The sequence below is a fragment of the Lampris incognitus genome, chromosome 10 (assembly GCF_029633865.1).
Source record: "Lampris incognitus isolate fLamInc1 chromosome 10, fLamInc1.hap2, whole genome shotgun sequence".
NCBI classification, from domain to species: Eukaryota; Metazoa; Chordata; class Actinopteri; order Lampriformes; family Lampridae; genus Lampris; species Lampris incognitus.
Window position 1 is genome coordinate 9,177,273 of NC_079220.1, and position 72,089 is coordinate 9,249,361.

Genomic DNA, 72,089 nt, shown 5'->3' on the forward strand with positions numbered 1-72,089 from the left:
CAAAACAAATATGGGCCACCTTTGGCAAATATGTGGCACATGCGGCATTGCTATGGCTTGGTTCTGGCCCAGATCTGGCAAACAGGAGCGGACTGCCCAAGTGCCATCATTCCATGCGGTATGTGGACCGGATGAAAGTGTCGGTGTGGGACGGGTCCGGGCCACAGCAATTTTGTTATGTGTGTGTGTGTGTGTGTGTGTGTGGGCCCTGTGTGATGGCCTGGTGGCCTGTCCCGGGTGTCTCCCCACCTGCCACCCAGTGACTGCTGGGATAGGCTCCAGCATCCCCGCAACCCTGAGAGCAGGATAAGCGGTTCGGATAACGGATGGATGGGTTTTCCCCATACACAACACAACGCGAGGCTGGCATTTTCAAATCCATTCACTTTGGAGAGCGGTTTGGAAAAGACACGCTGTCAGTGGTCAGAAACCGAGAATTAGTGTGCACGGAAGGCCAAAATGGGGAGGAAAAAAAAGACATGCATTCAAATTGATCTATTCTAGTGTGGAAATAGCCTTGCCTTAAACCAGTCGACAACCAGCAACCCTTCCTAAGTGTGAAGGAAGAGGACCCGCCCCCCTTCCCTTCCTACGTGGAAAACCATTACCAGACCCAAAACCTTAACAAGGTCAGATTTAAAAAGCTGCAGACTTACCAGTCACCCCCCTCCCCCAATTCCCACCACCATGACACGTCCATTTGAACCGCTGTGTGGAAGACACCTATTACCCCATATATTCCTTTACTCCCTCGCCAGCTACACATGTATATTCCCGCACACTCCTAGATATTCTACCTACACCATGTCATGTAACGCCGTGTGTGCGTCATGTGACCAACCAACCAAGCCGAGTTTCTTGTACGTGCCGAATTAATTGGCTGGTAGACAACAGCTTCTGGGTTTCCCTGAGACGTACTTCCGAGTTCTACTCCCTTACAAATACGCCTCGATGCCTGATCGGGTTTTCTTTTCTCTTCATCACGTCGTCCCAGTTTTTAATGACTGAAAACTGTCTTGGGGTCTGGGTGACGGTTGACATTAGACGGGCCGTAACCTGAGGGACTGGCATTCTGTCGCAAAGAGCATTAATTCTCCTGGCCTGAATGGAGGTCTGTTCCCTAACATTTGAGAGCTGACCTGCAGGGTTCATTCCCCGTTAAGAGGGGAGGGGGATGGAAATGTCAAGCCCAGGAGGCAGCGAGCCAGGAAAACACCAGCCAAATGAGCAGGGCCGGACAAATCACCCAACGACAAATGGGAAAACACAACAACAAATCAAAAACCGCAACGGCATATAGGCAATCACAATGACAAATAGGGAATCATAGCGGAAAATCATCACAACACATGCCGGCAAATAGGAGAACATGACAACTCGCAAAACACAATGGCCTATAGGAAAACACAACAACTCACAAAAAACACAACAACAAATGGGAAAACGCTCCAGATAGCATCCGGATGTGGGCCACTTCAGGCAGTGATGCGGCACTGACGGCCTTCTTCTGGCCCTGACAAAATGGATGCGAGCCTGAAGTGGCCCACATGCATTATAGCAAATATGGCCCAAATATGCCGATATGGCAAAGATGCGGCGCTCTTGGCAACATGTAATCTGGATGTGACCCTGAAGTGGCCTGTGTGGTAAATGGTGAATATGGCCCAAATATCACAAAACAAATATGGCCACCTTTGGCAAATGTGTGGCACATGCAGCATTGCTGTGACTTGGTTCTTCAACTTCCACCATTTGATCTTCGGCTCTGTCTTCACGCTCTTCCTCCTCTTGGTCTCCAAAGTCATCCTACAGACCACCATCTGATGCTGCCTAGCTACTGTGTTCTCCCCTGTCACCACCTTGCAGTCTCCAATCCCTTTCAGATCGCGCCTCCTACAGAAGATATAGTCCACCTGTGTGCACCTTCCTCCACTCTTGTACATCACCCTGTGTTCCTCCCGCTTCTTGAAATATGTATTCACAACAGTCAATTCCATCCTTTTCACAAAATCCATCACCATCTGTCCTTGACACCATACCTACCCATCACCTCTGTTCCCTTCACCAACATGCCCATGGAAGTCCGCTCCAATCACCACTCTCTCCTCCTCGGGTACACTCTCCATCACTTCATCCAACTCACTCCAGAATTCTTCTTTCTCCTCCATCTCACACCCAACTTGCAGGGAATATGCGCTGATAACATTCATCAACACACCTTCGATTTCCAGCTTCATACTCATCACTCTGTCTGACACTCTGTTCACCTCCAACACACTCTTGACGTACTCTTCCTTCGGATTTACCCCTACCCTGTTTCTTCTCCCATTCGCACCATGGTAGAAGAGTTTGAACCCACCTCCGATGCTCCTGGCCTTACTCCCCTTCCACCTGGTCTCTTGCACACACAGTATGTCTACCTTCCTTCTCTCCATCATATCAGCCAGCTCTCTCCCTTTACCAGTCACAGTGCCAACATTCAAAGTTACAACTCTCACCTCCACACTCCTACCCTTCCCCTTGACCCAACAGTAGCATAGTTTCTACCGGCACCCTGCTGGCCAACAGTACCAGTGGCGGTCATTGATTTAAAAAAAAAAACAAAAAAAAACACCTACTCTTACCCATTTCTACTTTTATGCCTAAATTTAACTACATCAATCTGACTGCTGTATCCTATCTGACATAAGTGTGTTTTAAAAGCAGGGTCACAATAATCTGATGTATCACACATTTTGATCTAACACCGGTATCACTTCATATTTCGAGCACAAAATACATCCAATCAATGACAATATTTGTCGATAGGCTTTTTCTGTCCCCCGGTAGGAGTTAATGTCATGTTCTCTGATTTGTGTTTTTTTTTTTTAGTTTTGTCATTGTGGTTTCTGTTTTGCTAGCCTGGAAACTAGATGAATTTGCAAATACGAATTAGTCCTGCTCCTCTCAGTGCAATGCAGGCCGGGCGGCAGGCGAAGGCGGGGACCAGGGCGTGCTGACTCCCAGCAACGCAGACTGGTCCTCGGGACGTGGAATGTCACCTCTCTGGGCCAGGGAATGAACCTGAGCTGGGGCGGGAGGTGGCGAGGTACCAACAGGGTTACCAACATTCTATCCCAGGAAAACGAGACAGGAGGGCGGGGGTAATCAAGAAAAAAAATGGCCAGAGTAACAGCCTACATGACGCTTTGTATAGGTAGCCCAGAGCCTTATATAATAATAATAATAATAATAATAATAATACATTTTCATTTGTATAGCACTTTTCATACAAACAATGTAGCCCAAAGTGATTTTACATTTCAACACAGAAGATCCTATGGTAGGCTAAAGATATAGAGTAAGCATATGTCTGTCAAAAATATATCCACACATATAATAATAATAATAATAATAATAACTTTATCTGTCGAGCACTTTTCGCTGTGAAGCTTACTGTTCCCGTCCATGCTGTTGTAGCTCGGTCCGTGTTTAACTGTATGATATACAGATGAAATCATTTCCAGCAGTAGTCGTGGCAAAGAACTTGCTAATGCTAGCTGCACCTTCAGCTGGTGTAGTCCTCTTGTGCGCGGCGGCAGGTTGTTTCACGTCGTTTTCTCTTCCGTGGCTGATCAGAAACTCCCGACGACACAGGTTGCAGATATCTCTAGCCAAATCGCCCCGGACATGTTTAACCCAATCGAGCGGTTAGCGATGTCTCCCGCGGTGCGGGAGATACAGGTTCGCGTCCCGGCTGCGGCAGTTCCTGTGGTTGCCCCCCGAATTCGCTACATTGGTGTCAGAAGTGGGATACGCGCGGACGCGCTTTCCCGAAGGAGGGGGGTGACGTAACGTGCACGAATAATAGCGTCGGACCCTTTAGTCGACTGGTTAACGTAGTCGCTTGCGGTGCGGTAAGCCCCATGTTTGCGTCCTGGCTGTGGCGATTCGCGGGGGCGCGAATCCCCAAGGAAGGGAGCAATAACGATCATGGATGAATAGGCCTGGCAGCCCTTGGCTAACGGGTCGGACCCTTTGGTCGAGCGGTTAGCGATGTCTGCGGGTTCGCTTCCCGGTCGCGGCAGTTCCTGTGGTTGCGTTGTCCCCCGAATTCGCTACAGTCTTTTATCCGACTGAGCGCCACCCATCGGTATTCCCACACGGCACACATAGGCCAGATTTAAAGGCACTATACGTGTATATATGAAAGATATTTTAAATCATTCAGATACGGGACAAATGTCGTCCCGTACGATACGAACCACTTTTTATCTAAATACGGGGCGTCCCGGCTAATACGGGACAGCCTAGGTACCAACTAGATACAGCTGGGCTCACCTCCACACACAGCATGGGCCGTTGTGTTTTCTGATTTGTGGTTGTAGTTTTATTTTGCCTTTGTGATTTCCGATTTTGTTATGTTTGGTTGTGTAAGCAGTGTATGTATAAGTAAGTAAGTAAAGCACGGAGCACAGTAGTACCGATCCATCGGGTCTTATTCTCTTCTTCTCTTCTCCCTTACGTTACACGCAACAGGGCGTTCATAACGTTGGCGCCACCTACCGGTGTATGCATAGAACACAACATACTTGCCATTGTGTGTTTTCTTCCGTTATTTCGATTTTCAGTTTGTCGTCGTGTGTCTGTTACTTGCCGTTGTGTTTTGTGAGTTGTGCTTTCCCTATTTGTCGTTGTATTTTGCGGTTTGCCGTTGTGATTCCCCTGTTTGTCGTTGCGATTTCCTTATATGCTGTTGTGGGTTTTTGTTGGTTTGCTGTTTTGTTTTCCCGTTCGTCGTCGTGATGTGCACTTCGGGGCCACCGAGGTCCGGGTCTCGGAACCCAGTGGAAACCGCCTACGACTTGCACAGCGTGTTGACGGGTCACTGCACATGTGGGCGGCGCTCAGAAACTGGTCCAAACCGAGGGAAGATTGGTGGTCTCTCCCGCCGCTGTAAAAATCAATGTGGTGTGGAGTTGGAAAACAACGAGACAGGAGACGTGAGAGTAGACGTAGTCGAGGTAGTTTACTAGCTCCAACTTTGCATGTCATACATTCGACAACGACACTGAACTGTGAACCGGAAGCGGAAGTGCATTATCTGACCCCTCGCCTCTTCCCTTAAAGGTACAGCGTCCTCTTAGGTGAATGTCTCTAGTTATAGAGATGTGGGTCACCACAGTGGGAGGATATGAGAGATGGTGCGAGCCGTCGGAGATAAAACAGACACAACTGTTTCTCTCTTGTGCGCACATTCTTCAGGCCGTGTAGTGCAGCAGATCACAGGAATCCTGCCTCGGACTATGTGAGATTAGTTAAATCGATAGGAGACGTGAGGCATTTTGTCACATCCCCCTCCCCCCCCAAAGTCACACAAATCATGGTACGATGACGCCTCTGCTCCAGAGGTTCATTTTTCCATGCAACCCCCCCCCCCACCTCCCCCCCGCCTCAAATGAACACGGACGCCTTTTCGTTTCTATTCCACTTCGTCGGGCCTCCTAAAAATAATACAGCTCCGAGTAATCCAGAGCTCTCCTTTTCAATTTGCAGGAAGGTCAGGATTGTTCGAAGGGGAGCAAATTAAACACAGGCTGGGGCTTTAATGAGGACGCGCACTCTAGAGTCAGACTTTATAACCCGCTGTCTGATTAAACTTCCTTTATGTGGTCAAATAAACTTCGTAAATTAGAAGCGGGGGGGGGGGGGGAAACAAGTTAAATCATTTTAAGGATGGATGACTAAGATGTTAACCGGCATCGGTTAATCAACATGAATGTTAAAAAATGATCATTAGGTTCGGGGTCTGAGCCCAAACGCGGCGCTTCTTGGGGCATATCCTACCTCAGGGCGGGCGGGCCTTTATGAATACAGATACGGCTCAAGTGTAGCAAGACCAGTCAGAGATGAGCAGCGGGGCGTTATGGGAAACCGCCTCATGTCGGGAAGGTTATACAGGTTCAATCCCGGCATCGACCCCCCTAGAGTGTTCCTGAGCATCTGCCCATGTGCTGGCGGGCAGAGCACCATATACACTGATGCTAAGGTGTACAGAGTTGTGCGCTTGCAGACCAGTCGGAGTGCAATCACATGTAGAATTGTGACTTTCTCAGTTCCTTCATGCTTGTGCACAGCTTGGAGGGCAGACGGCAGAGACGGCGCTGTTATTATATTATATTGTAGCGAATTCGGGGGGACAACGCAACCACAAGAAGTGCCGCGGCCGGGAAGCGAACCTGTGTCGCCCGCACCGCAGGAGACATCGCTAACCGCTAGACTAAAGGGTCAGACCCGCGAGCCAGCGGCCAGCGGCCAGCGTGTCTACTTATCCATGCACGCTACAATATCAATGCTGTGGTACAAATACAAACATCCCAGCCATCAAAGGGAATAGATGCATGATAATAACTCATCTCCTCTCTCAGCACGGCGCTCCGTTTAGACCGCAGGCAAATCCGATTTGTTTCTCCAATCTGATCTTCAGGACCGACTGTCCAGAACAATACGTTAACACGTGTTGTGTCGCGTTGCGAGTGACGTAATGGACAGTTCGAAATCCCGATTTGAGTGGCTAGAGCGTCCATACTGAGACGCAGCTTTAGAAACCAGAGCCGAATCAGGTAATGAAACCACCTCCGAATGTGGCTCAAATCTGATTTGCAACGACCAGATTCCAGTATGGTTTTTTTTTTTTTGTTCAGACGAAGTAAAAGAAATCAGATTCCAGTCTGCATTTGCTAGTCAGATTTGGGCTGCCAGTCTAAACGGGGTCTCGCAGTGGCGTCCACGGATCCACATCCAAGGCCGGCCCCAGGCCCTGTCATAGGGTCGCATATAAGCAAGTGTAAACTACTAATAAGACACGTTAGTCCCTAACTAACGGGTCTGACCCTTTAGTCGAGCGGTTAGTGATGTCGCCTTGTGGTGCAGTACAGCCGTATCGAATCCCGCACCGGGCAAGAAAATAACCTCTTACACAAGGAGAGGTCGGTAAAGAAGGCAGTTTATTCCGGCGCTGCTCGCCACCAAGTTTTAAGAAAATGTTTACAAAACATCCAATTTAACGAAAATATGCCACCTGCGTAATTGACCTTGTTTTTCGTAGTCACACAAGTTTACTATTGTAATGTGCATGGATAAGTAGACACGTTGGTGCTCGACTAACGGGTCGGACCCTTTAGTCGACTGGTTAACGTTGTCGCTTGCGGAGTGGGAGACACGGGTTCGCGTCCCGGCTGTGGCGACGGTTCCCGGGCTGTCCCCCCTAATTCGCTACAATATCATCCCTCAATTAGGTGCCACAAGTGAAACGAGGCGGTGGTCTTTAGTGGACAACGTGTGCCCTCGGATGTCACTAGACCCAGACGGAGTAGTTTGGTAGACTCCTGGGGAAAGAAAAAAAATAGAAAAAAAGTCAAGCACCTCCTCTTCCTGTGACCCCTGATAAGTCAGCAGGGAGTCAAGCTCCTGCTCAGTCAGCCTCTCGCGCGAGCGTGTCCTCCGGTCATGTGATGCACGGTAGCGTCATCACACAAACTTGCAGGGGCACTGAAAGGGGGAAAAAAAAGAAAAGAAAGAAAAACGTGGAAATTCAATCTGGCTTTAGCTCGAGGCGTCTGATGAGTTTATGGAAATTAAAGTTTTATGCAAATCAAAGTTGACTGCACGGCCCTGTGCAGGATCGGAGCGGTTGCGCGATATTTTGCATTCAAATTAGCTGCCTGGGAAAACACGGCGAGGACGTCTAACAAGCCCCAGAAATTAGCAAGGCGTGAAATCTGCAGGGTGCACCGCATGTTTTACAAAGAGCATTGTGTTTTCTAGCTGGGTGTTTACAGCTAAGCTAATCTTGCAAAAAAAAGAAAAAGAAAAAAAAGATTAATAGCCCGTTGAAAAGACAGTCCAATCTTTTCTATTAAAGCCGTTTCTTAATCACAGGTCCGTTCGGAAAACCAGGCAGCAGGAACGTGGCAGATACCGGATCGCATGCTGGGATTTAAGGGAATCGATAAGGGTTGTTTGTAAAACCAGGTTTCCTTCAGATTCACTGTCAAACGGCACTTCAGTCACAATTATTATTTTTTTTTTTTTTGCCAAAATCTTTATTTGGCAGCAATAAGAATATTTGGGGTACATTTAAAGACTCGACAGAGGCGCTGAGTAAATCATAACGACGCCTCGACAAGTGGCTCCAATCAGGTGACACACTGACACCTTGTGGCGGAGGAACGCAACCGCAGCAGCGGTTCAGCGTGAGACGAGAGCTCTTAACAGGTGAAACCGCCTCACCTGGCTTGGTATTTCTGCATTAAATCTAATAATTGGAGCATGAGCTGATCATTTCCCCCTAAAATGACAGGACAGCTGCACAAACACAACCACAACTACTACGTGGATGAGCCATCTCCTTTCTGCATCCACTGTTGTTATTATTATTCAAGGAACTTTCTACAGATGCCCCACAATAATGCCCTTGTTCTGATTACAGCTCTAGATGATTCTTTAGATTTAAATGAGATTCTCTTACATTCCGACCATTTAATGATCGCCACAAAGTGTCTATCCGAATAAGAGATCGTCGGTATAGATGAACCTTCACACGGTGTGTTGTCACATGCTGGGGGAAATCATAAGCACCGGCAAACCGGCTCTTTGACCCTCCACAGGCAGGTCCAATCTTCGTGGCAGCTTTCAGTGTAAAGCGTCCCACAGTAGGAGTCCCCTGACGGTAAATGGCCCAAAACTCAACTCTTGAAGGCTCGTCGGGGCTGGTAGCGCTGGCCGATTGCTACCTTGATATGATGGAGCTGGCCTGTGACTGCCTAGAGGAGATGGTGGCGGCACTGACCTGGGAGAAGCCACTATGGCTAGACTCTAAACTGGTCATGGAACCTCTGGAAAGCAATAAAAAGAGAGAGGCAGAATAGACAAAAACATTATAAACATAAAAAAAAACATGGTTGTTATTAGATTTTATATTAGAGAAAATCTTTTAACAGGCTTCCAAATCCTTTTCCAGGGCATTTGCTTGGATATACATGGAAGGTCATATTATTCAGTATTAACAACAGTCAACAGTCTCTAATGGACTATATAACTTTTAGCCGGTCACTGAAAATAACCCCCAAACTTCAAACACAGACGCACAATCTCAGCAGTTAAAAATAAAATATCTCAGTTGAAAATTGTGCTAAAAATATGCAATCTCAGTGGGTAAAAATACAACTTTATAGCACCACTTTACAATTTTCCATGACCTTAATACTATTTCTAGGATATTTGATCAATTTTATCCTTTTCCGGGTATTTTCTACGAATGAACTAGTCTCCACATTTCCTGGTATTGCAGGATGATGGGAACCCTGTTTTAATCTCTGCAACTGCAATCAATTTGTGTACCGTTTATACACGATGTCTAGAAAAAACCCTCACTTGCTCAGCAAGCTGTAATCGCAACAAGAAAACCTCAGGTGAAAGAAATTAAACCATTGATTTCCACTAAACACACACTGTAGTAGCACAGCATGCTTGGTAGACCACCCCAGTATGGTACACAGTATAAATCAGGAGCAGGGAATGCACACCGTAGTGTGTTAACTGACCTGAAGTCACGGGAGCCCAGTACCTCGGTGTAGTACATGACCTTACACTTATGAGAGGAGACCTGTAGAGAGGCCAACACATCATCCACACCAGGCAGACTAGAGGCTGTGCAGGCTGGGGAGCTGTGGAAGCGCCACTGGAGGATATAGAAGCCGGGCCAGCGGGTAACATGGGAGCCCTGTGAAGAGCAGGGAGCAGCGGGGTCACTGTGAGGCTGCAGAGGGGCAGCACAAACTACAGTATGAACACCATGCAGGAATACACAACAACACACACCACGGAGCACAAACCAAGCTGAAAAGCTATTGTTCATGAAAAAAGGTGTTATGGGTAGGATGCTACTGCAGGTTCTATATACACACACAGTAAGGAGTATAGTACTGCAAAAGTCTTGCACAAGTAATTTGGATTTGAGAACAAATGAGACGAGCCGTGGGGTTTATTCAAACCCCACATTTTAGATAAGTACTGGAACAAATGACTTTAAATGTGTTTTTACAATCAAAAAACAAAATGGGGAATTTGCTTAAAAACGCGGCGTCGACTATTCCCATGCAACAGTGCTAAGTAACTTATAAGCAACTCGATTTATTAAAATAAGATCAACGAATAAGAAATTACTTAAAGTTAGAATGCAGGACTGTTACATATAAATGAATGTCTGCCATTCAAGCCTTTGCCAAACGAGTTCACACAATGATGATGAAGCCCATCACCGCCAGGTAAATTTCTCTGTATTTTTCAGTATACCAGCATTATAACCTCCGAGTCTGGGGCAACATTCCTGCGCTGGTGCACCGGAAGAGATGTGTAGCGATGCCAACCAGCAATGATTGCTTTGCCAGAGCTGAAATTCTTCATTGCAACTCATCGGAAACATCAAACTGGGAACTGTGACGTCTGCCTCCAACCAGAGACAGTGGAACGTGTATTTTTTATTTGCCCAACATATGCACGAGACAGACTCATGCTGAAAGCTTTGTTGGAACAGAAAGGAATTGCGCACATGGACCTGGAATCAATTTTCGCGGGGAACGCTGGAAATGATGTCCTTGGATGTATCTTCACCTTTCTCAGGGATACTGGACTGGTGGAGAGGATATAAATTAAGGAGTCTTTAATGCAACAGTAGGTACCGATAATGCCCCATCTGGTTGCAATTTGCCATTAATCTAGAAGAAGAAGAACTTCTAGATGGCGACGTGAGCGTGCACACGTTTTCTGGAGCTGGTCACCTTAAACTTTATAAAATCAGTGGAACAATAGCTATTAGGCCTTATATTTGACAGCACGCCTTAGGACGGTGTTGTGTGTTTTGTGTTGATGGGTTAGTGAGTTCACATTGTTATCTTTCGATTTATAAGCCTACTTGATAAAACAGGTTTAAGCTAATAGCACCGTTAGCTACAACAGCATGGAGTCAGCACTAGAATCTTCTCGAGCAATGTACACGACTACTGCATGAAATACCAACCGGTGTTATCTATCATGGATGGGGAATTTCCTCCTTGCCTCTAACAACATCCAAACACCCAACATCGAAGAAAAGCAAGTTGCCAACGCACTTTAGACGTAGACAGCACGGGCACTGTGCAGAGAATCTCGGTGACGTTTAACACCAAAATTGATGCTGTGGAAAAGAACACAGGGAGAGTGATATCCGACAACACAATGAAGCTCGAAGGTCTAAAGAGAACAGTTGACTTTGCCTGTGCAGAGATTCGAAACGTAAAAGGGAAAATGACACGTGGAAGAACGAGTCTGCATGGCAGAGAAGTAAGCAAATCTGATGGGACAACGTTTAACTGAGCTTGAGAACTACTCATGACGATGGAACCTGTGACTTTCTCAAAAAAGACATCCAAAAACAGATTCACTTCTGTGTGACAAAGGCGTTCGCATGCCTCTGACGGGCTTGCCTTCGGGGCTTTCTGCGGAAAGCCTCCGGGCTTGGAAGCTATGGCAGAAAAAACATAGCTTCCCAAACCCATAATGGCAGAAACACTTCCGCACTGCAGATTTAATGGTTGTGGAACCAGTTAACATAGCATTTTTAAACCTGCAGTATATAATTTTTGTCTCCCTTCTGGCAGTGAGAGTAATTACTTCTCTTCTTTCAGCGCTGTTCAATGAGGAAAAACTAAACCACTTCAACGTCAATCACTTTATTTTTTTAATTGACTTTAATAATCCTTCTTCTGACCACTCAGTTTCTTTTTTTCTCGGGAGCATCAGAAACTTTTCTTGGACCCAACCACTGAGGATGCACAAGCCAGTGCATTCCTAACGCCGGTCCCAAGCCCGGATAAATGGGGAGTGTTACGTCAGGAAGGGCATCCAACATAAAACCATTCCCATATTGGATCGGTTGAGGCCCAGGTTACCAACGACTGCCACCAGTACTGTAGGCCAGCAGGATGGAAACTATGCTGCTGTTGGGAGAAGGAGAGGGGGAAGGCATGTCCAGAGGCAGGGTAGGAGCGTGTAGGTTAGAGTCAGAACTTTGAATGTTGGCACTATGACTAGTAAAAGGAGAGAGCTGGCTGATATGATGGAGAGAAGGAAGGTAGATATAATGTGTGTGCAAGAGACCAGGTGGAAGGGGAGTAAGGCCAGGAGCATCGGAGTTGGGTTCAAACTCTTCTACAATGGTGCGGATGGGAGGAGAAATGGGGTAGGGGTAATCCTGAAGGAAGAGTACATCAAGAGTGTGTTGGAGGTGAACAGAGTGTCAGACAGAGTGATGAGTATGAAGCTGGAAATTGAAGGTGTGATGATGAATGTTGTCACCGCGTAGTCCCTGCATTCTGGAGTCAGATGAAGTGGTGGAGAGTGTACCCAAGGAGAGCGTGGTGATTGGAGCGGACTTCAATGCGCATGTTGGCGCAGGGAACAGAGGTGATGGGTAGGTATGGTGTCAAGGAGAGAAATGTGGAAGGACGGATGGTGATGGATTTTGCAAAACAGATGGGAATGGCTCTTGTGAATACATATTTCAAGAAGTGAAAGGAACACAGGATGACGTATAAGAGTGGCGGCGATGGTGGCAGGCAGAGCCACGGATCAAATGGTGGAAGTTGAAAGTTGAAGAAGGAAGACTGTTGTGGTAGAGGTGATGAAGGTGGACGAGTTTAAATACGTGGGGTCAACCACTCAAAGTAACGGGGAGTGCGGAAGAAGAGAGGGGAAGAAACGAGTGCAGGCAGGGTGAGGTGGATGGTGAAGAGTGTCAGGAGTGATTTGCAACAGAAGGATACCAGCAAGAGTGAAACGTAAGGTGTACAAGCTGGTTGTGAGACCAGCTATGTTGTATGATGTGGAGATGGTGGCACTAATGAAAAGACAGGAGTCGGAGCTGGAGGTGGCAGAGTTGAAGATGCTAAGATTTTTGTTGGGAGTGACGAAGGAGGACATGATTAGCAACGAATATATTAGAGGGACCGCTCAGGTTGGACAGTTTGGAGACAAAGCAAGAGAGGCAAGATTGAGATGATCACAGAAAGTTGAATCAGTTCATCTGGACACATTGTGTATTAAGAGAGAAACGATGCAGTCACTTAGATGAGTGGTGAAACGTTTCTCTCTCAATAAATGTTGTGTCCAGATGAACTGATACAACTTTATGTGATTTTCTTATCTGGATTATTTAGCAATCAAGATTGAGATGGTTTGGACACGTGCGGAGGACAGATGCTGGGTATATTGGGAGAAGGATGCTGAAGATGGAGCTGCCAGGCAAGAGAAAAAGAGGAAGGCCAAAGAGGAGGTTTACGGATGTGGTGAGGGAGGACATGCAGGTGGCTGGCATGATAGAGGAAGATGCAGAGGACAGGAAGAGATGGAAATGGATGATCCGCTATGGTGACCCCTAACGGGAGCAGCCAAAAGTAGTAGTAGTAGTAGTAGTAGATCAGAAACTTTTCTTGGATGCTTCTTAGGGTTTTCCACCATAGCTTCCAAGCCCAGAAGCTTTCTGGCAGAAAGCCCTGAAAAGATGCCAATCAGAGGCATGCAAATGGTTTTTTCATACACCACTTCAGCTGCACCAGTGTGGGAATGTCACCCCAGACACCAGATTTAAAGTGGCTATATCATGTTTATTCCAGCTCTATATTTTTATTCTAGAGCTAAACTAGAATAGCTTTGCATGATTCACAGTTCAAAAAAATCCTTATTTATCTCTTCCCCCACCCACCACCTTTTACTCCCCAATTGTACTTGGCCAATTACCCTGCTCTTCACAGCCGGCTTCCCGCCTGCAGACAGCCAATTGTGTCTGTAGAGATGCCTGACCAAGCCGCAGGTAACACGGGGATTCGAACCGCCAATCTCCGTGTTGGTAGGCAACGGAATAGACCGCTATGCTACCCGGTCACTGGGAACCTTATTTATCTTTTGCTGGCCCTTCATGCAGCCCCTCAGTTCATCTTTTGTCTGAAACAACCATTTTAGCTTGTTTTAGCTGTTTTTGTAAGCCCCTCCCTCCCTAAAAGCCCACTGCTGTCCCCTGATTGGCCAACTTCCGGAAGCCTGCCAAGGGGAAGCAGTCAGCGCTGTGAGCATAGCCTCCTCCTCAGAGGGGGAAACTGAGTTCAATACAACCCCGGTGGAGGGTCCATAAGCAAACAAGTAACACAATCGCTCATTCTTGATTGGAAATGGCAACTTCTGAAATCCATCCGTACATGTTTGAGCCTGAATATGAGTGGACAGCATGAACATCCACAGCAACAAAGATTACAGCAGGAAGTCTCTGGTAAATATTACACTCATTACCTGTTTATTGCATGTAATAATAGTGGATTTAGTCTTGCCCCTGTTAATCAGTATACATGTGGGAAGTGTGCTAAAATGCTGACTGAAGTGGTAAACGTCGCTATCGCCAAATGACTGTACGGTATCTCTAGTATGGTCAGTTATTTGTATGCTGGAGTATGTTCAATGCCTATAATACTCAAGCAGACTGTTTTGTGAGAACGTGGACATAGAGTTACCAAGAAGACCAAAGTTTGACAGGCTTTTGGCTTGGAATATCTTTGCTTGAGCATAACTGCTCAACTGCTATAACTGTATTATAAAAATTACAGTTGATTGCTTATTACTTGAAAAGAAATTCGTGTTTGGGGGATGGGGATATTTGTCCTTGGCGGTTGTGAAAACAACACAATTTTGAGCAGATATGGTTGAAATAAAGACATGTAATCTGACTGCTCGGTGCATGGCTGTATTGTTTTGAGCAAATCACCGTTAGCGCCCTAAATAATTTTAGCTTCACTGTGTACAACGATTGTCTGCACTGAAACTGTATTCACAAGCCATTTGGTCCAATACAAGACAAACACTTCAGTGATGTAATGTTACTTACAGCTTGTACTTCTGACTCCTCAACACAGCCCCTGACAGATGGAACAGCCCCCTCTTTTAACATTAGCCTCGCTGAAAATCTGGTGTGAATAAACAAACACGTTGGCATATGGCAGTTGTTGGCCCGAAAAAAGAAACCGTGTCCAATGCTGTCTGGTGCTTTCTTCTTTTGGAAAGGCCAACAAATGGAAAATACAGCATTGAACTGTGCCTGGTTCAAGAAGTAGTCCCTGGTCAAATGAAGGGGACATGAAAGGTTGGGGTTGTACTGCCGATGAATAGTGGTAAAAAGGAATTCTAACTACTGATTCTTCATTTCGTCTTCCTTTGAAAGTCCATACAAATGGAATTTGCCTTCACACCGAAGAAAACGGTGTCTTCGACATTGTGATACGCGTTAACCAAACTCTTCCCGGCATTGCACCAAAATCTGTGACCCTTTCGCTTCCTCTTCTTCTTCTTTCGGCTTGTTCCCTGTTTCTCAGGAGTTGCCACAGTGGATTTTTGCCCTCCATAGCTTTCTGTCTGACGTGTCCCACTCCCACAGTCCACCCTCCCTCATATCCTCTAGCTGGTCTCTCCATCTTTTCCTTGGTCTTCCTCTTTTTCTTTTGCCGGGTATTTCCAGGTCCAACACCTTCTTTCCTATATAGCCTATGCCTCCTCTTTGTACATGTCCAAACCATCTCAATCTTGTCTCTCTCTCTCAGCTTCTCATCCATTCCTCTGATCTTGAACATAGCTCTCACTCTTCATTTCTCTTCTGGTCTTTTCTAGTTAATCCCGAGGACCAACGCAGCATGTTCATCTCTGCTACCTGTAATGTAGATTCTAATCTCTCTGTTGTTGTCGCTGCCTCCATACCACAGAGCCTGGCAGGCCCAACCACCGATCTGCAAACCTTGCCCTCCACCCTCAACAGCCCTCCCCTGTCACAAAGCACTCCAGCCACCCCTCTCCGTGAATTCCACCCAGACTGCGTCCCCCTCCCGACCTCCCTCCCACCACCGCCACCTGTCTGCACCGTCGATCCCAAGTACCTGAATTCGCCAACCTCTGGGACATCTTCTCCTCCCAAGGCCAATCCCGGACCCCCCACATGCAGGTACTGAGTCTTTGTTCTGCTGATCTTTAGTCCTCTAATCTCTAGCACTTCTCTCAAATCTTCAAGATCTCTCTCCAACCTTTCCTTCTCCTCGTTTGCTAGCGCGATGCCATCAGCAAACATCATGCTCCATGGTGGCTCTCTCTTAAGATGTCCTGTGAGGCTGTCCATCAGTATCACAAACAGGGAAGGGCTCAACGCCAGTCTTTGATGCAGTCCTACCTTTACCTCAAACTCGCTTGTTGCTCCCACTGCACATCGAACTATGGTCTTACAGTCCCTGTACATGTCCTGAATTATGCTGATGTAACTTCCTGCCCCTCCCTTCGCTCTCAGGCAATACCACAGCTCCTCTCTCGGTACTCTGTCATATGCTTTCTCCAAATCAATACATACGCAGTCCAGTCCGCTCTACCGAACTTTATTTGAGGGCGGGACAAACTAGCCGCTATGCAGGCATTATGAAAATATGCTACATAGTGACGTAGATAAGTAACCGAAGAAAATGCTGAACTACAAACAAGGCGTTTCAGGCAGTGTTTTCCGTCGGAGAGAACAACTGCCTTTGGTGTGGGCTTTGTAACTCCGCAGACGTTTAACATGCACCTCCCAGCTACAGAACACACTAAAGGAAAGGAAAACCCCAAACAGCATGACATGACCTCCTTAAAACTCCAGTATACTGTGAGATACAGAGAGATTTACCATTCTTCATGGCTGGTAGTTCGCCATGTAGCAGGCTAATGGGCCCTAACTAGCTGTGCCCTGTTCATCAACAGCAAAAGCGTTTCACCCGAGATGAGGTCCAAGTAAGTCAGCAGATCTGAATCCTTTTATTTCTTTCATTTGTTCCAGCACTTACAAGTCATCTAAATTGGCCTTCCCACCCCAAAACTCTCCGTTCTAAACAGCAAAACGCTCACTATAGCGTAGGACCCTGGGCACCCCCTCAACCCATTCTTCACTTTACTCCCATCTGGTCATAGGTGGACAGATTCGCCTAGAGAAAAACCTGTTTCGGTAGGAGATTTGTCCCCACTGCCAAAACAGCTCTCAACAAAACTCTCAGCTGAAAGTCTTTGTATCTGTGTACCCACGTTCCCTACGCACCACTGAATGTCATTAATGCATGTTTGTAGTACGTAGTTGTACCTGTGCACCCATGTGTGTGATGTATATATGTAAATTTGTATTTTAATGTGCTGGCTGTGGAAACAAATGTCCTTAAGAAGGACAATAGAGGGGCATCTGAGTCGCGTAGCGGTCTATTCTGTTGCCTACCAACACGGGGATCGCCGGATCGAATCCCCGTGTTACCACCAGCTTGGTCGGGTGTCTCTACAGACTCAATTGGCCATGTCTGGGGGTGGGAAGCCGGACGTGGGGTGTGCGTCCTGGTCGGGGAGGAGGGGGAACTGGGGGGAATAGCGTGATCCTCCCACACGCTGCGTCCCCCTGGCGAAACGCCTCACTGTCAGGTGAAAAGAAGTGGCTGGCGACTCCACATGTATCACAGGAGACATGTGGTAGTCTGCAGCCCTCCCTGGATTGGCAGAGGGGGTGGAGCAGCGACCAGGACGGCTCTGAAGAGTAGGGTAATTGGCCGGATACAATTGGGGAGAAAGGGGGGGGGGGATCCCAAAAAAAAAAGGACAATAGAAAATCTATCTTATCTATCAATCTAAAATGGCGAGGGCTGAACTCTGACATAGAACAACTTGTTTTACCTAACTCCTTTTCATGGTGTTTCCATTTTTTGTACCAACACTTGTGGAGGGCACTGTATGTATACTATACTTTATAAAGATGATTTGTCATTCTGCGGCCTCTGACCTGAACACTCTCTCCCTCCGTGCATGTGAGCGCTGTTTCCACCATGCTGTAGTCCTGGCCCAGTACCCAGCTCTTGTCTATCAGCTGGACATTAATGGCTCCCGGGGATGTGATACCGTGGGCCACAAGCGTATCTTTCTTAGGGGGCTCGGGATCCCTCTTGGAATGGTATAGATTGAAAGTAACATCTCCTTTACACACGTCGAAGTCCCAGGTGATAACGCAGGAGGCCTCCGTGATCTCAACCAGCAGCTGCAAGAGGATGCAGGGAGTGAGGAGACACAGAAAAGCAGACAGCTGAGCACTGATTATCATTTGATCTTACTTTGCAGCAGCTCTGCAATGCAGTTTTATTCCAGCAGGTGGCAATCTTCTTCTTGATAAAAAATATTTCACAAGAGAACTAGTGAAAAACGCTGCATCGCTCACAGCCTTGAGCCATCGTGAGACATTTAGGGAATATTTATGAGCTACAGTCATCCATATTTAGGGTTGCATTTGCAAAAGCTCAGGTTACGGTACCTCATACGGGGCTCCCTTGAAGACACTGGCACTTTTATAGAGGGAGTCAGTCCAAAGGCGAGTCTCCTCGCTTTCCAGCTCCTCTGCTGTCCTGTACAGAGACTTGGGGACCAGACCACCTTCAGGGATCTCGCACTGAAAAGTAAGACAAGAAGAGGTAATGATGGCAGACAAGATCAAAAACCCATCAGAAAAGTTTAAACAAGGACGACGAGAGACGATCACTTCTCCTTGCTCTAATGTTGAAGACAGAAAGCCACTTTATCTTTGTATTTTTATAATGAATGTGTTCTCTGCATGTAACCCATCCTATTGTATAGCAGCTGCAGCCCCCGGGGACCAGCTTTAGTTCTTCTTTCCATTGCCTTGCTCAGGGCCACAGGCAGGAGTATTAATCCTAACATGCATCTCTTTTTGCTGATTTATGCCTTGCTTGGGCATACGATACTGACCACTACAATAAAATATTCCTGGTTTCCAGGTCTTACCATGCACTCCCCTCCCAAGAAATCAGGGATGAGCTCTTTGTCAATGTAGTCCACCAAACCTCCCGGACCTTGGTAATCATTACCAGCGTAAATCAGGAATTTCCTTCGCGTGTTCTCATTAATAAATGGACTGACCTTGAAAAAAAAAAATCAAACAAGCAAATAATAATAAAAAAAAAAACAGTCAGTAAAGACAAGTTGAAGTGAGTGTTTATCAAAAATAAGGAGAAATGTGTCACATAACATAGATACATACAGTCAGAAACTTTACAACTGCAAGTTATATTAATGAGCAACAATTGCTAAACCTTTTATATACACGCCTCATACCTTGAACAGTTCATAGACCGGTATTCCCATAGCTTTCAGTGTTATCTACATGAGATCTGAATAAAGATGTATGATTTCATGAGATGACTAAACCAAGGTGCTGCACTTGAGATGAAAAAGCCTACGCATCGATTAACATCTCCAGTGCTTCACATCACACCATGTGGCTGGGTTGCATTTTGTTTATATAATTTTTTTTTGACAGTGCAAGTGAGAGATCATGATGGCATCATATGTAAAATCTATTTGTTGCTGAAGATCAGCTGCTTGGAGCTACGATTCTTGAAGAGTGACGTATTTGTTTTACATAGCGACTCCTGTGGTGATACTGGTGTTTAACTGCTCTAAATCCTAGAAATCCATTCAGAATGAAACAGGATCACCAGTGCTGTTCTCCCCACTACTGAACCTGGGTGTGAGCTACTGATGCTGTCGTATCCGTTGGTACAGATCTTCTACCGTATGACCCTGGTCTGCTAGTTTGTTTCATACTCGCATGCGGCTGCTATGGTGAAGATGCAAAACGCCGTGCGCGGAACCACTTTGACCGAGGAAAGTCCAACCCAACAGTAACCGTGGATGTGTACATCTACAAAAGCCTTCATGATTTAGATATTTGTGAATTAGCAACTGTGTCCAATACACCGGTGATAGAAAGATCAACAGAGACATTTTTTTTTGCATGTAAATCTCCAGCGTTGACATTTTAATGTGTCCTGGCATGTCAGGACAGTAAATGTCCCAGTGAAATGATAAGTGCTAACCATAGCCCTTACTAGTGTCCAGAGCACTGGGAAGACTCGAGGAGCCCGAAGTATGAGGAGGCGTCCCAGGGTCTCAGGGTAGTTGGCCTCCACCACCTCTATGATCCTCAGAAGAGCCTTGACACCGGGCCTCCACAGGTGACGCATGTTTAGACCCTCCAAGTCCACCAGGCAGGTCCAACAGCTAACACAGGGACAAAGCTGGTGAATTACTATTTCATCAGTAAGACCGTTTGGCTATCCAGTCATGACTGCCTGGTCTTCCATAGCAGACTTGCTTCAGAGTGACTATGAGGGCTATTAATCTTGGTGCTATTTTTACCTAATTGGTCGACCAAAGACTCTGGTGTTTTCTTCACAGTGCCTCAGACCCTCTTCGTTGATAGACAGGACCTGAATTATAACTTATTTGTTCAATGCTGTGTGGGTAACAGTAAAATCAAAATTATTGTATGCAAGTGTTCACTTTATGAACACTTTATGAAGAGCACTAATCTCATAGATGCATGAAAATCACCTGTCTCAACAGTGCCTCCTCTCCCAAGGTTCGCACCAAGCCCTTGGTGTCCATTTGGCCCAGACGCAAAATATACAGAGGACGTCCATCTGTAAGCATGCCACATGCAAAGATACACAAAGACATGAACGCACGTCTGCCCACATGCAAACACAGATTATATAATAGAGCGAAATCAATGTGTACAATGAGTCAGCTTCTATTTCAGAGCAGAGGCAATTACCTACACGCTGAACACATTGCAGCCTGTGTAAATGTCTTTAATTGGCTATATAGCTAGTTAGCTAAGCAATCCCCAAGTTGCATAATCCCTGAGACACGTGCATTTTTTGCAGTACAAAAACCATAACACACAAACAGTAACCACAGAAACACGTATTCTGTATATGAATCCATCAGAGAGCCCTTACAATTAACTGACTGTGGCAGTTAGACAGTGTCACGTAAATGGTACCTCTGTCATAGTGGTGCCAGCCTCCGGTGTAGTAGTCCTGCAGCAGTTGCGGCTGCTCCCATGAGTCGAGCAGGAAGTCCACCTGATGTTGTTTCCTCCAGGTGAGGGACTGGCACAGGAGTTCCCGGGCCTTGTCCAGGTTGAAGTCCTGCGCCCTCAGGAAACGTAGCACGTGCTGGTCTTTTGGGATCTGTACAAGGTGAGGAAGCCGGTCTGCAAAAGTCTGTTCTTTCCTTAAGTGCACAGTTTGTCTGCTCCCTAACCCCTCTGGACAACTTTCACTCAACAATAAATGTAATCTCCTCAATTCTCTACTGACTTGGCTGGAAAACAGAATTTCCTTTAGAAAGCATTCGCTGCTCAAAGTGAGTCATTCTGGATGTTGTTGGGGGATTTTTGTGCTGGTTTAGAAATGTGCTTTTCCGTCAGCGCGTTCACCGCGTGTTACGTGAAGAAACCGTGTGGGTATTTGCATGCGTTACCTTGCCCTTGTGCATCTCCTGTAGCCACTGCCGAAGCCGAATAAGACGGCTCTCCTGCAGAGGCGTTAGGTCTCCAAGGTAACGTCTGATGTAATCGGCGTCCAACTTGTCTGCAAGCCAACGTTGCTGAAGTTAGAACATACTTGCATGCAGTTGTGGAGATTATAGGCATCCTACACTTAAGCTCACAGTACATTTCTAGCAGAACTGGAAAAAGTCCTGCTGGTCCGTGTAGACACAATACTTCCGAGTAGCTCGTGAAAACAATCTACAGTTGCACAGTTACATAGTTATTCCTTTTAACATTCGGCGTAGCAGGTTAAGTGCACCACATGGTAGTCAGCAGAGGGGAACTCTACATATGCACATGTTTTTAATTGCGCCGGTGTGTTTATGTGTTGGGAGCCACATCGTAGTTTAATGTAGTTCACTACAACACTGACCATCAGGAGAACCAGCTAGTAGCTCTGAGGGGCTGCCGGGATCCTTTCTGGACGACCCATCCATCACACTGGGCACTGGGATGGCTCTGGTGATGGAGATGGGAGCCAGCTGGAGCTTGGCTGTAGTTGGGGGGGCAAAAGTGGGTGTCCAGCGAGGTATGTAAGTTATTCCCTCCTCCTCCAGTTCTCTGAGGTAGTACTCCATAATCTCTTTACCCTGAAGGAGACACGTTAGCTTGTCAGTTAGACTGTTTGTAAATGTGAGTGATGTTTAATGGTAATACTTTGGGAGAATACAAATGGTTTTACTTGCAGATAAGTCGCGGACTCACTGAAGCGAGGTTTTGCAGTAACGGCCAAATGAGCGGTACGAACATTTACTGGGCCAACACACAACTAACAACAGTCGCCATTTTCTTTTGAACTACTCAAATGACCGTGGCAAACAGTTCAGTGTCTGGTCTACTCTCATCCGGTTTCTATGGGCGGTGAAGTATTTTCAGCTGACTCACAAGATTAAACAGCGCTATCCAGTGGCCTTAATGTAAAGGCAGTGTATTTAATCTTTGTAGGTACGGGACAAGATTTTGGTGTCAGAGAGGGGATTGAGCAGCGACCGGGACAGCTCAAAAAAAAAGAAAAGAGCGGGGTAATTGGTCAGATAAAATTGGGGAGAACAAGGGGAAAAAATTGAGGAAAAAAAAAAAGGAAAGGAAAATGAGCAGCTACACCGGAGGCCCCAAAATATTTGCCGCTGTCCCCCGACGACGATTTAGCCTCTGGGTTCCGAGATTGAAGTCTATTTGTCCCACAAACCTACATTGTATAAATCGCTTTGGAATAAAAGCCGCAGGACCAGCCAGACGAGTAAAAAAATAGTGACTTATAGTCCAGGAAATACGGTATACACATACAAATAAAGATATGAGCACACAAGTCAGGCAATGAAATGGGCATCAGTAATTAGATATTGACTATGGGGCCATCATAGACAAGACATATAATATCAGCATTCTGTCTTCATATCATCCATTATCCGAGCCGCTTATCCTGATCAGGGTCATGGGGATGCTGGAGCCTATCCCAGCAGTCATTGGGCGGCAGGCGGGGAGACACCCTGGACAGGCCACCAGGCCATCACAGGGCCGACACACACACACACCTAGGGACAATTTAGCATGGCCGATTCACCTGACCTACATGTCTTTGGCCTGTGGGAGGAAACCGAAGCCCCGGAGGAAACCCACACAGACACGGGGAGAACATGCAAACTCCACACAGAGGACGAACCGGGACGACCCCCAAGGTTGGACTACCCTGGGGTTCGAACCCAGGACCTTCTCGCTGTGAGGCGACCGTGCTAACCGCTGCGCCACCGTGCCGCCCCATCTTCATATCCATTAACATAAACACTTTAGAATACAGGAAGTGAGGCATTAAATTGTTTATAACTAACAAGGACATGACAATACCCAACACTGACAATACCTTTTTAATACTGCTCGCATACTGTTTCATAGCTATCTTCTCTGCTGTGCTCTCGAAACCAAAAAAGGACTTAATATCCAGACTGGCTATCTGCTCGAAGCACGTCCAGTCCTCGTTCTCAGGGTGAACCTGTGACGGAGGTGGTGAAACAGGAAACAACACGTAGAGAAGGAAGCATTAGACACAAGAATTAGATAAAACCATTGTGAGTGTCCAGCGTAGTGTAGTTCTCAGATTAACCATGTAGTTGCAGCATTCATGGACGACGACTCTGCTGGAGAAGGTCTCGTTGCGGACTTCAATGTGCAGCGTCCTCTCTCGGCGGTTGAGAGTGTTTTTCTGAATGAAGTAGAGGTAATCTACACCCGCCATCTACAGCACATGCACAACAGACACAACACAACGCCATGTTACACACCGGGTATTTTGGCCAGGAGACAAGAGATGCTCCCTTTCAGCAGACATTAATAAATGTTAAATTACTTAAAGATTTGAATTACTGAAACAAGGGGAGGAAAGTCCTTCCGTATGTTTGGCCATTATAAGCGATCGAACCATCTACTCTCCGCGTGCTGGTTAACTATTTGCCTGCTTGAAAGGGAAGATGTACCCTTTTGAGCAGTCGTGGGGCGTCCGCATCGACCATACAGCGTCTCTCAGTTACTAAAGTGGATCCATCCTCGCTCTCACTCTCACTGATGACCTCACTGTCCACAAATATGGGGATCAAGGGGCACTTGGGGAACCTCCTCTGATAGGCCTGATCATAGGAGAGACAGAGACAGAGAATTGATCAGTCATATATAATGGGCAGGGCGGCACAGTGGCGCAGTGGTTAGCGTGGTCACCTCACAGCAAGAAGGTCCTGGGTTCGACCCCCGGGGTAGTCCAACCTTGGTGGGTCATCCCAGGTCGTCCTCTGTGTGGAGTTTGCATGTTCTCCCTGTGTCTGCGTGGGTTTCCTCCCACAGTCCAAAGACATGTAGGTCAGGTGACTCGGCCATACTAAATTGTCCCTAGGTATGACTGTGTGTGTGTTTGGGCCCTGTGATGGTCTGGCAGCCTGTCCAGGGTGTCCTCCTGCCTGCTGCCCAATGACTGCTGGGATAGGCTCCAGCATCCCCGCGACCCTGAGAGCAGGATAAGCGGTTCGGATACTGGAAGGATGGGTGGATATAATGGGCCTTGACAGGTTGACACATATTTAACGACTGCTGACTTTAGGGTTCACCGGCGCTTATCTTAAAAGTTCATGTTCAGGGTTGTGTGCAACAGCCCGCAGCTAGCACTTCATTTACAAGCTGCTTTCCTTTGCTTTTTATGGCATACAGCATGTGGCCATCAGCAGAGGCCAACTGCACCGGGCCTCCTCTTGTCAATATTGAAGCTCGCTCTGTACATATGGGTCACACGGTTGCAGCCCGTCAGTCCTCAGTCTGCGCATCTAGCGAAAAGACATGTAACGCCTCCACCTCATCTCCAACTGTGCGGTGTGGAACAGTCAAACGCAACCGACAACAGTGAGGTTTGAACAGTAGTAAAACAATGGGTCAAAAAATAACATTCACTTCCGAGGCTGGGAGACAGACGCTGTTATCTATAATGATTTTAAATGGAAATTAGATGGCAAATGAAGCAGTTCCAGAAGGTTTAAACCTTTTTAACTCTTAACTTTAGGAGTTGCAGAAAGTGTGTGAACCGCGGTCGTCTGCCAGTGTCCGGAGGAGTTCAGTAATGGAAAATGAAGACCTGGGATCAAGCTGTGGGAGACTCTCCAGATGAATACAAATGCAGTCAAAAGTCAAAGGAGTTTTAAGTCCAAACTGACACAAAAATGCAGTTCATACACAGCTGGTCTTCTAGCGATGCACATTCGCACACACGTGGTGAATATCATCCATTATCCATCAGTATCCGAACCGCTTATCCTGCTGTCAGGGTCGTGGGGATGCTGGAGCCTATTCCAGCAGTCATTGGGTGGCAAGGCAGGGGGACACCCTGGACAGGCTGCCAGGCCACCACACACAGACTCACACCTTCATACCTAGGGTATGGCCGAGTCACCTGACCTACATGTCTTTCGACTGTGGGAGGAAACCCATGCAGACACGGGGGAGAACATGCAAACTCCACACAGAGGACGGCCTGGGATGACCCTCAACGTGGGACAACCCCAGGGTTTGTAGCCAGGACCTTCTTGCTGTGAGGTGACAGTGCTAACCACTGCGCCACCGTGCCACCGTGAATAAAATGAATTGTTCTATAATAGACACTCTAAAGAGCAACAAACTCCTTTCACCGATCACACACAATTACACACTTTTCCTCATCATCCCTATCAAATCTAGTCATGGACGATACCTCAAGCTGGCATTGCACTGTATGAGAGTAACTTCAAAACAAAACGTTTAACCATTTTCCAGATTTCTAACATTTACCCTATACTTTGCAAGAGCTGCCGAGTAGCTCTCTGACGGCTGTGTGTGCAGCACAGACGAGGTATTTCTAGCTTAACTTGCCAAGTCGGCGGTAACTACACAGCGTCGTCTTAGCGTGAGATGCAGCAGCCTCTCTAATGAGAAACACACATATTGCACTGCTATTGCGTACACAACCACAAGAGTCACCGGGGTGCATCAGTAAGGAGATGAAATTCATGTCACTAGTAAAGGATTCACAAAAACAAGAAGACTCGGGGTCCGGCGCGCCAGCTAACACAATAACTGTCAGTAGTAAGATCAGTCAGGGGCAGACGAGGAAGCCTGGGGGGAGAAGAGGAGGAGGCGCGAAAGGGATAGGTTATTTACTGGATCCTCATCAATACACTGTTCAGTTTTAACCAGTCTTTGTTTTTTCTTTTGTAGGCAATTATCAATTACTCCTAGTGGTTTAATCGATACAAGTTCTAGAGATCTAGACCAACAATTTGCTGCAAATGACGGTTGTGTGGTTGGCAACAAGGGCTGTGTGACTTCACAGCTGTGACCGGTGATACGAGTCCACAGAACACACTGTTACGGCGCCGTTACAGCTCTACAACCTACTTTGAGGATATTACATAACCTGGCTTAATATATAACCACGAGCAAAACGGAGGAACAACGAGGGCAGGATGGGAAACGGGTAAATAACACGAGGCAGTGAGACCGACTGCCATCGTGAAACAAACTGACAACACGAAAACAAAAGAATACCCCTTTCATTTTTGCTGCGCAGCATTACCTCAAAAATTATATATGAGGCCTGGCAGCATCTACCTGCATGGAGGTACCAGAGTCCGTCCAGTGTTCGATCTTTGGCAGCACTGTGCCCAATGGGAGAATCCCAAAATGTTCGGTTGAGGCCTGAATTAATGTAAGGCTAAAATCTAAAAAGGGATTTGAAAAGGTAACACTACATGGAGATACTTTACCATATCTTTGTGTAGTGTAGAAGTAGCCAGCCAACTAAAGCAAAGTTATACGGCCTATTTTTCTTACCTATTCATCCAATGTCTAGACTACATTTTATGCCCTGGGTACGACAAACTGCAACCATCGGGTCGTTGGCGACTAAACCAGTGCCCCCACTTCACCCCTTGGGTTGTTGTGAGGAGGGTGTGTGGACACCCAGCAGGACTAAAAACAAAACCTGTCAAAGAGCAGATGAGTTCCTCTGTGAACCTACAGCCATCCATACCTGGAGAGGAGATAGGGACCACCAGGTACTCCCCCTACTGACACACAATGATGACTCAATTAAATAGGGACCGCCAGGTACTCCTCCGACTGAAACGCAATGATGACTCAACCTGTTGAGGCATCAGCTGTGCTCCTATGACCTCCATAGGTTACGGAACTGATGAGGATGATGAGACTACATTTAGACACCCACTGTTCAGATTACAGTGTCTAGAAAATTAAAATCGGGTAACATGCCTAACCAAGAGTATACTGAGGGAAAACTTTGCTCTGTCGTCAAGTCTTATCTAGAGTGTGCGGTAGGATCAGACCACATTTAAAGTCAGATATAAACAGCTCTCTTATGACATATTCTCTGTTGCTTACATAAATTCACTGTTCCCAAAGGGGAACGAACCATCAGGGCCCTCTAGGCCCCAAGAAAGGGCCTAAGATATCCATCCACCCATTATCCACGGCACTTATCCCAATCGGGGTCGCGGGGATTCTGGAGCCTAGCCCCGCAGTCATTGGGCGGCAGGTGGGGAGACACCCTGGACAGGCCGCCAGGCCATCACAGGGCCGACACATTCACACCTAGGGACAATTTAGTATGGCCGATCCACCTGACCTACATGTCTTTGGACTGTGGGAGGAAACCAGAGCATCCGGAGGAAACCCATGCAGACACAGGGAGAACAAGCAAACTCCACACAGAGGATGACCTGGGATGACCCCTAAGGTTGAACAACCCTGGGGTTCGAACCCAGGACCTTCTTGCTGTGAGGCGACCGCACTAACCACTGTGCCGCTGTGCCACCAGTCTATGACATTCTAAGAAATAATATTTAAAAAGTATTTATTTTAGTATTTTATCAATTCATAATTTGACAATCAACATCTAAACAAAATGTTTCTGAGGAAATAAGCCCTTCAAACCTGCCTATTCAGTTTGTGTTGGAATGTGAAGGGTTAAATGATAGAAGTCCCTTTGTCTCCCTATCAGAATTTTGCTGTCTCTGTGGTTGCGGTGAAGAAAACACTATGCTTTCAGCTCTGTGATTGGCGGTTCAGCTGTAATTCTACAGAGGTCCGAGCAATAGTAATTCAAAGGGAGACTAATTTCAAATGACAGTAAAATTGACCAATCATATTGCCTCTCTAAATGGGTGAGCTTTGTTATCCCTGACTTTATGGCAAGTCTCGCCTGCTGCAGAAGGATACAAATCATAAACTAGCTAAAAATATATTTTTTTAAAAACGCTAATTAGCTAGTTAGCTAGCTAGCTTGTTGGTTCACAATGGAAGCAGCAAGTAAGATCGCTAGTGAGGAGAACATCTTTGGGAATTTCTTATCCACACTGTTTTCAAGATTAACTTTTAAAGACAAGTTGGAGTTAATCAGCAAAGGAAGACCTACACAAAGGGTAAGTTAGTTAAAACCAAATGGGCCATCATGCCAACTGATTTTATTCTGGCCACTTCCACCACTGTTTAGTATATTTTAAGGTTTATTTGGCAAAACGGTCACGATGCAGAATTTCTGGTCAATCTGTAAATTTACCAACTCAGCAGTCATTATGCACATTTACCATAGCATATATATTTAATAGGCTGCTGTGCCAATCTAATATTTATTTATTTACTATATTGCTTGTTTTTGGTGGTGGGTTTCCAAAAATGCCATGGTCGCTGTTCAGTGTCCGTGGTTCTGAAGTGTTGTTGGTTTTGTGTGGAAGGAGGGGGTGGCTGTTTTAGGCCCCAGCCCGTTGTCACCATATTCCACTGAAGTGCACACCCAGCTTGCATGATGACATGGTTATTTCTAAGGAGGATTTGGGTTTTGCTTTAGAAATTAGCTGTTTTTTGGTTTTGGTGATAACTCTCACTCTCTCCGTACTGTTCGTCATAGGGAATTTTGCAGTACTATAGGAGAGGACACGGTGAGCTAGGCTAGTACCTTGCTTTTTTTTTCCCCAATGAGGGAAGGGGGTTCAGAGGGCCAAGGTTTAAGTGTCATGGTTCGCTACTGACTGTCCCACCAGACTCTCTGACAGTCCCACTCTCCGGGCCTCTGTCAGCCTATAAAGGCAGGCCAGCTATTGGGGACACAGTGGCCGTGGAATACAGACAATGACAGATGAGGCATCCTAACTAACAGGAACCAGTGAGTCACCGTTTGACAACACCATACTCTGCCACAGAGAGGCGAGAGACTTCAACGTAGTATGAGAAAAAGGGATCCGAGTGATGGGTAAAGATGGGGTAAATATAAGGGGGAAGAGAATGTGTCCTGTCCTATCATCCACTAGACAAAAAAAAAAAGAAGAAAAAAAATCAGAAAATGTATTTAAAAAAAAAAAGAAAAAAATAGATATATGACAAGACCTAGGTATATGTCTGGGCTCTCTACCATCTGGTCCTAGCCAAAATAGCAGATCTTTCATAATAGATAAGGGTACCATGAGATCTAGACAGATGACTCTAGCGGAAAAATGAGGCCGGAGGCAATCTCCTGGGCCAACACAGTGTTGTGTATGTCCTATGGCTAGGGGCTCCCAGGAACAAGAGTGCCACAATCAGATCCTGGGATCCGGTGAAGCTGAAGATTTTACATTTTAGACAGCTGACGAGTACGACAAAATAAACTTTAATTCATAAAGCCCAGATCCCCAGGAACCAACAGCAAGGACTACAGATGCCTGAGTCACAGTGCACCGGCAAAGGATGTACTCCTTTGCCCAACGTATATTTTATACAACATCTCACAAATCTGAGCTTAGAAGACCTCACAACGAGCCTTTCAGGTCAGTTGTCTCTGAGCCGTTAACTCTAATAAAGTTAACTTTTTCAAACAGGTTTGTTGCCATTTCTATTCTGTGTCTATAGTGACAGCTATGTTACTACTGGAGAGAGTACACGGAAACCCTTATTTTCTGAACGCAGTATCAACCCATAAGACCAATAATAATCTATTCATTTCTGTAGCTACTGCTACACAATGCATGCCGCTTAGGTCAGCACTCTATGGCAGGAATATCAACCACCCACACACACACACACACAGAAGCAACTCACCGCCATGATCAGCTCAAATGGCTGTTTGTAGACCCGTACGGGTGACTGGTATTCCTGCACCATGGTTGGAGCTCATCCACCGGTAACCTATGATCACATAAACATGACAGAACGGAAGAAGCAGGACAAACAGTCAACACGCTACCGTAACACTGCGTCAGCCAAAAACATCCCCACAAGATCAGCTGAGCAAAGTTCAGGCGTAGCGTCAAGTGATAAACAGAAATGCAGCATCATCAGCTCCACGATACGTGTATTACATAAAGTAAAGTTAAAATTCTTTCTCTGCATTTAACCCATCCTAGCTGTGTAGCTAGTAGCAGTGGTCAGCTGCAGCGCCCGGGGGACCAACTCCAGCTCTTCTTCCCGTTGCCTTGCTCAGGGGCACAGGCAGGGGTATTAACCCCAACATGCACGCCTTTTCGAGGGTGGGAGGAAACCGGAGCACCCGGAGGAAACCCACCACAGACACGGGGGGGAACATGCAAACTCCACACAGAGGACAACCTGGGATGACCCCCCCCCCCAGAGTTGGTCAACCCCGGGGTTGCCGACAGCGCCAACCACTGCGCCACCGTGCCGCCCATTTCATCCATTCAGCTACTTTATAGAAAATATGATCCCAACTCAATAGTAGTGGCACTGTCTAGATTTAAAACGCAACAAGAATGGTTCAAAATAAGAAGAAGAAAGCCACTTTATTTGACACGGTATTCTTACAGCGAATTGTATCATTACAATGGATTTGTTCTCCGCATTTAACCCATCCCGTTGTACAGGAGCTTAGAGGGTTACATGTAGATTAAAGATGGTGCAATGTACAACTGACTTTAACAAACTGCATGACTAAGCATAAGAACGGCCATAACTCAATAAACAGCACTACATTCATTAAAAAAAAAGGTAAATGAGTTTTTATAGACGTCGTCAAATACAGTTGTAAACACAGACAGTTTAAAGTCTTAACATCACACGTCTTAAAAAGCAATAATGGCTGCGGAGGCCTATCATGAAAGAAGTTTAGCAGAGTGACCTCACGAAGGTCAACCACACAAAACCAACCGAGGGCAATAACGGCTAACAGGTCGCATAAAGGCGGCACGGTGGCGCAGTGGTTAGCGGTCACCTCACAGCAAGTCGGCCCTGGGTTCGAGCCCCCGGGTTGTCCAACCTTGGGGGTCGTCCCGGGTGTGGAGTTTGCATGTTCTCCCTGTGGTGGGTTTCCTCCAGGGGCTCCGGTTTCCTCCCAGAGGCCAAAGACATGTAGGTCAGGTGAATCGGCCGCACTAAATTGTCCCTAGGTGTGAATGTGTGTGTGTCTGTGGGCTCTGTGTGATGGTCTAGCGGCCTGTCCAGGGTGTCTCCCCGCCTGCCACCCAATGACTGCTGGGATAGGCTCCAGCAGCCCCGCGACCCTGAGAGCAGGATAAGCGGCTCGGATAATAGAATGGGGGGGGTCATACAAAGGTGTTGTAAATTCACTCTGTTGGATCAGGGTATAAGTGTATGCAACAAATAGCTAATTGCATGTAATTTGGAGAGATCCAGAGCGGGGTGTTTATTGTAAACAACATTATTTGGCGATATAAGTAAACAGATTTAATTAATAATCAGCCTTGTCCTTAAGGCACAGTGATTGCACGGCTTTAACAAATGGGATTAGTGAAATAAGGCTCCAGGAGCTCACACAAGGGTAGGCCATTCCCTCTGCAATGAATCATTATTTATGATGCAAAAAAAAAAACAAATTCAGTGACAGCAGTGGGTTATTTTAGTCTCTAAACACCCTCACTCCAGTTGAAATCCCGTCTTATTATCTGCACCCAGGTTTATTCCAGTTGTGCAACATTAAGAACACCGGCCTACATTACAAATATGACCCAGCAATACCATCGGAAGTAAGTAATCAGCAAGTTAACGGAAAGAAGAAGAAAAACGCAGCCAGATAATAACTGAAAGAAACAACTGCTTTGGAATAAAAGTACAGGATGAGGCAAAACATGAATACAAAAAAGATTATAAAAAAGCAACAGCAGACTTCAGTATATTTATGTGGGGCATAAAATTGTAATGAAACGACGAGAAAAATAAGTTAAAGGAGAAGAAAATATATATTTTTCAGCAGATTGAAGATCTTTCATTTTTTTCGCTACAACTAAGGAGGTTAAAAACACCTAAACTTCCTTCTGAAGACTGGGAGAACAATGTTACCATTAAAAAGATGCTTTACATTTTTGGCAAGAACAATGTAACTCTTGACAAGACAATTAAACTGATATTGTTTGTTTCCCCATGTGTAGCCAAGTCCCAAGAATCATTTAGAATCCTTGACATGGTCAGTTTTCAGAGAGTTGATCGGTGAAGGGGGATGATGTTCATGTAAGGAGCAAGTGGCAGCACTCTGGAAGTTGACCTTAACGCGCAATCGCCTCAAGCTGCAGTTCCAACCGGGCCACAAGGTGGCTGGCTCCAAAAACAAAACAAAACAACTTCCGGTCCAGTGTAGGTCAGTTAGAGAATTTCCGAAAAATGTTCTGCAAGAGGTTAAATTCTCAATGGCTAATTTCAAGGCTGGCACACAACGGTTGTTTTGAAAATTATTGTCTTATTGGGAAGATAGTAGGGATTAAAAAAGTGGTATGTTGGAGGCGTGTCTGATCGATTGATAGGTCTGTCAATCAGTCTGCTGCCGAGGTCCCACCCCAACTCCACCCATGGTCCGTCCACTCTGTTGCCCAAATTAGGATTTTCTGGCCCCAACAACTGACAAGATGGTGGCGAGCATAAAGCCACATTTTTAAGCTTCAGGATGTCCCTCCAGAGACCAATGGGTGACATCACAGGTGCTACATCCATTTTTTTTTAATACAGTTCATGGTTTGAACCCAACGAATCGGACCTGTCCCAGAGCAAGGCAGTTGTGCAGCATTAGTTACCATGGCGAAGGTAACAAGATCCACTGTCATGGGACAGACAAGCCAGGGTTCTAGATCAAATCAAGTTTAGAGTTAGCGAACCAATAAATCCTGCTTCATGAGACAGGCCCCAGGTGCAGCACTTCTCATGAGGATCCAGTAGCAAGCTGACGGACCCAAAACCCAGAGCTTAAAGCGAAACGTTGCAATTTGTTTCACAGACTATGTTTTCTTGAGTCTATACAGAATTACTGTAATTGTACTCACTGACTATTTCCTATACCAAGTAGTTTCACTGCTATAGCCGGAAGTGTTCTGGGGCAAACAGTCGGGGGTGCGTTTGTAAATTCACTCCATGGACTGCATTGAGATTTCTCTGATGGCTAAAAGTAGCGGAGGGTGAGGTTGTGGCAAAATGCTACGACTGTGGCTTATTTGGTGACATAACAAGTGGATTTATGAACGCAATGCATCATTGGTCTACATGTATATGTGGCTAATAAAACAATCCAACGCCTGGTCTCATGGTAACGTCGGTAACAAACAAAGAGGGCTCCCACACACTAGGAACAGGGGCGGATTACCGAACAGGCCTACCGGGCTCAGGCCCAGGGCCCCAAGGACTTGGGGGGGGGGGCCCTAAGCCAGAGGGTGGACACGCTGTTATTAATTAGTCTGCAGACCAGTCTTTTTGCATGGCAGGGCGGGGTATCTGAAGTGTTGAGAGTGCTGCCTGTTGAAGAATGCTCTCTGAAATATTATGCATGCCACGTAACCTAAATTGTTTTTTTTAAATTATTATTATTTCCCTTTTTTTGTGGCGTATCGCTGGACTGTATGCTCCTTTAAATATACTTTAGTGTCGGGCCTTAACTGGGACCAGTGAAATTCCTTACATGAACATAATAAAAAAGTATTTATAGTTTATAGAGGCCCACCTCTTGGAAAAATCAGGGGATGCCCTGTTTATTACTGATGTGATATTGTTAAGGCTATTACTGTCAATTTTCAAGAAAGAGAAGCTTGTGCGGGCTACAAATGTCCAGTCCCATTAGATTAATGAGCACAGAAACTGGTCGATAGGGGGGCGCTATTAAAGTTTGTTAACTGGTCTGGAGACGGGTCACGGGTGAGGAAGCGACAAGGTCAGTCTGTGCATGAGCTTGAGCACGTCTAGATCTCGCATTTCCACTTTTTCTTTTTCAAAAAAAATCACCAAAGATGAGAAGAACAACACTGCAGAGGGTCGGGAGCCCACCGTGGGAGGCCGTGAGGAGGAACAGCCTGTTACCAGCACTGCCAATGTTGTACCACCGAGGCTTACTGTTGGTGTTTGAGGAGGAGCAGACCGGCTCAAAGAGGGTCAACGGCGATGCGCGTTGCCTCCGCCGCCTGCTGGCACGGAGGGTCAGTTAAAGCCTCCTGAACGAGAGCCGGGGCGGAGCCTGGTAAGATTTGGTTTGAGGCTGTAACTGACCCGAGCTTTGTGGAGCAGCACCCGAAGTGAGCGGGCCAAAGCAGTTCTTATTGACAGAGGGGTTAAACGGGTCCACAGCTGGCACGCACATTACCCAGCCTCTGCAAGGGACCGCGGGATTGGTAGCAAAACTCGAGCCTTACCAAATAAGCAGCTTACACGCATATTGCCAAATGGCCAAGGGGTTGACGGAGAGTGGAGAGGGTTACGTATCCCCCCCCCCCCCCATCCATGTTTTGCATGCGAGCTGTTTTCCACCAAGTCACAAGCATTTCGCTACTGGCTGATGTGACTGGAAACACCCAGGGCAGATCGCTGAGCACGAGAGAAGAAGCGGAGAACATCTCGCCTGCACACTTGCCCTGCATCATACAGCCACAGGTTCCAGCCATGCGTGCCGACCTTAGAAAGCAAATCGATGGGGCGAGGCAACACTGGAGAGAGGTGTCTCTTGTCATCAAGCTCTTGCGGGAGAGGGGTCTGGCATTTAGGGGACATGATGAATTGCGAGGTTCACCACACAACAGTAACTACTTGAGTGTCTTAAGAATTGCTGTCAGAGTTTGACCCCTTTAAGAAAGTTTGGACAAATGGGTAGGGGCAGTGTTTCATATTCATCCTCAACAATTTGTGAAGAGTTTACAGAGCTTATGGGAGAGAAAACTGAACCTGAAATTGCAAAAAAAAATTACACAATGCTAACATGTCTGTGAATGTTCTCATTCATCCGGCTCATGGTTATCTGAGTCTCATCACCAGCCAGTCAGACTAGCTTGGTCTAGTCAGAAAGGCACGAACTGAGGAAGCCTCTTGGATGAGAGGCGAAACGTCTTCACGGATATATACCAAGTCCAGCTGCACTTTATTCAACTCCTTTGGATACACAATGCTAAGTATTTCTCTGCAATAGTCGACTCGACCCCCAATTTATGCCATGTACACCAGCTCACCTTTATGCTGAGATTTGTGAGCAAAACAAACATCAAAAAGACATGTGTGTTAGGGTTCGTACTCCTGTCTGTGCCCCTGAGCAAGGCAATGGGAGGAAGAACTGGAGTTGGTCCCCGGGCGCTGCACGGCAGCTGCCCACTGCTCCTAGCTACACAGCTAGGATGGGTTAAATGCAGAGCGTAATTTCCCTACAGGGGTCAATAGAGTATCTCAAAATTAAAATTAAAAAAACAAAAACAAAACCGCCACGTAGTAGTAAAATGGTTTCTAGGATCTGAGCCCAGCACCAGTCACACTGTGTTGTCTGCCAAGGACAATAATATGACAATGAGTAATCCATCCATCCATTATCCGAACCGCTTATCCTGCTCTCAGGGTCGCCGGGATGCTGGAGCCTATCCCAGCAGTCATTGGGCGGCAGGCGAGGAGACACCCTAGACAGGCTGCCAGGCCACCACACAGGGCCCACACACACACACACACACACACACACACACACACACATTCATACCTAGGGACAATTTAGTACAGCCGATACACCTGACCTACATGTCTCTAGACTGTGGGAGGAAACCGGAGCCCCCGGAGGAAACCCACGCAGACACGGGGAGAACATGCAAACTCCACACAGAGGACGACCCGGGACAACCCCCCAGGTTGGACAACCCCGGGGCTCGAACCCAGGACCTTCTTGCTGTGAGGTGACCACGCTAACCACTGCCCCGCCCATGTGAGTAATATGTCTGGAAAATACAACCGACTGCAGGTACCTCTAAAGAAGAGGAACTGTTGTTTCACTACACCCCCTGTGCTGCACAAACTTTAAATCTGGTCGGAGTCAACAAAACTGGAGCCTGTAGCAACGTAGTTGGCAAATATGTTTTACTTGTTGCTGTCTCTATATACGGTCATCTCCGCCTTCACGCGTCGCTGGGGCACAGTATTTGGAGAGTTCAACATGCACATTAAGCTAACTCTTAAATCTCTCTCCACTACACACTGGAGCTGCCATTCTGACTCCACGAAAGCACCGTGGCAAAATTACCAAAAGACACAAGAGAGACTTGGGACGTTGTGCACGGACGATACAGACAGAAGGGACATGCACGCTGAAGCAGCAGCGCTCTGTGTGCAACTGGAGACATTGGAGATGGCGTTCATGGCCGAGTTTTGGGATACTGCATTATCAAGGGTTCAAGCAGCTAAGCGCTAATTTGCAGCGAAGTGACATATCCCTGGATACTGCAGTTAGGGCAACTGAATCACTGTGGGATTTTGTGGTTGCACAGAGAGACCTTTTTATTTATTTATATTTATATATATATATATTTTTTTTTTGTATTTTCCGCCTTTATTATAGATAGCGATAGGCGAGAGAGACAGGGAAGGCTGGGGAGAGAGAGGGGGATGACATGCACCAAAGGGCCTGGGCTGGATTCGAACCCAGGCCACTGTGGTAAGGACTCCAAGGAGTCCAATGCCTCAGTAATTGAGAAGGTCAAAGTTCTGGCATCTGCATACCCACCCCCCCACCCCTTTTCTCCCCAATTGTACCTGGCCAATTACCCCACTCTTTCGAGCCGTCCCGTTCGCTGCTCCACCCCCTCTGCTGATCCGGGGAGGGCTGCAGACTACCACATGCCTCCTCCGATACATGTGGAGTCGCCAGCCGCTTCTTTTCACCTGACAGGGAGGAGTTTCACCAGGGGGACGTAGCACGTGGGAGGATCACGCTATTCCCCCCAGTTCCCCCTCCCCCCCCGAACAGGTGCCCCAACCAACCAGAGGAGGCACTAATGCAGCGACCAGGGAGGCAATGGAATAGGGATGGTTGGGGTTGGGATGGGAGGCAACGGAATAGACAGCTACGCTACCCCGACATCTGCATACCCATCTGAGCTAGGTGACAGTTTAGGCGATGAACTATATCAGCTCGCATCATTTATTAAACCTCAAGATGATACAAGCCCAAAAGGACTGCTCCAAATAATTCTAGATTATGGCCTGCAATCTATGTTTCCAAATGTTTGTAATAATAATAATAATAAATCACCATCATTACTTTTATATAGTGCTTTTCTAGACACCCAAAGCACTTGACATTTATGTCACGCTGCGGCTACTTCTGGCTGCCCGTCAGTAAATGCAAAGGGGAGCGGCAAATCTCTCTCCTGTGCAGGATTAAAAATGAATTGAGGACCAAGATGATGCCAAACTGCCTCAAGGCACCCTCTCTCATGGCAGCTGGGAGCGAACTGACCAACTCGTTGGGCTTTGACGACATCGGTAATGATTTCACACGATGCAGAGCCTGGAGCAAATGCATTGCATAAGGTAAGGCCCATTTTATGATTAATTTAAGCCTATAAAGTATTGCTGTGTTTGCTATATGTAACACTGTAGCTTACTGTCAATTGTTTTTTTAGGTTTAGTTTTTGTTGTTGTTATTAGAGGTGGCTTAAACATATCTTTTGTTTGTGGTTGAGAGTGATGTATTTTGCTAATGTGCTGTTACCTGCACTGTAAACCCTGTGTGGGTGAGATACAGGTGAATTTATTTCCAGTTACTGTGCTGTTGGCTCACACAGCTCTATCTTGCAGCCGGCCCAAAGCACATTTGCTGTTGTTTGAACAGCAAATGTGCTTGCGCCCATGAGCATGTTGGGTCTTAAAATGGGGTGTGGTCAGGTGCGCTGTTGGCACATTGCTATCTTGAGGCAGCGGGAAGCGATTTCCCAACAAAAACCTGGTCTGTGGTGCAGTGTTTGTGCTGTAAATCCTGTTGAGGTACAGGTGAATTTAGTTATTGTGCTGTTGGCTGCAAGTCAGTGCACCTGTCCTGCGGGGGGAAGGGGGGGTTTAAGTCAGTGCACCTGTCCTGCGGGGGGGAAGGGGGGGTTTAAGTCAGTGCACCTGTCCTGCGGGGGGAAGGGGGGGCTCTTACTCGCCCGTGCCCAGGGGCCCCATAGTCTCATAATCCGCCTGTGGCTAGGATGGACAAGCGCTGCTGGGCTTCAGTCTTTTTAAATAGAGTAATACACAGCGGTGGACAAAAGGTAGTGGATGTTTTGGCGTCAAGACTCCACACTACTCTGAAGGCAGCTCTCACCTCGGTAGGAGACACAAGACCCCGTGATTTGTATCCCGACTCAAACAACACACCGGGGCACCCTCATCCAGACCGGCTGGCGTTTGGTTGAAATGCAGGGCAAAGATGACCTGAGATGACTGTGGTGATAAATAGTCCGACCCTGTCAAAATATGTCCCTCCACATTTATACCCACAACACCTACCCTTGACCTTAACCAGCACACTAAGAACCACTCGACGGCTTAAAAGACCGGAAGTGAAAAGCAAAAAGTCAAAACATGTTCAAAAAGTGAAACTGTCCCCGTTTCTTGATCCTTTTTCGATACATTGTAGCGAACTCGGGGGGACAACGCTACCACAGGAACTGCCGCGGCCGGGACGCGAATCCGTATCGCCCGCACCGCAGGAGACATCGCTAACCGCTAGACTAAAGGGCCAGACCTGCGAGCCAGCGTCTGTCTGTCTGTCTGTCTGTCTGTCTGTCTGTCTGTCTGTCTGTCTGTCTGTCTGTCTGTCTGTCTGTCTGTCTGTCTGTCTGTCTCTCTCTCTCTCTCTCTCTCTCTCTCTCTCTCTCTCTCTCTCTCTCTCTCTCTCTCTCTCTCTCTCTCTCTCTCTCTCTCTCTCTCTCTCTCTCTCTCTCTCTCTCTCTCTCCTCTCTCTCTCTCTCTCTCTCTCTCCTAACCCCCCCCCCCCCGTGGCTCCTCAGTAGGTCACACGCATGCTGCAGGACTCCGTCAGTTCGCAAAATGTCCCGTGACACCTCCACGAGCGCACCTCGTGTTCCGACGCACGTCACACGCCTCCTCTCCGCGAGCGCTTTAACGCCATAGTCGCCACGAGCGGCTACGTTCAAGATCACAATGATTAAGAACAGTTTTAAATGCCCCCCTTCAACGGCCCCGCGCGACTTGTTGCGAGCGGCCGTAGTTTCGGAGCTGAACTTCCGCTGTCCGGTAAGTGTGTAGCGCCGCGCTTGCTGGTGGTCTATACAAACTGGCGTTAAAATGTGTTTGCAACATAACATCCAAGTTAACTGAAGCAAGTCACAATAGAACATCGTTTTAGGTCAGTGGTTCTCAACCTTTTTGGGGTCCTGGACCCCCTGCGTATTTTTGATCTACCCTGAGGACCCCTCCACCTGATCTTGGGGGAGGGGGGTTGCAATTTGATAGAAACAGTAGAAACTGCATTTTAAATTGCATTATAGCATTTATTCACTCTTTGGGGCAAAAATAAGAGCTTTCAGTTGTAACTTAGATATAGTTAACAAAACAGAATATGTATTCAGTAACTTTCAGATCTATGCAACAACAGAATTTTTATGGAGTAACTTTTAACAATGCAAACGGGATCGAGATCTCTTATTAAAATACAATAAATTACCCTTGTGAAACAGATGTAATTAGAGAAAAAGGTCATGTTACCCTTTATAGTTTAGGTAGATAAAGGTCTCAGTCACATTCGAGTAAAATAATCCTATTTCTATAGATGTCATAGGGTCTTTTTTTTAAAAAGATATTTTATTTTCACGGACCCCTTGCAATTACACCACGGACCACTAGGGGTCCGCGGACCCCCGGTTGAGAAACACTGGGTTAGGTAACAACGTGTTTGAACGCTCAGCGTAAGATAAAACACGGTTGACGCCTTTTCGGGACCTTAAAGTGGGGGGAAAAAAAGCAAACGTGCCTTACCACTATTTTGCAACGCGGGGCTAGCAGTACCGTTCCGGGGCTAGCAGTACCGCTGCGGGGCTAGCAGAACCGCTGCGGGGCTAGCAGTACCGTCGCGGAGCTAGCAGTACCGCTGCGGGTCACTCGGCTGCCGTGCGCGTCATCGTGTCCTCCTCCACGCGAAGACTCCAGCGTCTGGCGCACTTCGGCGCTGTTTACTCCGCCACATAAACCGCGTCAGCGTCCATTTGGCAGGGCATTTGATATAACCCCGCCCCTCCCACTTCTCCGAGGGGACAAATCCTCCCTGCGGGCAAAGTTCAGCGCTCGCCGAAATCTGCTGGCGCTGACGTCAGCGGGCGATTGCTCACGTGCGATTTTGACGCTCGACAGATGTGAAGCAGCAGCAGCAGCTTCACTAATGTCCGTGTCTCATCCTCTCAAAGGTGGACAGATACGAGACGTCTCCTTCTGGGTGGGTCCTCCGAGCCTCGAAAACAAGAGTTTCAGGCTGAGCACCATATTCAAATCAAATCAATTTTATTTGTGTAGCCCAATATCACAAATTAGCCTCAGTGGGCTTAACAGCAACACAACATCCTGTCCTTAGACCCTCTCATAGGATGAGGAACAACTCCCTAAAAACCCCTTTAACAGGGAGGGAAAATAGGAAGGAACCTCAGGGAGAGCACCAGAGGGGGGGGTGTCTCTCTCCCATAATACAACATTGAAAGAGGAGAGCAGCATTATAGTGGACATAGAATATATGAAGAACATGATGCACAGGACGCCTCAACGAATTAGTCATAATCTCTACTCTGTAATCTATACTCCATAATCTGGTCGGCAGAACAGTGGTTGGTAAATTCACTGAGACAGAACACCGACCCACCATCCAGTACCGGTTGTGGAGCACTCGCAACATTTCATGATGACCACTGCTCTGAAGAGAATCAAATCCATGTGATCTGTAAAGGCAGGCTGGTCTTTAACCTCTTCTTTCGGGCATGCTGACCTTTCCTAAATAAGCCACTCTGTACCGCTGTACCCTGTACAGTATAGTATCTCACTGTCTGTGTGAAACGAGCTGCTGTCATCTGGACGGCACATATAGATAAATGGTTATTCTGGATAGCTGAGTGACACCTGACTTGAGATATCCTATTCAGAGATGAAAACGTTATAACTAGTTTGTGTTTTGTTTTACTGCAGTTTAGCGGAGACATGTATAAAACAAAATTGACCCTTGGTGGGTCGTCCCGGGTCGTCCTCTGTGTGGAGTTTGCATGTTCTTGCCGTGACTGTGTGGGTTTCCTCCGGGGGCTCCGGTTTCCTCCCACAGTCCAAAGACATGTAGGTCAGGTGAATCAGCATTACTAAATTGTCCCTAGGTATGAGTGTGTGTGTATGTGTGTGTGTGTGAGTGGGCCCTGTGTGATGGCCTGGCGGCCTGTCCAGGGTGTCTCCCCGCCTGCCGCCCAGTGACTGCTGGGATTGGCTCCAGCATCCCCGAGAGCAGGATAAGCGGTTCGGGTGATGGATAAATTTAACTAGCTAAAATGTGCAATAGCATTTGGCCTGTATCAGCATTCCTTTGTTCTTCCGGAGACATCAGCTGATTGATAACAGCACCATCGCTCAGTAATTTCCCCGGGACTCTCCCCAGGAGCAGGTCTTTATTTCACTACGCTGTATTCTGACTATTGTGCATTTACCGCTTTTGATTGAAATTGATCGAGAGCATATTTACCGTCTACGGAGTATACCACGATCCGACCGTTACATATTGTATGGTACCATCATACGGTCTCTGTTCAGCCTGCGGTGCTGCTACTCCAGGGTCCCCTTGCCCACGGCCTGCATCTAGGCCTACATCTAGGCCTCTGAAACTGCACCTCGGTGCAGTTTCAGAGGCCTAGATGTAGGCCTAGATGCAGATTTACAGCCGTGGGATTCGGGATGATCTGGCAGGCTATAAAAGGCACCCGAGCCCAGCAGGGGCACAGCGTGAGAAGGGGAAATTGACCCCCCTACTCCACCCCAGTTTGTACAATCATCCTCACATTTGAAAACCTTCACTGGATCGGAATAGCTTTTGGGGGGGGGGGGGGGCTGACAACTTCCACTAAATATGCAAATATGTATTTCCACCTCCTTCTTCAGGGTCGTCCCACCATCTGGTAAAGACTGGGGACATGAATTGATACCGTACATACACCTTTCTAGACAGTAATATGGGACGAGTGATCCACAAGCGTCCTCTAGCCAGAGCATGACACCGAGTGAAACACCACAGGGGCATTACAGATTACCCCAGGTCGTGGAGAGAGCAGGTAATGCAGAGCCCCCCCCCCAAACTATCGAGTCCGCTGGTTTTGCTTTCCGAGCTCTGCAGAGCTTCACTCTGACCACGCCGTCCTCGTTAAACCCCAGTATTTAGCTCCTCGGTGTGAGGGGGTTCTAATGACCCGGGCCAAATTAGTGCGTTTCTCTCCCCCCCCCCCCCCCCCCCCGCATGCTGCTCTCCCGAGTTCACGGGGTCACTTCCGCAACATTCCCCAGCTGAAACCCCTTGGGGGGGGGGTAAACTTCACGTGAGCTCAAGCCGTAATGGGCCCCCCCGTGTCCATGCAATTTGTAAACCACATCTTTCCCAGCACCTTCGTGTCATTGTCTTGGCTGACCACTAGATGGCGACGGAGCGGTGCTGCATTTATTGGACCTTAGTTTGCCTCGTTCTGGGATTTGGGTTTGCGTTAGGAAATGTGCAGTGTGTTTCTCCCGGGCTCTTCCGCTTTTCTGACCAGGTCACTGACTGGTTGACGTGTAGGTTAAAACGGAGTCGCCAAAGCACTTTGTAAAGAGAAGGGAACTCTCCTTCACCCCCCTGCCGGGGCCTGCTGAGCACCGGGAGACGCAGAAGGACTGAAAACAGCAACAGCCATTTACACCAGTAAATATTGTTGTATCATCCGTCCGTTATCCAAGCCGCTCATCCCAATCGGGGTCGCGGGATGCTGGAGCCTACCCCCCCCCCCCACACACACACCCCTAGGGACAATTTAGTACAGCTGATTCACCTGACCTACATGTCTTTGGACTGTGGGGGGAACCCGGAGCCCCCGGAAGAAACCCACGCAGACACGGGGAGAACATGCAAACTCCACACAGAGGACGACCCGGGACGACCCACCAAGGTTGGACTTGAACCCAGGACCTTCTTGCTGTGAGGCGACCGCGCCAACCGCGGCGCCACCACGCCGCCATTTTTGTGTCATTATCCATGTAATTATGAAGGGATATTAGAGCTACAGACACGGTGGTGCGGCGGTTAGTGCGGTCGCCTCACAGCAAGAAGGTCCTGGGTTCGAGCCCCGGGGTAGTCCAACATTGAGGGTCGTCCTCTGTGTGGAGTTTGGATGTTTTCCCCATGAATGTGTGTGTGTGCGATGGCCTGGCAGCCTGTCCAGGGTGTCTCCCCGCCTGCTGCCCAGTGACTGCTGGGCCAGGCTCCAGCATCCTGAGAGCAGGATGAGTGGTTTGGATAATGGATGTATTATAGCTACATTCTTGAACATTGCTGCACCCTTCAGAGGTAGCCATCCCCCTTAATGTGTGTTAAATAAAACCCAAAACTGCCATTTGGGGTGTTCATAGCGTTGTATGTTCAGGTATTGCCGTGGATTGGCTGTAGGCCTAGATTATAATTTGCATGTGCATCACAACCAATTACCGTCAGCTAGATGTAATACTGCCACGCTTGAATTTGTGTTCACACGAGGCAGTTGTGGGTCAAACTGATGAGAAAACTACGAGTGGATACCAGTTAACACGGGGTCTAATGAGCACTAAAGGGGAAAATTCCTGTGAAAGTATTTTAGTTCCTTGTAATAAACCTTTTTTTTGGTATACTACAGCTTCATTGTACACCTGTCTACTCTTGCCCTCCTGTGTCATTTGTCGAACCCCGGAGTCGTTCAAACCCGAGCCAGACACGCAGGTATTACAGGTTCGGCGTTATTCGAGCGGTTTCTCTTACATGCATTTCGTCCTTTCGTGGACCATAAAGCACACGAGCGAACTCGTTCCTCCTGCCGTATTTCTTATTCGTCAATCTTGAGTTTAACGATGCCATTGTATTTATGTACGTAAGCATGCATATGAAAGCATGTGTATACGTGGGTGTTGTTGTAGGACGTTTTTAATGTGGACCCCAGGAAGAGGAGCTGCTGCCTTGTGTAACAGCTAATGGGGACCTGAATAAACATAAAGCTGTGCTGTCCACAGGCCAGCGTGTCCTGGACAGACTTCATCCGCAGGCGGAGTTCAGATTCTCCACCCGCGACAACGATCAAGAACCGCTCACAATAACGCCGTCCTTTGGGCGATCTGTGGCATGACACCAGCACAGGGTTTCTGTTATCCGTGTGTAGCCCCTCCCCCCCGCCCTCCCCCCTCCCCCATGTTTGATCAGCTGAACAACCAATCAGCATCGCTTCTCCAAGAGGCAAATGAAATTCACTCTCTGCATTTGACCCCTCCTAGCTGTGTAGCTAGGAGGAGTGGGCAGCCGCCGTGCAGCACCCGGGGACCAACTCCAGTTCTTCTTTCCACCGCCTTGCTCAGGGGCACAGGCAGCAGTATTAACCCTAACATGCATGTCTTTTATATTACGGTGGGAGGAAACCGGAGCACCCGGAGGAAACCCACGCAGACACGGGGAGAACATGCAGACTCCACACAGAAAGGACCCGGGACGGCCTGGGGTTCGAACCCGGCACCTTCTTGCCGTGAGCCAACAGCGCTAGCCGCTGGGCCACCGCGCCGCCCTGACATAACGTGCGTTCGACAAAACATAATTGAATCGAGCGTATCAATATCAGTTTAGGATAGCAGCTATGGCGATAAAGGAGAAGACTGGGAAAAAAAGGTGGGAGAGGGCGTCCGGATAATGTAGCGGTCTATTAAAGTTGGCTAACAATACAGGGCTCCACTTGAGGAACTGCGAGCAGCTCTCACCTCACTAGTCTCCTCCCAGGCCGCAAGGCTGCTGCAGACTCGCATCTTCTACGGGGACCAGTTTTCCCCATGCGGCGACGTGCTGCAGGTTGCACGGCGGCGCCTGTTAAATGCTACTCTGCTTGCGCTGCGGCGTTTGGCGACCTCCGCCAGTTCCCCATAGGCGGCATCAATAATTGATAATATTGGAGTAAAAGGGATTACAAGTAAGGCCTTCCAATAGAGAGCAGAAATAGGGTCCTGAAAGGAATTTAATGACACGTTGTACTCTAGGCTTCAGCGAAATAACCTGGGTTGTTTAAAATCCACTATTCTGCCCTTTGGATTTTTCTATTCTTTCCTTTTTTAATCAGCGTTGAATGATATTGAAGGTAAAATTGGCTTTGGCAATCTAGCCGGAGTGATTATACTTTCATTTGGCCCTGAAACTTTGCCACAGTTCTACCTTATTCAAGGCGCCTCGGAGAAAAAGTCGATTTACATCAGAATGGAAGACCTCATTCAAAAAGCATAACAGGCTGGGCTTCCAGGCATCCGATCCGGCTTCATAACCCACTGTCGGACTTGCCCGAAAGCCTTAAGGTTCGGGATTGGCATGATTCAAGATCAAGTTAAAATATATTTCTTGCTTTACTAACCCTTTGTGTGTGTGTGTGTGTGTCCATTGAACCTAAAAAGACCTATTGACAGGATGCTGGGAGAAAGTAGCCCCGGGACTAATTCTAACACATGAGTCAGTCTCCAGTGCCGTTGGGTCGGCGCCGTCCTCGCCACCGACCAAAACCCCGTCCTAAACATGCCAGCGACAGAAATGATCACAAAGGACATTTTGCTTCGATGTGAATCTTCCGACTTGCAGCTTTAAAATACCAAAAGATACCACACAAGCACAGAACTGTACAGGAACAGCCCCTTCACACAGCGCTCAAGCTAGTTTATGAAAACCAAGTTAAAATCACACATGCTTGCACACCCAGGGGCAATTCAGTACGGCCGAGTCACCCGACCTACATGTCTTTGGCCTGTGGGAGGAAACCGCAGCCCCCGGAGGAGACCCACGCAGACACGGGGAGAACATGCAAACTCCACACAGAGGACGACCCCCCAAGGTTGGACGACCCCGGGGCTCGAACCCAGGACCTTCTCGCCGTGAGGCGGCCATGCTAACCACTCTGCCAGTGTGTGGGCCCTGCATGACGGCCCGGCGGCCTGTCCAGGGTGTCTCCCCGCCTGCCGCCCAGTGACTGCTGGGATAGTCTCCAGCACCCCCGCGACCCTGAGAGCAGATTAAGCAGTTCGGATGAGGAAGGAAGGAAGTTAAAAATCATTATTAGAGGTCCATTTTAATCCATATGCAAAGACCCATGAGCCAAGAGGCTTAAATTCTCCGTCGGAAGCTGTTAGAGCCACGGCGGTTTATCTCCAGGCCCGCCTGTCAGCCTCGACACGAGCGCGGCGAGAAACGGTCCCGCTATACAAAAAAAGCAGTGGGCTGTTTTCCAACACCCAGCCCCCGTCAGTCAAAACAGAGATTTTCCTGTACGATATGAGTGAGCGACGGGTTTTCAGATTAAACAGGAAGGCGGCGAGTGACATGTTCGCCTCGGTAAACGTCTCCACCGTCTCCTCTTCACTTAACCACTTTACCTCTGTGCCGCCGCCGCTAACGGCGCAGATGTCAGATCCGCTTTCCACCTTTTCCTGGGTTTTCCTGGGTTTCAGGGGGCCGCTCGCCTCTCTCGGCGTTCAGACGGAGCGTGTCGTTCATCTACTGCCCACTTGAGGTCCTCGGTCCATTAACAGTGAGCGGGGGGGGGGGGGCAGCCAGGAAAGCAGCAGCGCCTCCAACAGTATTCCTAGCAAGAGGTAAAAACATGGTTATTTTTCTGGTAAATATTACATAATTTCAAATTGTACCAAGAGCGATTCCCCTCTTTCTTCCTCAGAGAAGGAAAAACTAAACCGTCTCGTCACATTTGCAGGGGCAGTCGCACCACATCCCCCCCCCCCCCCGCCGCTTTCGCCTGCATCGCCCGAGCACAGAGCACCTCCTGTAGGTTCCCCTTTGCAGGCACATCCGTGCCCGTAGGCGCCGGTCAGAGCCGTGGGAGCGAGCGCCGTCTGACAGGCCTGTCAGAAAACATCATCTCCGCCGCTCGGTCGAATGCAGCGCCCCCACACGTTTCCCATGTTTATCTGTAAACACGGCTCGCTCGATTTCATCAGTTCGCCGAACGGCGTGCCACAGGACAGAAGGGAGGCTGACCGATTTGGCCGAAGCTCGAGAGTGGTCCTGAGATCACTCTCATCACGGGTGGCAGGGGAAAAATAATGTGGTTTTCAAACTCTGATTCCAAGGCCACTTATTAGTCTGAGCAGAGACGAGCCATCAAATGAGACTGGACGAGAAAACGAATGCTGCTGAAGTCCCCATGAGCTAAGGAGGAAGAAGAAAGCCACTTTATGTTGCCATTGTAGGCTACAATGAAATGTGTTCTCTGCATGTAACCCATCCTATTGGATGGGAGCAGTGGGCAGCTGCAGCACCCCGGGGACCAGCTCCAGCTCCTCTTTCCAGTGCCTTGCTCAGGGGCACAGACAGGAGCATTAACCCTAACATGCGTGGCTTTTAGATGGTGGGAGGAAACTGCAGCATCCGGAGGAAACCCACGCAGACACGGGGAGAACATGCAAACTCCACACAGAAAGGACCCGGGGCGGCCTGGGGTTCGACCCCGGGACCTTCTTGCTGCGAGGCAACAGTGCTCACCACTGGGCCACCGTGGTCCAGTTAGCAGGTAAGCAACCTCCTTGTCCAGAACTCCTCCTGTATCTAATTGGTCTCTCTCCAACTTCTCCATATTCAGTGTGTACGTCTGTCCGTCTGTCTGTGTAGCGACAGGTATCAACACGACTCTCGGCTCCTCTTATGGAGCGGCTCTGTGAAGGTCTCTCCGTGAGTTTGGGGGTTTCATTTGGGAGCCCATTTACATGTACTATTTACTGGCTTCATCCTTCACACGTAGCCGACACTCCTCCGGGGGTTAACTCAGAACCGCGGCGGTGGAGCAAAAGCCCAACTTCCCACATCACTACCATAACAACCCCCCCCCCCCAAAAAAAAGGAGCGTACCCCCATGCACCCTGACAACAGAGGGAATAGAGAATGACTTACTCCTTGCACATCGCTCTCTCTATGCGGAGCGGTATGAATGCGGCTGCGGGATTTGGAGGGACTTCTGACGGTGCCGGAGCCGACCGTGGGATGTTCGGGTGCAACGAAAGCGGCTAAATTCACGTAGCTGTAATTCAACCGGCGTGACGTGAACCAACCACTGACTCCGATAACCTGCTTGTCGTTTTCTTTTTTTTTTTCACAGAAATAACTCCTTCCTCCGCTCGCCGCCGCCACCCCCACACTCGAACCTCGTGGCGCACTTGCAGCACACTAACACACTTAGGAAGCGCTGGTCTGGGTCTCTGGGGAAGTCATCTCTACAGAAGGAAAGCAATGCAAATTTTTTTTTTTTAAATTTCTTCATGTTAATATACCGATCCTAGTCGATTCAAATCAGCGACGGCACGTGGGTCAGGTACCTTCACTCGTAGGGGAAACCTGGAATAAATTTGCATTCTTAGTTAAGAAAATAAGCAACACGAAGCAATACTCAACACGGTGTGCTAATGTGTAAACATGGCAGCGACTTGCCCCAGTTCGGAGCAGCTACGGGTGGCAAATGATAATGGGCCGAGTGTCAACAGAATCCGCAGCTGTTGCCATTTTTTCCCCCCTCGGTTACCAGTGATCACCCCAGCGTGGCTTATTAGCAAACCCGTAATGTGCCCGTCCTTTGGTCTCAGGCCAGGCGTCGATGCTCGCCGTTACCCTGTGACAAACGAGGCTTCCCTCGACCTGCGGAGAATCGGTCATCGTGCCGCACGCTTCCGACGCCCTCCCACGTTCAGACGCGTCAGAGATGGAGCCTTCCCAGCCAGCGGGGCTCTTCAAATGAGACGCCGGTGACAGAACGGGCCGCAGCGACCACTAACCCCGCATCAGTCATCTCTTCGAGGCCGTACATCTCCATCGGTGCCCCCTGTCACGCCGGCCGCGAGACAAACTGGTGGCGAAGAACGTAAAACGGGGGGGTTAAAGAATCAAATTCAACTTGTCTAACGCTGCCCGATATCTAAGTCGACCAACAAAGACCTAACCACCGCTTGTAAATTAACAACACTACTGAAGTTTTTGTCTGTTGTAACGACAGAACTGAGTAGACCCAAATGCAGAGACGAGATATATATATATATATATATATATATATATATATATATATATAAGATATATTGAAACTTGGTGGGGACAACAGAGACAATAGCATTAATAAAAAAGGTGTAGTTGATAAGTAGATCTCAAGACTGAGCAACAGGGGCATCTGGGTAGCGTGGCGGTCTATTCCATTACCTACCAACACGGGGATCGCTGGTTCGAATCCCCGTGTTGTCTCCGGCTTGGTCAGGCATCCCTACAGACACAATTGGCCATGTCTGCGGGTGGGAAGCCGGATGCGAGTATGTGTCCTGGTCGCCACACTAGCGCCTCCTCTGGTCAGTCTGTTTGGGGGAGGGGGAACTGGGGGGGAACAGCGTGATCCTCCCACGCACTACGTCCCCCTGGTGAAACTCCTCACTGTCAGGTGAAAAGAAGCGGCTGGTGACTCCACATGTATGGGAGGAGGCATGTGGTAGTCTGCAGCCCTCCCCGGATCAGCAGAGGGGGTGGAGCAGCGACCGGGACAGCTCGGAAGAGTGGGGTAATTGGCTGGATACAATTGGGGAGAAAAAGGAAGGGGGGGGGGTCCTCGGGAGAAAGGGGGGGGGTCCAAAAAAGAAAGAAAGACTGAGTGACAAAATAGACCAGAACTTAAATACATATAAGCACCGATGTAAACAATAAAAATATAAACGCAAGAAAATCGAAAGGAAATAGTTGAGACCCTTGCAGTCCAGAGACCCTTGAAGTCCAGCATCCCCGCGACACTGAGTTGGATAAGCGGTTTGGATGATGGATGGATGGATGGAGTGAATATAAGTCCCCAAATACCCGTTTGTTGTTTTGTGGTCTTCTGTGTGGATCGACTTGCTGAGCATTCAGGGAGGGAGAGGAATAATGCAGCATTGTGCGTCGTCTCTCCTACCGAGTCGTTGGACCGCCTGTAGGTTGCAAATTTGACCTACAACCCCCGAGCCTCTTAGTTCAAATCTCTGCTTCGACGGATGGGTCTATTCCGTCTGATAACAGCAGAGAAAATGTGGAGAAGGAGGTCAACACTGGCCTCCACCGTTCTTGACAGGATGCCATACAGGGAATCAAACTGACAACCCCAAATATCCCCGGCGGGCTGGCAACTGGACTGTGCTGGCATCTCACTCTGTCAGCTTTGCTATCACTGCCAAAGTGCCTACGCTTTGAGTGTTCATCTCTTGGAAATATGTGGAAAGTGGAATTTTCCAATTTAAAAGTGCTCTTTCTACTATCGATTTGGACAGTTCACTTCCAAGTCAAGCCTCACAACCTGCGTGGTCACTGGGGGGCGTTGGAGCGAAAGCAAACACCTTTCCCGCACAGCGGAAAGGTTGACGCGTTGCTGTGAGACGGCGACATTTTGACAGAGTTCACTTCGTGTCACGCGTTACTGCTGGCACCTAATTAGCCAGGTCTGACGGGCCGAGCGGCGGCGGCGGCGTCGTCCGTCGCTGCAGAGAAGACCTTAACCGGTTTAAATGAGCTCCATTAGGGCAGATCACTGAGGGAGACGTGAGCGAAGTATTACCACTCACACACACTCACCAACACTGAATATGTGCACATCCCTTACTGTCTGTCCCAAATACACACATACATACATACAAGAACCCACACAGCTGTAGACGCGCGCACACGCACGACTGAGCACACAGATGAAGGAGCGGCAGAGGGACCGATGTAGCGTAACATCAACTGCCCGGCTCAATCTGAGCACCGCTGTTCAGTCTGTGGCCTGTGAGGAATAGTGCCCAAATCAAGCCGATGTAAAGCTACGAAGGCCGAGGAAACAATTCACTGTGATTACTTTGTTAGCCCGTAATAAATGACTCGCTTGTGTCGTTTGAGAGATTGTAATGTGTCATTCCTTTACCCTGCCTAGTTCGATCACATTGCTCACGATAAAGGATGAACCTCGCAGAAACTCGATCGTTTCCAAAACCGTGAGATAGCAAGGAGAGGCGGTTCATTTTGCCGGTCCTCGCTGCCGCTTTGCGTGCACGGACCGGGAGGTTTTTGATGGGAGGGCTAGACAAGCAGATCTCGGTCATCACCGACCACATCAAATTCTGTAGGGGTACTTTGATTTAGGGACTATCAGAACATACCCAAACGGAAAGCCCCGCATCACCCTACAAATTAAACATCATTTCAATGAGAAAAGAACGTGCCTTTAGGCAGAAGGGCTTCGCAGCACTTAAAACTATCAACTGGGACATTAAAAATGAAATTCCGAAGGCCAAAATGAACTGGAAAAACAAACTGGAACAGGAATTCATGAATATGAACACCAAACGAGCCTTTCAGCCAGCCAGGATTCTCACTGGACAAGCCACCAAGCAGACCACCTGTGCACCAGACCCCCCCCCCATCACCTTCGCCATGATTTGATGCCTCCGATTCCTCAGCAGAGTTGGAGAGCCTCTTGGACTCTTTGCCCTTCCATGACTTGGATTATGAGTCCCTCCTTATCAGGTAGGACGTCTACCGCCAATTTATTAGGCGCAAAAGCAATAAGGGTCTCGGGCTGGATGGAAACTCAGGTCAGGTACTGAAAAACTGCGGCCTGGAAGTAACACCCATCATTCACTCGCTCTTCCTCAGATCACTCTGTACTTCAATAATGTTATATATTTTAAAAAAAAACCACACCTATCAGAGCTAAACCACTACAGGCCTGTAGCTCTAACCTCTGTTATAATGAAATGCTTTGAGAAAATGGTCCAAAACATCATCCTTCTATGCATTTCACCCTTCCTGGATCCCCTTCAATTTGCATATAACCAAAGGAGAGACACAGATGATGCAGTGGCCTCTCTCCTGCACTGTCCGCTACAACACATGGACACCGCCGGAAGCTGAGCCAGACTTCTTTTCATTGATTTTAGCTCCGCCTTTATCACAATCCAGCACCATCAGATAATCAAGAAACTACAGCACCTCCAAGTTCCATCACCACTAATCCACTGGATCCATAACTTTCTCTTCAACAGGCCACAAGCAGTAAGGGTCGACAACTCACCGGTGCTCCACAGGGGTGCATACCCTGTCCATTTCTCTACATCCTCCACACAAACGACTGTCAAAGTCCCTCCACCACTACACGCTACTTCAAATATGCAGATGACATGACCATCGTCGCACTGCTCAGTAACAACAACGACTCTCTCTCTCTCTGCCTATCAACATTACATCTCCCATTTTACCACATGGTGCGACGATAACTTTCTCTACCTTGATATCCTAAAAACTAAAGAACTACTCTTTACCCCCCCCCCAAAAAAAACGCTGGTCCATCCCCCAGTCTCACCATCAAGGGAGAGAAGGTAAAGGTGGTGGAGTCTTTCAGATACCTTGGCATTACACTGGACAATACTGTCAGCTTCAGTCTGCATACTGTGGACATTTACAAGCATTGTCAACAGACTTACAGCCATCCGTAAACTAAACCACCTGTCTGTCCAACCCCCATCTTCATCTTCTTCTTCACCGTAGCATTATTGAGTCAGTTCTGTAAGGTGCCATCTGTTATTTCCATATGCTTACAGTCACCAATAAACTCATTTAGCTGGAAAACTCCCTGGTATTCCCACCCCCTAATTTATCCAAGTGTCACCTCATCCCTGATCCACAAAGCACTCACAATCAGGCATGACCCAGACCACCCACTCTACCAGCACCTTAACCCCCTTCCTTCCTTCTGCATGCAGGTATAGACTACCCGTGTGCAGAAAGGCCCGTTTCAGCAGCAGCAGCTTTGTTCCTACAGCCATACAAGCTTTAAATAAGTAGCCTCCTCTAACTTACAAGAAATCTAGTCTGTGGTGTGTAGAGCGTCGACCCCTGCAATTAAGCGTCCCTGTTCCTGTATTTCATCTAATTCTGGATATTTCTGTATGTCTTACTTGTTTGTTCTATGTATGCACCTACCGTGGAAAAGAATTTGCTCCTTGAGGACAAATAAACCATCCATCTTGGATTAAACAATAGAGTTGGTAGAACAGAAAATGATGGGTGGGTATCTGGAGTTACCGTGAGGCACCGGTAAGCCACACTTGCATGCTTCAATATTAGTCTCTGGGCAATCTGTGGCCTAAAATTACTACTGCCAAATCTGAAGCTTGGCCATCTCATCTGTCGACATCAGAGAAGACCAGACACTACCAGCGGTTGGCCAAGTGTCTCAATAATCTGTTTAAAAACTTGACAGGAAAGAGGAGCCAGACCCGACTCTCTTCAAGCATGCTACGGCTGAGCAGGATTAATCATATAAGCCTTTATTTGCTTGGCACATCGGGGCTAAATATAGACATTAAAAAAAAAAATTAGCCGGGTTTGACCTTATAAGGTCTCCCTCGGGGCATGATGGGTGTGAGGCTTTCAGATGGAGGACCCAAAAGCAAACACTCAGGTGGGTAGTCGATTAACAATGCTTCTACTCTGGAGGCAAACAAACTCACAGGTCAGTAGGCAGGCAGGCGGTCATACACGGCTGAACGATACTCGGACTACCGTAAAAAAGAGGCAGGCAGGAAATTACATCAGAAATACGGGGGCGTCCAGGTAGCGTAGCGGTCTATTCCATTGCCTACCAACACAAGGATCGGCGGTTCAAATCCCTGTATTACCTCCGGCTTGGTTGCGCGTCCCTACAGACACAATAGGCCGTGTCGGCGGGTGGGAAGCCGGATGTGGGTATGGGTCCTGGTCGCTGCACTAGTGCCTCCTCTGGTCAGTCGGGGCACCTGTTCAGGGGGAGGGATAGTGTGATCCTCCTATGTGCTACGTCCCCCTGGTGAAACTCCTCACTGTCAGGTGAAAAGAAGCGGCTGGCAACTCCACATGTACTGGAGGAGGCAGATCGGCAGAGGGAGTGGAGCAGCGACCGGGACGGCTAGGAAGAGTGGGGTAACTGGCCAAGTACAATTGGGGAGAAAAGGGGGGGGATACTGGCAACGGGTCTCACCGGGCAATGCAGAACAGACAGGTTTGAAGCTAACACAGATGGGAGCAGACTAGGTGAGCACACGAGAACAAGCTGGCACTGATAGCGGGCAGAGGGCTGGTACATATACTGCAGGGAGGTGATTAGTGGAATATGGGGCAGCTAGCGGGGAACAAGGAACCGGGCAAAACTCAACTGGGCTAGGCACCGAGACTGGGACTCGTACTGCTGGAGTACAAGCTGGACAGTACAAGCTGGACGGTGACGCCAGCTCCCGTCCAGTAGAAGCTGGATGGGAGTCGGCGTCACCGGAAATGGGGGCAGCGGTGATGGCGGGTCAAAACAGAACCATCGCAATTGTCGACATAGGTAAAACAAATGAGCTTAAACGCTTCCAGTGACTACACACGAACACGTGCAAACGGACCCTCGCATACTCAAACAAACACGTACCCTTGCATTCACCCACATATAAAACAGCACTACCAACACGTGCGCACTTTCCAGCAGACACAGAAACATAAAAACAGACATTACACAAGCCTGAATCAAGCGACGGATCAATCCGCAGTAATAAGCAAGAAAGGCTGGCGTTGAATCATTTATCAAACATCACCCTCTGCCTCTCATCGCTGAGTCGAGATGCTGATCTGAAGCATTCGAGGCAGCAAGAACATCTTTAATCATCGGTAAACATCTTAATGATTTACTACACAGAATGTGCATTTTGGCACGTGGCCCTGTGCTGCTTAAGAGACAGCTGCTGCTACAGGGGACGTGCCAAATAAACTCAAGCGGAGACGACCGAAAGAAAAGTTTCTGTTTTTTTTGCTGTGTCACTGGCGAGGCAACGCAAAGAGGCATTTCACCATCGCTGCACGCACACCTCCCTGACAGACCCCCCCACCCCCCCAACCCAAACTATGAATCTTTCCGATTATCCTTTCTGTCATATCGTCAGATGTGCGTCCAACTAGTCGGTGCGTCTTCTGCAAGCAGATTGCCGACGGTAAACGGTAAGGGCTGGTGATTTTGAATTGCAAACTTGCACAGAGACAGACTGGAGGATATTCTCAGTCGGTCTGCTGGAGAATTCTGCCATCGGGGATTTCACAGCGAGATATAAAGGGCCTCCAGAGTGAGAATTTTACAATTTTGCACCCTCCACCTAATCTTTTTTTAATAAAGCAATTAGCAATTCTCTCAGTTCAGGCCTCAATGCGTTGCACAGCTTCCTGTTCCTTTTTTTTTTTTTTTTTTGGTCACAGTATAGGTCCATCAATCAATAATAGATTAGAGTAGAACTCCGCCATGATCTTATTCTAGGTGAGGATTATTAGCGGCAATACAGTGATGAAGACCTTCAAGACCTACTCTTTGTAGGTCTTGAAAATTCAATTTAGCACCCATGGATGTCATAGGACTTGCAGGGTGCAGCAGTTTCAAGTGGTACTTGAGCATTTTTGAGTGGCTTTGCGAGTGCAGTCATTCACAGGGTACTCCATCCACCTCTCCAGTGTAAGGGCAAGCAGAGGCCCCAGTTAAACAGGGGATTAAAATGCATTTTGCGTCAGGATATGCATGTGGATCATAGCCACTCTGATCACACCCTTTGCCTTTACACACTGTTCATATGCATGCTCTCTGACTGTGTTCTGTTTCTACTGTGATTGGATCTCTTTTTGCAGTATGCAAATGAGATCCCCCCCCCCATCAATATATGGAGATCCCCTCCATCAATCCATGGCTCACTAAATAACTCATGAGTACAAGTAGGCTGGAAGCACGCTGGCTGTAAAACTGCGCCAGGCCTTTGATCGCGCTCCAAATTTTTACATCAAGGACCTAATTGCATAGATTCCAGAACATGTGTTTTTTATTTCATTATTTCTTTTCTGAGATTCCTACTTTAGACGTTGGTTCCTTCATGTTGTGGGAACTGGGAGGCACAGAGGAGTATATCTGTAGGATATCCTAGTCTGGCCCGATGAGTGATGAATGAACGAGTAGTGGGCCGCGTCAACACAGCCTCAGAAGATGCCTCAGCAAAATCAGGGAGAATTATCTTTCCTTTTTTACATAATATGTATGTGTACACATATATATATATATTTTTTCAGCAATATGAATTATTCACTTGGTCAGTGGCTCCCAATTTCTCTCTTCTCTTTCATCCATTCCATGCTCATTCTCGTCTCCATTCACTTTCGAGACAGCTTGACAGCCCACTCAGACAACAAGGTCATCAGGGTGGAGAGACTGTCTAGAGGATTAGAATACCCATCTCTCTCTCTCTCTCTCCCTCTCTCTCTCCCTCTCTGTCCCCTAATCTGCCTCAACTCTCTGGCCGGACAAACACGAAGAAGTCACCAATCCATTTGGTTCTACCTCAAAGCCGAGCCTTAAGACAGCCGGCCCCCTTCTCCACTCAGAAATGGACCATTGATTCAGTACCTATACTGTGTGCCGAGGTACCAAACCTAGTCTATAACTTTTGTAATTAAGTGACCTTTGCGATGGCACAGAGACTGAGAGTGTGACAGGGCCACGACACATGCAATCTAGATGACTGCTCCTGGAGCTGCAGACCGCAGAGACCACCGACCTGTTTTTAAGAATGGTTGCTGAATGGCCTCTCGAGTCACTCGATTCAGTATACTGTGGTGTACTGTTCACTGTAAGTGGGCAGAATATGCTTTAAGATATTATGCCCACTTACACAGTGCAGGAATATCTTAGCAAATTCCCATAACAGCGGCAGCAGCAACCCGATTACAGATGCAGGATATGAGGAGTGGGCCTGAGAGCAATTAAATAGAGAACTGAATGTTTGTAAAAAGCACCCGAATAGGATCATTAGAGCTATGCATTTGGTTGTGTGTGTGTGTGTGTGTGTGTGTGTGTGTGTGTGTGTGTGTGTGTGTGTCCGCAGTTTATCTCACAAATTACTGCACCTATCAGCCTACATTTTATGCACAGTTATGACTACGATGAAGAACCTCTCGTGGTTGCAGCGATTAAAACCTTCAAAAAAAGAGGGTTGCTCACAACAATGCTAACCGCAAGAAGGTCCTGAGTTCGAGCCCCGGGGTAGTCCAACCTTGGGGGTCGTCCCAGGTCGTCCTCTGTGTGGAGTTTGCATGTTCTCCCCGTGTCTGCGTGGGTTTCCTCCGGGTGCTCCGGTTTCCTCCCACAGTCCAAAGACCTGTAGGTCAGGTGAATCGGCCGTACCTGATTGTCCCTAGGCCTGAATGTGTGTGTGTGTGTGTGTGTGTGTGTGACGGCCCTGTGATGGTCTGGCGGCCTGTCCAGTGTGCCCCCCCCCCCCACCTGCCTCCCAATGACTGCTGAGATAGGCTCCAGCATCCCTGCGACCCCGAGAGCAGGATAAGGGGTTTGGATAATGGATGGAAAAAACGTTTGTCCTCGCTACCGCCGCTCCCTCTCTTCGTTCCCCCTCCAGCTCATTCAACCGTCGCCGTTTTCCATCACTGCCCGCCGAGTCAACCATGCACACACGCGACTCACATCAGTGGTTGCGTCAGATCAGGCAGCGATAGTGTCAACACCAAAACGTTATATACTGGGGTGTGAGTCTTGAGAGTAAACAAGAAGTCAACCGCATTTTGTAAGCCAGCAAATGCTGATCTCAGCACAGGAGAAGCGGAGGAACACCGGATGGACCAAAAATAATCCACCTTGTTCACCTCGCCGCCATGCGTTAGCGCCATAATCGCCGATGTCGAAACTGCGCTATAAAAATACAAATTCAAAATGGGATTAATCAGTCACAGCTGGAAATCATCTCAGTAGCTACAATAACACATTGCCCACGGCTGAGCTATGTTTTCCTACCCGCTGATTTTATGAATGAAAGCTAATCAGCAGAGCGATCATTCGCCTTCATTCATTGTATATCATGAAAACTGCAATGGTCACATTTGACGTCTTTTATAAGGGCTTTGAAATTATGACAGCCTGATCTGTCATTTCGGGCGGCACGGTGGCGCAGTGGTTAGCGCGGTCGCCTCACAGCAAGAAGGTCCTGGGTTCGAGCCCCGGGGTAGTCCAACCTTGGTGGGTCGTCCCGGGTCGTCCTCTGTGTGGAGTTTGGATGTTCTCCCCGTGTCTGCTTGAGTTTCCTCCGGGGGCTCCGGTTTCCTCCCACAGTCCAAAGACATGTAGGTCAGGTGAATCGGCATTACTGAATTGTCCCTAGGTGTGAATGTGTGTGTGGGCCCTGTGATGGTCTGGCGGCCTGTCCAGGGTGTCTCCCCGCCTGCCGCCCAATGACTGCTGGGATAGGCTCCAGCATCCCCGCGACCCTGAGAGCGGGGTAAGCGGCTCAGATAATGGATGGATGGATGAGCTGTAATTTCATGTCACACTTGGTTGCTTTCATGCGAGGCTCCGTCCCCCAAGGAGGCTGCACATCCACAGACTGACAGGCAAAATGTTTTCATTTGACTGATATTTTTTTAGCCTGAGCGCTACATATTAAAAACTTGTTTTTCTTCATATTCCCCGTTCAGTCGACTTGGGTGCTGCACAGGAGCCTTATAATGGCAGGAAAAACAGTTTTTTTTCTGTTCCTGTGTGCGTGTATTTTCCTTAAAGGGGTGGTTTATCGCCAAATCCGAGATCCGCATGCTACGGAGTGCACTCCTCGAGTTAACTTTGCCCCCCCCCCACCCCCCACCTGACTCAAAAGCTCCCATCACCATCTGTGGACTGACCGACCTGCAGTAGCGCGGGACGAATACTAAACGAGTAATGTGACTCAGGTAGACAGTTGTGCGAACTCATGCGGAGACAGATACCCCCCCCCCCCCGTACTGCCATGGAGGTAGACTGTTGAGACCACATCCACCTGAGCCTGGCTCATTGGATGCTTGCCGTGTTCGTCCTGGCCTCGTGTGCTTTACCTGCGCCGCCTCTGGTTCCACTAAGGCTAACTTCCTTGTGGGAGACAGGACAGCGTCATCACACACCGCCACAGCAGAGCTCTGTGGGAGTGTCAGCGACGAGCGGCCCGTTTCCTCAGCGGCAGATGGGGAATCTCTGATGCAACACCAAACCAACAAGTAAATGAAGTACCAGAGCAGGTTTCATGGGGCGGGAGTGTCACAAGTGTCTCATAAATGGAATACTACCATATTGCCCCTGCTGACCCATCACTCAGGGTGTCTGCTGACGGGGGGAATGATGCTGTACTGGAACTTCAGAGGCAATCATTAAAAGCAAGAAAAACATTAATTTGCTCCCCCCCCCCACACACAATTGCGTGCAACTCAGCACGTATAATGTTTAATTACGCTTATCCTTGTGAGCGAGAACAATTACGATCGTTATGCATACACATCTGTGTATTCACTTCCTCTCCAGTAACCCCTAATTCACTGGAGTGTTTTATCGTTGGCAAAAAAAATTAAAAAAGCATTGCAGAACAACCACGAATCCAAACACTCGCGGTCACATTAGTTGGCGGGTGCGGAACAGTCGACACGGTGAAACCCCGACGCTCAAGCAGGCCAATTAATTTCCATAATCGGCATGAAAAAGCAATTACTAAATACGCGCGCAAATTTGCAGTGGAAAACGTGTGTTGGTTATTTCCGTTCGAGGTAAGTGGACTGGAATGCAAAGGGTCTCGACCGTAACGTAAAAAAAACGAAATAGAATAGTGGCTTATGATAGTAATCACTGCAGACTCGTTAACTCGTCTCTAATTGTGCAGGTTAAAGCGGCATGGATGGGAGGAGGAGGAGTGCGAGGGGGGGAATTTAAGGCGACAGACAGGGAATGCACCATCAGTTTGGGGCGGCAGTGGTTGGCGCCCAGTGGTTAGCGCCCAGTGGTTAGCGCCCAGTGGTTAGCGCCCAGTGGTTAGCACCCAGTGGTTAGTGCCCAGTGGTTAGTGCCCGGTGGTTAGCGCCCGGTGGTTGGCGCCCAGTGGTTAGCGCCCAGTGGTTAGAGCCCGGTGGTTAGTGCCCGGTGGTTAGCGCCCGGTGGTTAGCGCCCAGTGGTTAGTGGTTAGTGCCCGGTGGTTAGCGCCCGGTGGTTAGCGCCCAGTGGTTGGCGCCCAGTGGTTGGCGCCCAGTGGTTAGCGCCCAGTGGTTAGCGCCCAGTGGTTAGCGCTGTCGCCTCACAGCCAGCAGGTTCTGGGTTAGAAACCTTGAGGGCCATTCCGGGTCCTTTCTGCGTGGAGTTTGCATGTTCTCCCTGTGTCTGTGGTGGGGTTTCTCCGGGTGCTCCGGTTTCCCCGCCACCATCAAAAACACATGCATGTTAGGGTTAATACTCCTGTCTGTGCCCCTGAGCAAGGCAATGGGAAGAAGAACTGGAGTTGGTCCCCGGGCGCTGCACGGCGGCTGCCCGCTGCTCCTAGCTACACAGCTAGGATGGGTCAAATGCAGAGAAGAAATTGCCCACACGGGGATTAATAAAGTAGTAAAATAAAATTAAAATAAAATAAAATGCTCTCCTCATAACTACGGGGCTTTTGCATTTCCCAGCCACCTTCAGCCAGTATACTACAACTGCCCACCTTTATGATAATATCACTATCCCACACACTTCACAACCCACTTTATAAGCCACGTGTGCTGATGCACACGAGGACTTGGACTCCGGTACACGGCAGCTTCTGGTACTTGCGGACATCACTCACACAAAAAGAAAAGAAAAACGGGGAGACACCCTGGACAGGCTGCCAGACTATCACACAGAGCCAACACACACATCCATACCAAGGGACAATTTAGTATGGCCGATTCACCCGACCTACATGTCTTTGGACTGTGGGAAGAAACCCACGCAGACACGGGCAGAACATGCAAACCCCAAACAGGATGAACCGGGACGACCCCCCCAAGGTTGGACTACCCCGGGGCTCAAACCCAGGACCTTCTTGCTGTGAGGCGACCGCGCTAACCACTGCACCACCGTCCCGCCCATCCACTTAAACATGTTAAATATAATTTAGTTGTTTAATGCAAATAATTATGAAATAAAAGTGTTTTCAGTCTGTGAGCGCCTGTCAGCAGCCATTAAATATTGGTTCCAAATGGTGTTTGGTTGGTTTCTGCCTGAATACATATACTTCCTGGGTGAGGGGCGCCGGCCAAACCACACCTTATGTAAGCCCTCAAACTTGTGGCGAGCAGGTGACCTGAGGCTGCTGTCTGATTGGTTTCTTCAGATTTTCCAGGGGGCGCAGTTCTGTGCTGCCCCAGACACGCCCACTTTTATTGGCAGCGAATTGGTATTGTTTTTTGATCTAATGTGATTGGACGATTCTCGTGGCTGTCAATCATGTTCACACCCACCACGACGCCTCGTCTCGACTGTCAATCATCCACCGTCTATGAACCCTGATAAAATCTATAGGCTACATTGTCCTTCTTAATAACTCTGTGACTGTGTGGACATTAAAGCAGCTGTCAGGTGTGCTGCGCCAAGGTAAATTGCGCCCCCCCCCCCAATTTTTAAGCACCAACCGCCACTGGACTATACATATTAGTTTTGTTACGGTTCAATAATCAACAACCTATGCCCATACTATATTAAACCATATTGCTTATATACCATACTGACCATACACTATACGATATACCAATACCAATACTCCACAACCTAGCATGCCCACATACAATGCTATATACTCACACTATATTACACAAGATTATCTTATATATTAAAGGTATACACTATATATATATATATATATATTCACCTTCCATCCACCTCACAACTACATCCTATATTATATACCTATATGTTACAACCACAACAATACAGCAATAACTGTAACCAGTATACAGCAGTTGAATGTGTATTTACAATTGTACATTTGTACTGCACAAACATTTGTACTGCACAAACATTTGTCCTGCACACCTGGTTTACAGAGGTAGTGCACACAGTCTGTACAATCCACATTACTGGACACGCCTTCCTTGAAAACACTGCGCAAATCCCCAATTTTGTTCTCGCGAGGTTCACTCAAACGGGTTATTTTCTTTTCTCCCACTGCACATTAAGTCAGGTCTACAAAAGAGCCAGTTACACTACACACACTTGATATTGTGCAGAAATGCATCCGTGCATGTCACCATGTCACCTGCTTGACAAGTGGGGGAGAGTCTTTAGGTGCGGCAGTGCATTAAAGAACGTGCGGGACGGCGGTGGGTCAGTGCGAGCGAGCGGCAGCGATGCTCCTCTCCACCACCCAAAGAAAAGCTGCACACAGCCTCGGGAGAAAACGAGGGAAGAGGATTACGTACATGCACACATTTATACATGCATGTATATATATATTCATACACATCTCTCGTGCAACATACTATGTGAACCAGACGTGCACTGGTCCGACGCATTTCGCTACACCGAATGCTGCCAATCGCATTTACACATTTTATGCTCCCTCCCCCCCCCTCCCCCCCGTTTGCCATTTCCTTCCCAAAATTTCGTTTTGAGCGAGTTTGACCTCCTGCGCGTAGCTGCAGGGGAGATAGCATGGCTGGGAGGCAAGAGGAGCGGGGAGGGACCGCGAGGCAGCGAGGAGCAGGCGCGGCGGTGGGAAGGAGACGAGAGGCGAGTAGGTGGATGAGGGAAACAGATAAGGGAGATTTTGGAGCTGAGAGGGCATTGGCAGGGGCAGTGGAGGAGGAGGGGGGGGGGGTAAAGAGAGTTGTGGCCAGCCTGCGGCGGGGAGAGGGGGAGTGATTAATCCTTGTCTATGTGACCTACCCCTGTAGAGAAGGTGGTCTGGCTCGCCATGAATCACGCCGTGTCACGGCCGCTGTCTTTGCTAATTCACTGCTGAGGAGAACAAACACATCTGCAGCCCCGTGGCACCGGCGAGCGACTGTGGGACGTCATAAAAAACAACAACCGTAAAACCAACACATTCAAAACAAGCCCCCCCCCCCGCCACCAGCGAACACCTGCGCCTACGTAGGAGGAGAGCATCCACCTGAAGCAGCACAGGGGGGACAGGGAGGTGCTAAACTAACCGTCTCACGCTCTGAGCCCAAATTACCCAACTGATTTATGACCCAGAAGAACCAGGAAGACAATGGAGTAGAAGCGCTGCCGGGTCTTTGTGGTTGTCACATACAGGTGCTCTTTGGACACTTCACGTGTACTGTGTGAAGGTCATTGCATGGGTGGGATACGGTCTCGGTCACAAATGTACGATGCAAGTGTCCTTCAAAATCGATCAAAGGCACACTGGGGGATTTCTGCAAAACTGAAACGCCTGGGCGTCCGGAAGGCGTGGCAGTTTATTCCGTTGCCTACCAACACGGGGATCGCTGGTTCGAATCCCCGTGTTACCTCCGGCTTGGTCGGGCATCCCCACAGACACAATTGGTCGTGTCTGCGGGTGGGAAGCCGCATGTGGGTATGTGTCCTGGTCGCTGCACTAGCGCCTCCTCTGGTCGGTCGGGGCACCTATGCGGGGGGACTTGGGGGAAACTCCTCACTGTCAGGTGAAAAGAAGCGGCTGGTGACCCCACATGAATCGGAGGAGGCATGTGGTAGTCTGCAGCCCTCCCCGGATCGGCAGAGGGGGTGGAGCAGCGACCGGGATGGCTCAGAAGAGTGGGGTAATTGGCCGGATACAATCGGGGAGAAAAATTAAAATGCCTTTATTTTACATTGCAATGTTCTTCTTTAGGCTGCTCCCGTTAGGGGGCGCCACAGTGGATCATCCATCTCCATCTTTTCCTGTCCTCTGCATTTTCCTCTTGTCACGCCAACCACCTCCCTCACCACATCTACAAACCTCCTCTTTGGCCTTCCTCTTTTCCTCTTCCCTGGCAGCTCCATATGCAGCATCCTTCCTCCCAATATACCCAGCATCTCTCCTCCGCACATGTCCAAACCCTCTCAATCCCGCCTCTCTTGCTTTGTCTCCAGACGACATGTATTTAAAATGACCGAAGTGTTGCGACCCACACAGGTCTTCATCGGGGTCATTGTCAGCAGGAGCTTACACACCTACATTGTTTTGCACTAATGAATTAGGTGGGCGGATGGTTCTCTACCAGCGCATAAGCCTGTTGGTCAAAAACAAGGAAGTGATGCATCATCAGTAGAAGAGAGAGGAAAGGAGGAAGGAAGAGAAAGGGGAGGGAAGGGGTGTAGAAGGAAGGGGAGAAAAGAAGGAAGGGAAGGGATGGGGGGCAAACCTAAATGTTAAAAAGTAGACATGTGGCTGTCAAGTCAAGGTGGACCTAATCTTTTCCATATGTACACATGATATTCATCAATCTGTGATGGGCTGGCGGCCTGTCCAGGGTGTCTCCCCACCTGCCGCCCAATGACTGCTGGGATAGGCTCCAGCATCCCGCGACCCGAATTCAGATAAGGGGCTTGGATAATGGATGGATGGATATTCATCAATCTATAACCTGGTTCACATTTTCATGACTATAAGCACATACTGACTACAAAATCCCCGTAATCATCAATAGCTCCATATATTAAAATACAATCTTGTCCTTGAAGTAGTATTTCACAAAAAAGGAGAAATGTCTGTCTCATCCAAAAGGTCTCGTGTTGGAGTACTCTTTTAAGGCGCATTGTTATTCTCCAGTTGCGAGTGAGATTAGCCTGTCGAAGAGTTCCTTACACTAATATCCTTCCCCCTTTTTTCCCTCAATTGTATCAGGCCATTTCTACGCCAACTTCAACAAGGACAATACTGACCCAGCCGCAAAAATCCCCACCCATCCAGAAAACCTGGTGCTCACTCTGTCACAGAGGTCAGAGAATTGCTGTGCAGAGTGAACACACAGAAGGCTGCCGGACCGGACCGCATACCGGGTCGGATCCTCCGGGACCAGCTGGCTGAGGTCTTCACAATTATATTTAACCTCTCACTGTCCCAATCCATAGTCCCAGTCCATGCTTTAAGACCACCTCTAACATTCTTGTCCCAAAGAAATCCAATGCCCACATATCTGAAAGACTACCGACCATAGCACTCACACCCATTGACATGAAGTGCTTTGAGACTGGTTCTGGCTCACATCAAAAGCACTATCCCCTCCACATTCGACCCACATCAGTTCACCTACTGTCCCTGCACTTTGCTCTGACTCTCTTTGAACTTAACAACACATACAACACGATGCTGTTCATAGATTCCAGCTCTGCTTTCAACACTATCATCCCTGCCAAACTAACCACCAAACTCCTGTCCCTTGGCCTCAACCCCTCCCTCTGTAACTGGACTCTGGACTTCCTCACCAACAGACCTCAGTCTGTTAGGTTAGGTGACCACACCTCCTCCACCCTGACCCTCAGCACAGGTGCCCCTCAAGGCTGTGTTCTGAGCCCCCTCCTTTTCTCTCTCTTCACCCACGGCTGCCGGCCAACTCATCCTTCAAATGTAATAGTTAAGTTTGTGGATGACACCACAGTCATAGGCCGTATAACTAACAATGATGAGATGGCCTACAGGGACGAGATTCAGCACATCACATCATGGTGCACCGCCAATAATCTTGTCCTCAATGTGCAGAAGACAAAGGAGCGGACTGTGGACTTCAGGAGGTCTAGAAGCTGCAGCCACTCCCCCATACCCATCAGTGGGTTGGAAGTGGAACATGTCTCCAGCTTTAAATTCCTTGGAGCCCACATCAACGAGGACCTTTCCTGGACATCAAACACCCAGGTCCTTGTGAAAAAGGCCCAACAACGCCTGCATTTCCTGAAGAGGTTGAGGAGTGCCCATCTATCCCCCAAAATTCTCACCAACTTCTACCACTGCACCATAGAGAGCATCCTGACCAACTGCATCTCAGTGTGGTATGGCAACTGCACGTCAGTAGACCAGAAAGCTCTGCAGTGGGTCTTCAATGTGGCCCGGCATCTCACCGGTACCCAGCTCCCAGCCATAAAAGACATTTATCACAAACACTGCCTTCGAAGGGGGTTTCAGGATCAGCAGAGATCCCACCCACCCCAACCAGAGCCCGCACTACCAAGCTCAAAAACAGCTTCTTTCCCCAAGCTGTTATCCACCTGAACCTGGCTACCCACCGAATGTCTGTAATGTCATGTTGGTAGGCAACGGAATAGACCGCCACGCCACCTGGACGCCCTCTTTACCACTAGTTGTTGTAACATTTGATAGGTTATTTCACTATAAAGTTCGAGTCTACACAGTGTTCAGTAACATCTGGATTTTGTAGGACACATCCCTCTGTGATGTCAACATCATCATCCTTCGACCGCAGTCGAGCAAAATGCTTGTCGCTTGCTGATAGTAGACCGAGGTCGCAACTCCTTCGGAACCCAGTTTCTGTCTGGGTTGGTCCCATAGCTTTACCCCTCCCAGGGCATCTACAAGACAGTAGTTTGTTTTGTTATTTAACCCATAACTGGGGTAACCTTGACTCAATCACCGGGACATGTCCATGTTCAGGTGGGCCATAGTAATTGGTGGTGATGTAAACAGGACATCCTATTAGGACAATCTCCTCAGCAGCATGTAAGAACCGGGCTTTTCAGATACTAGTGCAGACACTGAAGCCATCAAAATCAAAGCAAAACAAATAAATATAGAAATCCCCCATGTAGCGCCCCCCACCCCACCCCCCGCACATATGTAAACCTCAGTGTTTTTCAGCTCCAGCACCTGGCTGCTCCCCATAAGAAGGCGGCAAAGACCCTCAGATGAGAAGTTCAAAGTCTTTCCGTCTACCTTTTACTCTCCACCACCTCACACTTCCTGTCTTTTCTCTTTCCTTTTGAAGATCAAGAGGAAGTTTAATATTCATTCACAGATTGACAGAGAGAGGAGGAAAATCACCACATCCTGAATTCGTCCGTCTGTCAGTCTTGGTCGACAATGGGACACAAGCACCATCATTAAGTTAAACTGGCGAATTTCAGTTTTGTCTTCTGAGGACGTGTCGCTGAAATCCTTTTTGTCTCATTGCAGGGTTTCGGCTTCAGTGGAGCAGCGGCGTGGAAGATAACGACTCTAGTGACACTGCGGCCATCTTGCGGCTATCACAGAGGCCTGTCTGCAAATGCGGTTTTACATAGATTTGACTGTTCCAGTGGAGGGCGGCATGGTGGCGTAGTGGTTAGCACGGTCGCCTCACAGCAAAAACCTTCTGGGTTCAAGCCTCAGGGTAGTCCAACTTTGTCCCGGGTCATCCTCTACATGGATTTTGAGTGTTCTCCCCATGTCTGCTTGGGTTTCCTCCAGGTGCTCCGGTTTCCTCCCACAGTGCAAAGACATGCAGGTCAGGTAAATTGGCTGTACTAAGTTGCCCCTATGGCCTGGCGGCCTGTCCAGGGTGTCTTCCCGCCTGCCGCCCAATGACTGCTGGGATAGGCTCCAGCATCCCTGCAACCCTGAGAGCAGGATAAGCGGTTCGGATAATGGATGGCTGGATAATGGATGGATGGATGTTCCAGCGGAACTCATGACAGTAGTTTAATATCCGCACAATTTACACAAATCAATCATGCAGTCTGCACGGCAGTAAGACAAAACAGACACAACAGAAAGAAACTGACCGCAGCCGGCAAATGAAATACGCCTCAAGGGTTTTTTCCTCTCATCAATAATATATACGCTATCTTACCGCCACACGGAGGATGCACTGTATGGTTCCTTTGAGATCACCAAACTTTGTTTTGTTTTTCTGAGTCAAGCACAGGTTGATGTCCAAAATGCGGGCGGGCTATCAAACCTGCGGAATTTAGCTACAAAGCTGTCTGCAATACTATCTCTCTTTTTTTTTTGTTACGGTTTGGTGGCTTAAGGGCTTTGCAAGTTTATCACTCGACATCTATACTGTTTTAGGCCCCGGGGTCGCTGTACCAGCATTCTATTTTCTACCCCCCCCCTCGCGGTAGCATGCTGCGTCTCAGTTCCTGCTGGGATGAAAGATGCAACGCAAATGATGCATAAATCTTAATTTAGAATATAAGATCCGGCGGTTGGGGGTGGGGGGGTGGAGGCAGGAATGGATGAGAGAAGAGTTTGGATGAAACCACCAGGCCCACTTGGCGATCACCGCGTAGTACCTGATGGTGCGTTACTTTGAATTGGACTCTGACTCAGCCGGACCCATTTTCTTTGGCCAGTCGAAACAAATGGGGAAGGGTGCCGCTTGGGATGCTGGACAAAGCCCACGCGACCTCTACATCCACCCATGGTCCGCTGGCGTCAACTCAAAGAAAAAATTATCGGCCATTCCATGACTGTGGTGAGTGAACGGAGATGTTCGTTGGCATGCCGCGAGGTTTGTTATGAACCCTGTTGTTCTCCACAGAGGTACAGTGGGTATAAAAAGTCTGCACACCCCTGTTAAAATGGCAGGTTTTTGTGGTGTAAAAAAATGAAATCAAGATAAATCACGTCAGAACTTTTTCCACCTTTAATGTGAAATTGCAACCTAGAAAAATAAAGTGGAAAACCCACCGAAATCTTTTGGGGGAAAAACAAAACTGATAATAACCTGGTTGTATAAGTGGGCACATCCCTAAACTAATACTTTGTTGAAGCACCTTTTGATTTTATTACAGCACTCAGTTTCTTTGGGTAAGAGTCTATCAGCTTTGGGCGTCCGGGTAGCATGGCGGTCTATTCCGTTGCCTACCAACAAGGGGATCGCCAGTTCGAATCCCTGTGTTATCTCCGGCTTGGTCGGGCATCCCTACAGACACAACTGGCCGTGTCTGTGGGTGGGAAGCCGGATGTGGGTATGTGTCCTGGTCGCTGCAATAGCGCCTCCTCTGGTCGTTCAGGGTGCCTGTTTGGGGGGGGGGGTAATGTGATCCTCCCACGCGCTACGTCCCCCTGGCGAAACTCCTCACTGTCAGGTGAAAAGAAGCAGCTGGCGACTCCACATGTATCGGAGGAAGCATGTGGTAGTCTGCAGCCCTCCCCTGATCGGCAGAGGGGGTGGAGCAGCAACTGGGATGGCTCAGAAGAGTGGGTTAATTGGCCGGATACAATTGGGGAGAAAAAAGGAGGGTGGAATCCAAAAAAAAAAAAGAGAGAGAGAGAGTCTATCAGTTTGGCAAATCTTGACTTGACAATATTTTCCCACTCTTTCTTGCAAAAACGTTGTACATCTGTGAAATTGCGAGGTCATCCCCCGTTTACAGCCCTCTTCAGGTCAGCCCACAGATTTCCTGTTGGATTCAGGTCTGGGCTCTGGCTGGGCCTTTCCAAAACGACCTTCTTTTGGTGAAGCCATTCCTTTGTTGACTTGGATGTATGCTTTTGGGTGGCTGTCGTGCTGAAAGGTGAAATTCCTCCTCATCTTCCGCTTTCTAGCAGACATGTGAAGGTTTTTCGCCAAAATCGACTGGTATTGGGACCTATTCATGATCCCCTCCACCTTGAATAAAGCTCCAGTTCCAGCTCAAGAAAAGCAGCCCCAAAGCATGACGCTGCCACCACCATGCTTCACCGTGGGTGTGGTGTTCTTTTGATGATGTGCGGTGTCGTTTTTGCACCAAACATACCTTCTGGAATTATGGCCAACAAGTTCAACTTGGTCTCATCAGACCACAACACATTTTTACACATGGTTTTGGGAGACCAGATGCACCTTTTTGCAAAATTTAGCCGGGCTTAGATGTTTGGGTTTTTTTCCCGTGTGAAAAGGCTTTCATCTTGCCACCGTACCCCATAACCCAGACATATGAAGAATAAGGGAGATTGTTGTCACGTGTAGGGAGCAACCAGTACCTGCCAGAAATTCCTGCAGCTTCTTTAAATGCTGCCGTAGTCCTCTCGAAAGCCTCCCTGATCAGTTTTCTCTTTGTCTTCTCTTCAATTTTGGAGCGACGTCCCGTTTTTGGTAATGTCACTGTTGTGCCATATTTTCTCCTCTTGTTGATGATTGTCTTCGCTGTGTTCGAACACCTTGGACATGCTTTTGTACCCCTCTCCTGATCGATACCTTTCATGCTTTGTAAGGTCTTTGTTGACCATGGCTTTTGCAGTTCTCCTTCTTCTTCTTTGATGTTTAACAGCATCCATATTATTGAATTACCGGCATTTTCCGGATTCAGTTAATTCCACAGGATCCTGATTGTTACACTTTTCCTACCAGCCCTGTTCTCAGAAAGTAGCTGATCAAGCACCTTCTGCCCTGTCCACTAGCACCACACCCCACGATGTTCTTTAATTCTGTTCTTGTTATCCCTAATCTCTCCATTTCCTCCATCATGTCCTTCCGTTCTGACATATATTTACTGCAGTTAATGGTTAATGATAACATGTTCTACAGTTTCTGGTACCTGACACAGTTCACAAAGACCGGTTGGATGCTTACCCGCCGCCAAATCTATCACATGGGCAATCTGGGCACATGCCTAGGGGCCCCTGAGCAAAAAAGGGCCCTCTGCAATGGGAGAAAAAAAAATGTATGCTTTTTTTTTTTTTTTGGTCAGGCTCCACAGAAATATGACACAAAGCTTGACCGATTCTCTTGATAATTATCCAATCAGAATGAAATAAAAGCAAGTTTCCATGAAAATTAAGTCTCGTGATTGATTGCTTTATTGGTGAGATGGCTGGGCAAGTGGTGACTGACGAGCATAATGGCCAAGGTGGGTGGTCATAGAGGGCAGGTAGCTTACATTGCACAGATTCAAGATCAGTTTTTCTTAAACCAAGTCAAGGTTAAAAACAGAGGAATTACTATTTACCTGACCCACTATCAGTTAGGCCCTGTGACGGCCTGGCAGCCTGTCCAGGGTGTCTCCCCGCCTGCCGCCCAGTGACTGCTGGGATAGGCTCCAGCATCCCCGCGACCCTGAGAGCAGGATAAGCAGTTTGGATAATGGATGGATGGACTATCAGTTAGGTTGTATCAGTGAGAAGTGTGTGGAAAAAATTGCCAAGCAGCAGAAAATGGACAGTGTTAACCAAAAGCCCAGCGGGGCTGCCAAAAGAAAGGAAAGAAAGGAAAAGGAAGTGAAAGAAGCGGTCACAATAAAAAGTGTCCCACTAATAAGTTGTTTTTTCAACAAAAAAAAATCTAAACAAAGTGAAGAAGAGGGCACTCCCGACGGTGGATGTCGAGCTAGCTAGTAGTAACGATAGCCTGGGAGCGTCTACCGTCAGTTGCAGCAATGCACAGCTGGATTTTGCAGACTGGATCAGTTTGCAAAGAGAAAGTCAAGAAAGAAGAACTTCTAAAGGCAAGAACTATTGGATTATGCTGTCTGTGCACTGAGTAGCATCATCTGTCATGACTGTGTGTTGCTGTATATTTTGTGGATGAGTTTATTTGCTGTTTGCGTAACGTATGTGTATTGCATCACTGTGGTGTGATGCTGTTGTATTGTGCTGGAGTCGGCTTGTCAAGGTCATTATTTGTTGGTTTTTTCAGTTCTGTGTGAAGTTGCCTAGCTCACTTAGTGAGCCTTAGTTTGAAACCTGCATTCAGCTGTGCTGTGATTACCTTAGGACGGCATTGTTGTGAGCCTATTCCTAGTCAGTCACATTATTATGTGCGAGTGATAACTGGAGTGCTGTCTGCTTGGGTGCTTTTCAGTGAACAGAAATACTGTCCTTGTCTGCCTTGGGATGATTTAATGCATTGTTT

The 72,089-nt window shown here is 48.1% G+C and overlaps 1 protein-coding gene across 4 annotated transcripts; it reads right to left on the reverse strand.

The window, feature by feature from the left end:
- Window positions 1-7,751: 7,751 nt before the first annotated feature.
- LOC130118923 (SEC14-like protein 1) lies at window positions 7,752-40,434 on the reverse strand. 4 transcript variants are annotated; one of them, XM_056287242.1, is made up of 16 exons: window positions 40,241-40,434; window positions 30,113-30,199; window positions 23,986-24,135; window positions 23,616-23,747; window positions 23,376-23,504; window positions 21,888-22,104; window positions 21,445-21,554; window positions 20,963-21,152; window positions 20,509-20,597; window positions 20,314-20,384; window positions 20,004-20,175; window positions 18,898-19,032; window positions 18,410-18,544; window positions 17,888-18,139; window positions 9,585-9,763; window positions 7,752-8,876 (listed from the first exon to the last, which is right to left on the reverse strand). In XM_056287242.1, the coding sequence occupies exons 2-16, from the start codon at window positions 30,173-30,175 to the stop codon at window positions 8,771-8,773; spliced, it is 2,130 nt and encodes a 709-aa protein (XP_056143217.1). In that variant the 5' UTR covers window positions 30,176-30,199; window positions 40,241-40,434; the 3' UTR covers window positions 7,752-8,770. The 4 variants fall into 4 exon arrangements, with proteins under 4 accessions (XP_056143217.1, XP_056143218.1, XP_056143221.1 ...); XM_056287243.1 differs by having other exon boundaries at window positions 40,236-40,434; XM_056287246.1 differs by lacking the exon at window positions 30,113-30,199.
- Window positions 40,435-72,089: the final 31,655 nt, after the last annotated feature.

What these genes read in the sequence shown, in the direction of transcription:
- LOC130118923 (XM_056287242.1), bottom strand. Translation starts at nt 30,175, where the DNA reads ATGGTGCAGGAATACCAGTCACCCGTACGGGTCTACAAACAGCCATTT. An exon ending in ATGAATGCTGCAACTACATG is followed by an intron (nt 23,505 to 23,615) that starts GTTAATCTGAGA and finishes CCTCCGTCACAG; the next exon opens with GTTCACCCTGAGAACGAGGA. An exon ending in ATGCGAGCAGTATTAAAAAG is followed by an intron (nt 22,105 to 23,375) that starts GTATTGTCAGTG and finishes TGTCTCCTTCAG; the next exon opens with GGTAAAGAGATTATGGAGTA.